Here is a 72,089-nt window from a genome sequence, read left to right as displayed (position 1 = left end):
AGTCCTCATACTTAAACATCAAAGTTAAAGTTTTAAAAAGTGGTTAATGCTGTGAAATTATCACATTTTGTAACATTTAGGGAAAAAATAGTTTGGGTTAAAATACGGATCTTAAGTTACATACCTAAGATAACCCATGTTAACCTAACATCACATGATGTAGATAATGATACGTAAAATTAGTGGTGGAATGTAACTAAGTATATTTACTCAAGTTAGGTACAATTAACTCAAAATTGTACTTTAATATTTTCATTTTATGTAACTTTATCCTTCTCCTCCACTATGTTAAGCTGACAGCTTTAGTTACTTTTCAGGTCGAAATTTAACAGAAAAACATGATCAATTTAAGTGATTAGACATTTTTATTTTTAAATTAAACCTCATAACAGTATGTTAAGTTGTTATAATGAGCCATAGCTTGCTTTTATAAATGCATCAAATGATAAACTAATAATATATTTGGAATATATTTAACAATCTGAGTGGGTCCATTCTGCATAACTAGTACTTTTAATTTTGATTCTTTAAGCACATTTTGATGCTGATTCTTTTGTACTTTTACTTCAGCAAGTTTTGAATGCAGGACTTTTACTTCTAGTGGAGTAATTTCACAGTGCGGTATTAGTACTTATACTGAAGTAAGGGATCTTAATACTTCTTCCACCACTGCATTAAATATTGTAGGACAGCTCAGGTCAACAGTTTCCTCCTTTGTTTTTTGAGGTCACCTCACTTCTTCCTTGGCTCATGCCACTGCAGCAACCTATGGGGACATTTTTGGAGGAGGACAGTCTCCTCTATGTAGTTTTTTATTGGTGGTAGCCACTCCGCCACTCTGTCTCTGGATCAGATTGCCTACACTGTACAACATGATGCAGCATGTAATAAATTGGGATTTTATTTCACTGATAAGAGCATTAACTGATTTCACAGCACCAAAAAGATGTATTAAGTTGCTGTTAATGCTAAATAATAATTTCACCCCTGCGCCTTTTTTGTGGTAAACAACTTGCTCTGTGTACAAAGATCCACTTCTTTATTAAAACAGTGCGAGTTTGTTTGGCTGCCACAGGAAACAGATCTACCAGTTGAGCCTCTGTTGTCTTCCTGCCAACTAAGTCGCTCAATTACTGTTTGCTGTACTTATAACACACACTTGTTGTTACCACGGTAACGAGGGTTGTTGCCAAATCAACGCAGGGAAAGTTTTTGCTGTGGGCTAGTTGACACAAGGAGCCTTCCTTCTCCCCATCAGTTACATGGATCATTTGAAGTTTATTGGTGTGACGTTGCCCCGGATTCGGGATTAGAGTCCCTGCGAGATGCTTTGTGACAAGAGGCCCCAGAGTGAGGATCTGCATGTACTGAGAGCCTCGCTCGACTTGTTCTACAAGGTCAACAGTCCCACCTGAAACTGCAGATGACAGGGACAAGTAGTTCAAGGACTCTCGACGGCGTCCGGGAATAAATGAAAAGCCTCGTCCCATATTCAGAAAGCCATCAGGGACCAGCTGGGTCAATAATATTGAGGTGAAAACAGCCCTGCACTGTCGGAGGGAATGTGGCCTTTTATGTTTCACTGAAAAATGAAGAGAGTCATCGAGTCTCGCCCGAACCTTTTACGTTTCTCTCGCTCGTGTTATGACTTTGTTTGTCATCTCGTGGTCCTTGGATGCCCTTTGCACCTCAATATGTTATACTGCCAGTGAGCTATAAACATAAACAGAGAGGACGGGTGGACATATGGAAAGCTGTGTTCTCTCTCCAGAAATGCTGCACTATAGGAAGAGGGGGAAGTGAGCTCATTATATGCATTCAGGTACAAACTAAGCAATGCAAACACTATTTTGTATTGCATTTATAAGGAGCATAACTTGCCCTCAAGCTTTTAGTAATATAAATACATCCAACTAAACATCTTGGACATAAACTTACACTTTCTGTTTGTGGAAATAGAATTGTATTAGCTTCTGCATTTACAATAATAATGTATTTCTGCTTACATTACAGAAGGGAAAGGATAGCTGCTCTCACAACGTGCAGCCACCCACATCCATTCCCCTTAAATCAGCCTCCTGTGCACCACTGTTTATCCTCTGGACAAAAACAGTTACCTCACACAGACTTTTTCCTCGCCGGTCATATTTAGATTGCCGTGACAGCCTACCTGAGCTATCTGGGCCATGGTAAACTTTCGTGGGCCCCGTTTACTCCTCTGGCTCCAATAATCATCACAAGACGCCGTAGCCTCCTGCTACAGAGAAATTATTTATCCTTCCCTGAGCTGGGGCACAAACAGGACATGCTCGCCTCTGTCTTACATTTCAAGCTTTTACAAACACATTTGGATTCTGCACTCACACACATGCTTGTTTTCATCTTATGACACCGCTCGTTGCATGACTGCTAAATAATACTCACAATAACTAAATTATGATAAGCATTTGGAACCAGTTTTTCAGGTAAACTCATTTCCTGAGGCTAACTTTGTATTAGCTTTGGATACAATCAGTGCAATTTGCCTGCAGCGCGGGACAAAATGTTCTCTCACCCTTGTTTTTATTGCTCAAATGAATGTTTAAAGTCGTGGAAAAGGCAATTACAGTGTGCTATTCACCAATAATAAAACCCAAGTAGCAAGATTACTTATGTTAGATAAACAGTTTGGCAACAAGGCCATTAGCCTTAAACTCTAGAAAGGGCAGCAGTGTTCTGACGTGATTACATTTGTTTCATGTTTGCATTTGGCAAATGATGAGTAGTGGATCGGCCAGCAATGTGATGCCAGTTATTAATAAGGAGTAAGGGGTTACAATTAGGAGGCAGTTGCAAATACCAAAGATACTTGATTACTTTGACACTTAAATGTTTGGCAACTTTCCAGAACATGGGCCTGAAACGTGGAGCTAATAAATAAGTGCCTGACACATGCATTATTTTCAATGACCAGCAGGGGGCGACTCGCTGGGTGCAAAAAGAAGCCCATTCGTGCATAAGTCAATAGAAAAATGATCCCACTTCTGACTAGATTTATTACCTCAGTAAACATTTTCCTAATGAGTTTATGGTCTCGATCACAAGTTTCAAAGTCTTTTGTCATACAGCACAATGTTCGCATTTTAAATTATGTTCCCAATTAGAGTAAAAAAGACCAAACAAGCAGGGTATGCTTTAGAACAAGCCTGCCTTCTGATGATGAGATCTGGTGCCTAACCATTTTACAGAATTAACAAGGTGTTTAAAACTGTCATGGTGTCTGCAACGTGTTAAAAACGGATCTCGTCAGATCAAATTGTGCCAAAAGTTTATTCAGGGAATCCCACTCTCTAATTATGAATACATTGGTCAGTTTGTCAGCAATATTATGGCTCGATTTTCATGACACTTGATGGAAGGGTAAAGCAATGACCAAATACTAAATGTTTAAGTGGATTTAAATCAATGCGCAGATCCAGTAATTACCGTGAGAGATAGGGGATTTGGCCTTGGCCGGGGTCTAGGTCCTTCTAGTTAAATATAAGAAACATGAAAAACTTTGCAGCCTTTTTTGTGGCTCGTCAGAAATGTGTCAGGGAGGATGTGGTTGTACTGGCAAATTAGGACTCAGTGAGATCCTGGTGTTGGCCCTGACTTTGAAGGAGTCTCATTAACATGTGGTGTCCTCCAGCTCAGGAGGGTGTGTGAACACAGTGACGACAGCCTAAGCTAGCTGTTGATGGTCAGTAAATATCCTCAAAAAATAGGCTGACTGCCTGTTAAATACCCTCTAAACATAGCAGGGCTGCTAATAAGAAATGTTCCAAGGAAGTTGAAAGACTTTTTACCGCGAGTACAAGTCATTTGCATGATGATTTATGCAATTTACACAACATATGCACACACCAGGTGACGATCTTGTAAAAACTATTTGAATAGCAAATAGGCAGTGGTGTTGTTCGTGCCCAGGGAGGAGATGATGTTTTGACAAGAGTCAAAAGGACTGACAAGTGAAAGAAGACGAAGACAAGGGAGCAGACAGGAGAGCACAGCGGCCACCAGCTGGGAGAAAGAAATAGATTGTATATGTATGTATGTATGTAGAGATGCAGGGGAGGAAGACTTGGAGAGCAGACAGTGAAATGCATGGGTTCAGGCCAGAGACGGAGGAATAGGGAAATGAATGTATGCACCACGCAGAAGGTGGAGAGAAACAGAAAAACAAGAATTTGTGTGTGTGTGTGTATGTGAGACAAAAAGCAACACAGACCAAAAGGGAGCAAGAGCAGAAAAATAGACTTAAGAGAGAGGACAATGACGAAGAGACAATAAGGGACAAAGAAAAAGAGACAGAGCCGGAGCTCGCTCGCTCGCTGTGTTTATAGGTCCCAGATGTCCGGAGGTAATTGTGCAGAGGGATTGCTCTGCAGACATCTGGCTGCTGAGAGCTCAATATTCTTTCACACAGACACACACTCAAACAAATCCATCTGAAGAGCTCCACATAATCCCATTGGAAGCATTGCTTAAAGCATGTAACCTGGGTTAATTTAAATCACTTTAGGTTTCCTCTCTGATGGATTTTCACCAAACGAGGGGGATTCTTTTGAGAGTTCGCCAGTATTTCCCTTAAAACTGACCTCTAATTTGTGAAGTTTCCTATAAACTTTAATTCTAATTTTGACTTTAACACATAGAAGTTGTATTATGCTGCAGCACAATACTGTGAATTCACTGTAGCTGACAGCTGAATTGCACCATTTGGTGTGGTTACGTTGGCTGAATGTCCATCTTTGTCCACTGTATAAATGAAAAAGTTCTACTATTTTCCTCCTGGCAGCACTTTGTCTACTGACTCAGGTGGACTGGGATATGGTTCAAGACGTGGCCGACTGTTTGATGCTGTTGCCACGTTTCCAGTTTCTGATTCTCTTGAAAATTTGCACTGATGCCTGCGGTCCACCTCGAGGAGCCAGACTGCAGCTCTTTCTATTCCAATCCATCTTCTTTTAAGTCTGCCAGGCCGCGTGTGCCTTTGGGAAGTGATGTTGAAACTCCACTGGCAGAACACCTTTGAAACTATCTGAAATGTTTGTAAAATGTATTATTGAATTTTGGTTATCGTCGCAACACTGCAGCAACTGATTCATTCAGCTGCTTTGAAAGTTGGCTGCAGCTGGGCCAGAATCTAGTGGAGGTTTTTCTCGTGTCCATGTCACTTTTGCTTTAAATCTTTCTGCAGCTAGCCAATAATAAGTATTGAGCACCAATAGCTGGACTGCTAGGTGCAATTCTAATTCGAGATATCAAAGTAAGATTTCATAGATTTAATAGTCTTGTTTGATTATAAAGCAGGTCTTGGTGCTATAGATTTTTTGGTGAAAGTATCAAAACACCCAATCAGGACTGGTGTGCAGGGGTGGACTTTGGGATTTGGGGGCCCAAGGCAAACCCAGGTATGGGGCCCTCCTCCTACCAGTTACTACACATATTAATCCAAACAATCAGACCTACCTGGAACATGTCTTCTCTCTGGGCTCTGCTGCTGCAAAGGTATCCAGGCTATATATTTTGATTGATCTGTAAGAAATAAATAAACAAACATAAAATGAATAAATATGCACTCTGAAGTACCTTCACTAAACTCTTAAAAGCATAAAATCTCAATGAATAAAGAGTAGGATATATCCTTAATTGGATGGATACAAACTTTTACCTTGGTTTCCCCTCAGGCTCCCTGATACAAACTGCTGACTGGACCTGCTGCTTGCATTAAGTGGTGTTTTTTTGGCTTCTATTGTAATGTAAAAAAGAAAAGAAAGATACAGGTTAACAATGGTGATGGTAATAAAATGAAATTACAAACATAACCTTTTAAATATATGGTTTACCTTCCACCTCTCTCTCATCAGCTTCACCTCAGTGGAGGAGGTACGAGGAGAGATGAGGCTGGAACTGCTGACTGGACCTGCTGCTGCACAAAGTTGTGTTTCTTGGCTTGTCTTGTATCCTAAAAGAGAGGAGAAAGATACTAACAAGTTAACAATAACACAAGGACATTTAAAAAAAATCTTTTTCCTTTCCTTTCTCACCTAGCTCCACTGGGATAGGTGCATTTCATTTTGTTTTGTTGTTTATTCTTGTAAGGTTTCCACATTTCCTCCCTCCGTCCAATACCAATTGTTTCTCCATGTTCAACATCAAAAGCAAGCTAATAACAAGTTTCTCTGTGTTCAGTATCAACAACAAGTTGGTGGTGGAATCCTCCCAAATGAAAAAAGTTCATATCTAATATATAGCTTTACTATATATTCTAAGGGGGGGTTTCATGGGGCCCTTGGCTATTGGGGGCCCCAAGCGGTTGCTCATCTTGACTCATAGTAAAGTCTTCCTCTGCTTCAGAGAGTTCACAACTATACATTATATAGGTAGAAAGTGCTGCTGCAGTCATTTCCCAGCTGCAAAGACAGTGTTGCCAGATGGAAACTGTTCGTACCAGAGACTTAAAGAGGGGGGTGGATCCTTTTTTTTTTTTAGGTCTTTATATCATTCCGTAGCTTCAAATTCAATCATTTGAACTGTAGAAGAAGTGAACAGCACAAAAGCTAAGCAATGTACTGCTGGGGATGACATGTTAGTTTGTATCCGAGACTGAAAGTCACAGAAAAACAGAACTTTAAAAGGGAGAAAATTACTGTTTTTTTTCCCAAAGAAGTCTGGTGGCTTTGAAGAGAGCAATATGTACTGTTGTGGACTTTTTTTATGAGCCAACAAATCTACCCACATCCCAAACAAAGCTGATATAGTTGTGGATCAGAAAGCATGATTGGCTGGATAGGGGTCACGTGAGAAGAGAAGAACATTATGAACCTGAAAACGAGCATAATGTCCCCTCTAATCACTGCAGTAAGATTCCCGCTGTGATAAAAGTGAGTGAAGGCCACAGTCTGAGAACACCAACATCATTTTCCTGATCGTATCTTCCATCAAGGAGGTTGTAGGCAGTGCAAGTGTTTGGTAATCAGGGTATTTTGCATTTTATTATCCAACCCGCCTCCATCTGCTTTCATATGAACCTTAGACCTCTCAATATATTTTAAAAAGCCCTATTGGCATCCAACAAACTGCTGTTACGCACACTACTCTATCTTTGCACAATGATCCCAAAATAGCTCTTCTTGAAAACCTGATACATGCAGAGTTTCCTCTTCGAAACAGAACTGAAGGTACTGACACCACAATCACTGAGATATTCTGCCAAAGCATGTTGGCAGCAACTTCTAAAAAAAGTAGAATTGGCCTTGCAGGCTGCATTTTAAAAACGATGCCTTAAAGGCAGTAGGTACAAAGTGATGCTAGAAACAGTCTGTTAGGCACCAGAATGCCATGTTCAGCCTCCCAGGAAGCCGGGCTAGAGAAGCTAGCTGCCAGACAATACCAGATGCTTGACAGGAAGTAGAGCCATACAGGACCAGTCTGTCAGGCAGTTAGGTAGGAATTTAACCTCCCAGGCAGTCAGGAATACCAGATTGCCGTAACAGCGCCATATGCCAGACAGAAAGAGAAACTACTATAGGGACAGGTTATTGAGTTATCTTGTGTTTTCTTGGCTTTCTTTCTGTGCTAAACAGCCAATGCTGTTATGTGTTCGCTGTAATTTAGTCTGGCCTGTGGACTGCTGAGACATGTCCGTCCTTGGAGTTGTTGTTGTTTTGCACAAGGTTGTTTTTTGGGCCAAACTGTAGCATGTGAACGCCTATTAGAGCAGGAAATGTTTCTTCTATGCAGACATGCACGTAACTTTTAATTCAATTTTTTTTGATGAAATCCAACTTGATTGATTCTGACATTTGCATAAGACCACACTACATGGCCTTCCATTAATATTTAGTTATGAATATTATATCCCACTTCCGCCAATAGATCCCCTTAATCCTTATGGTCCTTTCATAAGTGTTTCAGAACTAAAACTTATATTTGAAGTGGATATGAGTAGAGAAGACTCAAAGTGTTGAAAAAGGATCAATTATTGATTATGGATTCAACATCATTCTTTCTATCGTCTGACTTCTAGTTCAGGCAGAGATCATTGTTTGTTAACAAGGCTTGACATGAACTATGATATCCAGCAGTAACTGTGGCTTGTGGTTTTCCAAAATTACATGAACTTCAAAGTTCATTACATCAGCAGTTTCATGAGCCATAGTTGTGTTGTTTGGAAATTATGTTTAATTTGATTAACTTTGGTCATGGTGTGCCACAATTTGCCACAAGATTAACAACCCTTTTAAATGTAAATGACCACTGTAAACACCTAAATTAAGACTCCACACAATGGCAGCCATTCATTTTGAAAGAGCAACAGCTTCCAACTTGACAGACTAATGTTTTAGCACCATCACTCACTCACTCAGTCAGTAACTCACTCACTTAGGAGACAAAGTGGTAAGTAACACAAACTGTGTTACACGCCAGGGAGGAATTATACCAATTTGGGGGGCGGGTGAATTATTGGTCTGCACGGTACAGAAAATTCAGCCTCCTGCATGAAACAAACATGCAACTGCTTATCCTCTAACCTGACTCCCCACATCCCCACACATAGAACACACTGACACTGAATTGGCTCTAAACGTTGGCACCAATTTGTCCAATATGGGTGTAATTCCTTTGGATAGCGGGCTGGCATAAGAATATGTTGGAGACAGTGGTTAGTGGGGACATCAAAGGCAATTATATTCCCCTGCTATTTCTTTCTCTGAGTTCCCCCTGCTTAGGATGCAAGGAAGTAATGTGAGGGAAGACGAATGGGAAATGTGAAAGGGACTTTCTGCCTGTGCCTCTTCTCTACCTGCAGGAAAATTCTCAGAAATTGTTACAGTTCTGACTTGATGGCCACATCAGTTTTAGCTCCGCCACTTCCCTCACATTTGTCTTTTGTCCCTGACTTTTTTTCTGCTGAGTGCCATTTAAAACCATCTCTCTCTTTGAATGGCTGGACATCACAGAGACAGCTCCCAGACTTCCAGGATTCAGAGCTGGAGGAGCCATCAGTGCCTGGTGAGCAAAGTGCCTTTCTTCCACTCCTCCCAAACTAATCTTTCTTTCTCTAAATGTATGTCACGCAGTGTTTAGATTACACTTGTCTAACTTTTAGAAATAGTAGCAGGGGGCTCTTGGAGTAGACATAATTGTAAAATATTTAAACATAGGGAGCGACAGTTAAATCTGCAGCTTGTGGTATTAATTATGCTCTTTAAGGGATAGTTTGGATTTACTGAATCAGGGCTGAATGAATATTATATTACCTACAGTAGATTTGCAGTAGTTTGCACGCACACAGTTTGGAGAAGCAGACCAGCATTCAGCATTGTTCTGCTGTGGATGCAGACAACAGCTAAAATGTATTTTAGTGTACACTATATTTATAATACTTTGTAAAGCTTTATCTTGACGTGAGACAGCACCGTTTTGTTTATGTGGGGAGGAACAGAAGTCTTTCTATCCATCTATGTCCAAGGTTTTGATAAAAGAGTCCCACCACACAAAAAAATGCAGTTGTGAGAAACTAGTATTTTTGTCAATGGAGTCTGGAGGCTTCGACAAGAGAGATCCACTTCTGCACTGCTGCTTTTGTGACGACCACCATCTCACCAAGGTAATGCATTGACTATGGATGAAGTACCTCTTATAACCCCACTTAAATACTACAAAAAGGTCCCTTTCATATAACATATTGCTTTTCCATTCTACATATGTAAAAACACATCTCAGCATAGTGAAAAACAATCCTGCAGGCAGAGCGGTTAGGACGCTGGAGCAGCAGGGCAGCTCGTCCCTGAGGAAAGTAATGGCCTGCCCTGGAAAAGTCACATCAAACAAGAAACACACAGAAGCAAGAAAGAGGATTTAAAAATTAATTACTTTCCATCTTATCTTTGTACATACATATTACGCTGCTGAGATGATATCAGTTTTATTCTAAGGGACAGTATCTTGATAGAGTTCTTGTTGAGGGCAATTCAAGGAGGGAAAAGCAGAGTAAAGCCTAAATGAGCCTAAATATTGGTAATATCCCAGCTAAAATATTGCATTTGAATTCACAGGACGGTTTTTAAAATGCTTCCCCTGCTCATTAGACATCAGCATTCCTCTCTGAATATCCAGGTCAGCAGGGAATAAAACAATTTCCCGAACAACACATACAAGCTACTCTTTCATGTCTGGTATTAATAATTCAGATTCCTGGAACTTGTCGGATACCCGGAGCCGATGCGTGCATCAACACCATTAACGCAGCACCTCCACCTCCACCTGAGATTACCAAGGAAGACACCGTCCTGAAATATTTAATGTATTCTTCCTTTTGTTCCCCGTGTCAGCGTTATAGGAAGGGACAAGAAGCTTTAGCTGGTCTTCCTGGGAAGTCGTGACTAAACTGGAAGAAACAGTGGAGGAAGACAAATGCTCCCTCCCACCTCTGTAACCCGCTGTTCAGCCGAAAGGTACACAGTGTGAATAAGTCTTAAAATGGATTATACACAGTGGACCTGGGAGCGCTTAAAGTTTGAGTGGGAAAACAAAATTATGTACTTTCTTTGATCTGAGGCACATTAAGCAGGCAAAACGGATGTGTCAACCAAAATGTATTTTTACATTACAGTTGGTTGCTGCTCGCTTGCATGATCAAGTGACCACATCAAAGGAAGTACAGAGGAAGACTGAAATCCTTTTTTCTGTTGGTTGCTATTTTATGGTCCAGAGCTGTACCATTGAATATCATCCTAATTTTAACTTATGAAGATGGAAAATTAACCCCCACAATCACCATCACATCAAAACGTGTTTGAAAAGTGAAAAGAAAGTGAAGAGTCTTTTTTAAATCTTTTTTTTTTTACTTTGTGCTCCTCTCCTCTTTATCCCTCTCCTCGCTCTTGATCACTGGAGCAGGAAATAGATCCCACGGAGGAAAAAAAAAAAAAAAAAAAAAAAAGCAGTGATGTAACCAAGTTATCTAATAGCCAATTGAAAATGGTCCAATTTACATCAAGCGAAACTTGATGTAAATGACCTTCTTTATGGCACGATCGCCGCCGTCAAACATCCTGTTAGCGATACACCCGCAATCAGCTTTGCACTTTGCCGTGTCACATCGATATGGCTCGCCATGTGAACACGTCTCAGGAGATGACACACATATATATACATGAACAATTGTGACCACTCAGACCGAGGATTGTGACAAGGTGTCGAGACAGCGCGACTTGGCCAATGGCTCTCGGGCCCTTCGGGGATGGCCGGGGAAAATACTGTCACCAACTTTGTGTGTGTCCTTAACTTGTGTCATTTTTTTTAGCAATAGTGAGAGACAGCGGCTTGAGGACCATTACTGATATAACCGATGGCAGCCATGTAACAACACAAGGTCATTATATCCAAAATGCAGCTTAATGATAGCTGAATGTACAGTAGAAGGAGTAAGGACTGCCGGATACTAATGAGCTCTTTTAGAGTGCTCTTTCACCACTGCTGGAGCTTTTTTTTTTTGCTTTTCTAAAGCCAGAGATCCTGAGTCATTAGTGGTTCGGCTCCAATGATAGTTCAATGCAGTTCAGGCTGATAATTTTGATTTAGATGAAAGCGGCCCACTGACAGAGGGCTCCTTTTCCCCCCAGTCTTCTGTGTATGTGTTCAAAAGGAGAATAAAGCAAAAGGAAATGAACCTCTAAGGTAGCTACCACAAGTGTCCCGTAGAAAAAAGGAAGATTTTTCACATAGTTTTTAAAACTTTTTTTCAGAAATAGAGAAAGGTCAGTCCCAAATGAGGTTGTGTATTTTGACAGTTTACATTGCATCATCAGTGTTTGGACTGTAGAGTTTCTCACCCTCCATATGGAAGCTGTTTGCAGCTGTCGATGGAGGAAATGAAACACTTGAAATGCAAGAATTGTTTATGCAACACTTTAACCCTTTAACACCCAAAATACACATGTTTTTGGTCTATTTTAGTCGGGACAAGGGATCTATAGGGGGAGATAGCAGGTCAGCAGTAGATGCCACGTAGAAGTGTTGTACATCATCTGAAAGCTGGGAACCTGAGGATTAATTTAATGTGTTTCACGTCCAAAATCTGAAATAAACATTGTGTTTTGGTAGGCACCTATTCAAATTTTAAAAATGTATATATGATTAATACGATTGCCATTCTCATGCTCATTTATGTCTTAAAAGTTGTTTTTGTCACTCAAACTATATAAAAATGATCAAAAATACCCCCAAAATGCTACATCAAGACACCAAGACCTCGAGAAACACCAGAGAAAAAACCATGCTGTGATTTGGTATAAATAGCTTTTCTGATATATTATATTATATATAAATATTATATTTTTCAGTGCCTGGACAGCGAGAACTTCGAGGAAACCATCCTCAATATACCCAGGAAAGCAATATACATCCTCTTAATTCCCTATAGATCACAACAGGTCAATTTATGCAGCGAGGTCAAGCTTCATAAATGGTTCCACTACAATGAAATGCTACTATGTGGGCTAACTTTTATCACACATGAATAAAATTGGGCTCATTAAATCCAAATACTCAGCTTCTACTTCTGTGATTCCAAGACTGTTTAGAGAAAATCCTAGTTTATCTCCGCCAAAGTGTAGCCTATATTTAGAGCATTTTTTAGCTTTCTTGGGTTGTTTTATGTGACACTAATATCTTCTAAATAGTTCCAAGCCAACTACTGGCTCTAAGAGACAGTAATGTTGGCTGCAATATTCTGCCTCAATCAACATTTCTACAGCAACTGATTCTTTGATTGTCTGCTGTGGATATTCAGCACTGCATTAAGAATCTCTCGTTTATGTTCTCAAAGCATAAATGAACTACCTCCCATCATAGGAATGCCATTAGAATGGATCTAGCATTCAAACAGTGAGTCTAATAAAAGCTGTTATTTAAACATAAGGCACATGAACTGTGTGTAGCAGCCCTGATCGCCCACATGCTTTCCTATTCCCCCTCAGGATGTATTACTTTCATACACTGTACAGCAGATTGTGTGAATCACATGTTAACGGTCCACGGCCCTAGTCCACACAATTCACACTTTATTTCTCCCACTGATGATGAGCATGTTTGAAAATCTCTGCTGGGAAGTGATACATCATCGGCGTGCTCGCATGGAAGTTCCTGCCAGTGTGTGTGTGGCAAGCTGGTTGATCACACACACTTCTAACGTCACTCAGTATGAACTGCTAGGTCACAGTTATTGGCCTGCTGTGGGGAGACAGACGTGTTCTAAAGCAGCACATCGGCTAAATTAACTACGTTTTTGAACACATCACATGAAACCTTTTTAAAAAAGGGCTATTATCCAGTTTTTCTGCTCTATATTCCTTGTGGTTTGACACAGAATATATTGCCAGCGGCCTATTACAGGCCACTTAAACAAAGCAAGACGTTGTTTAACATGAAAAGAAGGGAAATCGGAAGCAATTATCGAAATCTAATCAAATAAGGCTACGTGGTAAACACAGCTTGACTCCTTGTTTAACACTGGACCTGGAAACCTGTTAAGGCAGCTGGCAAGTTGGAGATGGAAAACCACTGAACACAGTTATCTGTGAGGGCTGATCAATACCTACAACTGAATGTTTACTTCAGCGGCTGCTGACTTTTTAGCCCCTTAAACTAACTCTCCATCTCACTCGGTGTCTTCATGCTTTGCTAAAGTTTCTATTGGATTCCTGGCTCTTTTAGTTATCTCTCTTGTGGATTTTATTCTACGATATATGTAAGAAATGCACCGCAAATTGGACTAGTAAATAGATAGAGCAAGACTGATATATCAGCCTCCAATGGCCATTGGTTTATGTTGAGAAAAGCTTATATCATGGCACATTTCTTTGTAATGATTCAACTATATTCTCAAAATAACAGTTTTGTTTTTCAGAGCAGGTGGAGCAGACAGGAAACAACAAAGGATTAGACATTGCAAGACTGAACTAAGAAGCAGGACTTACTGTGGATGCAGAGCAGCAGCCAGCAGCAGCAGATGAAGGGCAGCTGGAGGATCACAGGTGAGGGGGACGAGGTGACGAGGCAGGCAGGCAGCTGATTGGCTGGGAAGCACTAATGAAACATATGGAGCAGGTGTGTCGAGAGGGAAAGGAGGGAGAGCAGACAAGACAGGAAGTAAACAGACACACTGCATATGGAACAGAACTACAAACTAAAACAGGAAATATAATCCAATACTAAGAAAACAAAAGCCTTGTGATGACTGAGATAAAAACTGACTGAACATAAGAAAACAAAGATGAGTAATGAATAGTCAGAGTCTGAAATATGAAATAAAATGAAATAAAATAGTTAGAAAAAGTTTTTTTTCCCATTAAAATGCAATGTTTTTTTCTTTAAATAGCTTTCGATATAACAGTAATAATAATAATAATAATGCATGATAATAATAATAATAATATGTTGTTATTATTATTATTATAACAAACAAGAGATACATATTTATATATGTATTATTGTTTTGTGTAAAACATTTTTATTGGTATATGAGCATATAATTATTTAGGCATAGGGTCTGAAACATGAAATAAAATAAAATTGCTAGAAATAGTTTTTTTCCCATTAAAATTCAATTTTTCTTTAAATAACTTTCAATATATAATAATAATTATTATTATTATTATTATATATTATTGTGTAATAATTTTTTATTGGTATATGAGCATATAATTATTTAGGCATAGGGTTATAATCGTCTACAAATTAAAAGATCGCAAATAAGTTGGATATATATAATTACTTATTTTACTGAAGATATAAACTATTTTTTATTTTTCAAGTAAAATAACAACTTTATTCCTGAAATAGTGTGACTTTATGTTTTTTTTAAAAACTTGGAAATATTATAACATAATAATATTATAATATATACAACTAAAACTTTCACTTTATTCTAAAAATATCAAGACTTAATTGCATACTTCTTTGTAATATTGACTTTATTATTTCTTTTTTCTGTCTTTGTGAACACTGCGGGCGTCGGACTCCCTGAAAACTCTCAGCATGTACCCTCTGAGCGTACTTCTAGGCCTTGAAATGATATTCAGTTCATTTGTAATATTATGAATAAAAAAACACATGAATAAAATGAAGAGCAAACATCAAAAGGAGGACTTTATGACCTGAAACAGTCACCCGTGATGATAAAGTCGGTCATGCTAAGCGCAGTCAATGAGAGCTGTTTCACTGAGCCTGTGGGCCGCCGCTTGATCAAACAGGAGGAATGAAGAGAACAGGTCCATGTTGAGTCTGATATCAGAAGATCTGATTTAAAAACAACCTTCAGGGTTTGAGCCGGATCGTCTGTCAGCTGACAGGGCGAGGGGGTAAAGGGGGGATTATGTCCTTAAAGAAACCTTGCTGGGTCTTCACCGGCTTCTTCGATAAATCCGGAGAATGAGACTAATCTCCCTCTTGTGGCAGCAGGGTGTCGGACAGCAAGCCTCTTTATCCAGGAGTGGTTATTTAAATGGTAATCGCCTGCTTACTACGGCTTCGCTCCACTCTGTGACGACTTCATCAGACCCTAATGATCAATACATGTGGCCTCATTTTTCTTTAAGTTCTCCTCAACCAAAATCGTTACGCTGTGACAGAGGGACGGAGCCTCTCCGAGGCGCCAAGCACAAATTTAAGAAAAAGAAAAATCAATCATTGAGATTGCCGGCTTAAAGGATTTTTTTCCCCTGATATCAAGGCTTGTTTTCATCCCTTCAGAAGAAGCTATTTGCTGCCACTCAATCCTGTACTTGAAACAACTTGAAAATTGCCACAGCTCCAGCAAGGTAATCCATCATAGTAAACATGAAGCCTTAATTTGGTTTTGTCAGAGTTTGTTTAATCGTTATTTCATTGTGCCACAGTTGAGTGTCTTCATATCAGGGCTGCATTATTTACACTCTGCTTACTGCCAATCACCTGACACCCACCGATAGGTGGACGTGCACGCCGAGTAATCCCTCCAAACACGCCACAAACTTTGTCACGTCCACGTTTTCCTCTTGAAACTTCCATTTATCTTGAAAAGTAAATAGCATGAATATGCTAATTAAACTGGTGTGTATTTCACAGTAAAAGACGAGGGCTCTTAAAGATGAGTGCTCACACTGTGATGGAAATGATTAAATATAATAAGGCATAAAATGCAACTTACCAAGCTGACATTTTGGAATGGTACCAATGAGCTGGCATTTCCAGCAGCAGTTGTTGCTGCAAACAAATCTAAAATATAAATATGTAAATATTTCCCGTCCGTGCACTTGCACTTACTATTGATTTGTATTAGAGAGTTGTTGTTTTTTTAGCCAGCTACCTTGGAGCTGTGTGTGGGATGTGTCTAGAATTTTTTCCCACCTAATAACACCTATTGTAATTAATCATAAAAAATCCATATTGACAACCTGCTGGAAGAGTGCAGTACAGTAAGTAGCTGACAAGAATAATCAAGTTTCATCTGGCCAAGTCATGCAAACCACACAGCAGCTGCAGAGCCACAATGTGTGCTCATCTTCTACAAACAGTTTGTTGTTTCATCTTTCTGCTGCACATGCAGACATGATGACTGGGTTCAAAGCCGCACATGATTTCAATTTACATGTTTATTATGTTTGAATTTTCAAGTAGATCTGTGGCTTTTTCTCTTTACCATATCATCTTTTTACCATTATGCCAAAACAAGCCCATGAACCCACATGACCACACAGACTTTTTCCTAAATAAGCTCTCCTGCTGTCCTCGTACCACCTCTCTTGTCCTCTCCTCTTTGCTCTGTGTAAACAGCCTGCAGTTCTGTGAGCATGGTGAGACCATCCTATCACTCAAGTTCAACATTTCTGTTTGCTCTACATGACAGTCTGGCCTTTCAGTAAGCAGGAGCTGGGCGGGAGCACTTGTGTTGACGGACAGACTCCTTCAGTCAATCAGCGAAACAAAACATGTGACACCATGATGTCGATACCGATCAGTGGAGACATGGGAAAAAATAGGAAGAAGCAGCCATAACTGCAGTTTTTAATGAAATCGTTACAATAAATTGAATTAAATAGGCTAAAATTTGAGACATTTTTGCAGTTCTACCAGCTGGATTCAGCATAGTCTGTACACTGCAAAAAAGGGGGAGCTAAAAAACAAAATAAAAACACTAAATCTGAGGGAAATTATCTTGCTGCATGCACATATAATTGCAGTTGACAAGATTTCTTGAATGAAGATTCTTAAATCGAGAAATAAGCCTGTTTGACACTTAAAATAAGAAATTAACTTTTTTATCTTGGTAAGAACCAAATAATTTGCAGTGTAGAATCCCAAAATAGTTATGTTTATCAATGGTTTTCATCCCGTATAGCAACAGCAATATTTTTTATCCTAGGTGGGTGAAGGCATATGTGACCTGAAATTGAGGTGTGATTTTAGCCTTCACCCACCTAGAAAAAAAATATATAAAAAATGTTGCTGTTGGTACACGGGATGAACACCACTGATAAACATAAGTATTTTCTGTGATTCTAGTCTGAATCCAGCTGTTAGAACTGCAAAAATGTCTCAAATTTGATCATTTTTCTTTGGGCATGTAATGGGATCTTCCTCGCCCCATGCTTGACCCTTCCACCAAGATTATTTGTAATCCTGTTGACAAATTGAAAAACCAATCGAACCAAAGTCATAACTTCTTTGCTGGAGGTTAATCTCCTGTCGCACAGCTCCATGTAATCATCTATTTCTGTATCTGTGGCAGTTTGCTATTCATTGAAACACTTAAATGGATGGATGGATGCGAGGATGAGGTAAATTATACATCATCTGGAATGAGCTCTTTGTGAACTGTTAAAGGCATGGAGGATGGCCCATTTACACACATTAGCAAACACAATGGAAATTAAAAATAGACTGAGACACCTGTGACTGAGCTGTTGCGTAACCCTGTAAGAAGACACATTTGTTGATTAAAATAACTGAGCTTCTGTTCAAACAGGTGACGGCTCAAAAGGGTGGCTGAGTCGTGAAATAAGCGCCGACTCAGAGGCTGAACATCACAGTCCCGGCTCAGGACACCACGGCTCACACACTTTGCAATCACATTAAATCTTTCATTTCATATTTTGGCACTGAACAGTGAAGCTCTTAATTGTATATTACATTGCAGCTGGCATCCCTCTCTCCTCATCTCAGTTCCTAACTGTGTATTGAGCGCACAGTGAGGAAACCTGATAACTCCAGTATTTCATCCATTTATCTGTAATTGACACTTGACATTTTCATGCACCGGTACCAAGTTTTGTAGCCCTTGAAAGACAAACCGGAGCGTCGCCTTCAAGGAGCCTCGTGTGGGGATCACAGCTTTATGTCGAGTCAAATATAATGGAAACTCCTTGGGTGTAATCCTATGCATGACCTTGCAGTGCCTCATTATCTCGACACATAAGGATGCTTGTCACTGTATTTCATATTTTATCCATGATTTAGCACAAAGCTGCCCTGAAGTCACAGTGACTGCTGCATACCTGTACTTCGTGTTGTGTATAATAAACTTTAAATTTATGTAACCCTCTGCCTCCCTTTGTGTCCTTGAGAGTCACATGGAGGTAGAAGCTTGTTTGCATGTTCCGAGCTGCACTTTAAAAACAGCGATTAAGGCTGAATCTCCCTCTCCTCAAAGCCATTACCCACAGACAACTTTTTTTCTCAGGCAATATCTTGGTCATTTGGATGTAATGCTGGCCGTTTTTATGAGATCATCAATCACCTTTGCCCACAATCAAACTGCTTAAAGAAGCATTTTCCTCGCGAGCTGAAGAATCATTTCAAGTTTGCTGGTTTCCTAATGAGACAAGCCATGCCAGTTAAAAACCTCTAATTGTTTTATTGAACTTTAGCTGTAGCATGGACTTTTGGGTTGTGAAAGTTTAATCTACTCCACGTTGGATGAAAAACATTCTCGTTACTAAGTGTTTGCCGGCATATTACCTGTAAACTATAGATTCATCTTTTGTGAGTTTACTTTTTATGGAATAAATCACAAAAGTAAAGCTTAGCGCTATTATGGTGTAGTCATTATGCTAGCCTTAACCCATTCAGTAAACTGAGATTAAAAGCATTAGCATTCTGTCTGCTAGCATAGTATAATCAAGCAAGTTTTACATTTGTGAGTGTTATTTTTGTGTAAAAACTGTTGAGCTGTCATGCAAACATGCTACTTTTGTGACAAAAGTAAAGCTTAATATCATAGATTTAGAGCTGTTATGCTAACCCATTTTGAATGTTGAGATTATTATTATCTTTTGGTTTGCATGCAAAGCAGTTATTTAGCAAAGTTGTGGGTTTTATCTTTGTGAAATAGTACTCAAATATAAAAAAATATTTTTTAAAAATGGGCGAGCTGTCATTAAATCATGCTACTTTTATCGGTTTTAGTTCTGTGAATAAAAAATCACAAAAAGAAAGTTACCATTACAAATGGAATAGCTGTAATGCTTGAAATAATACTGATGACAACAAACTGTTTCTGACTGAATAGCTGTTGTGCTAGCATACACTTAGCAAAGACTATATAAATCCACTCTGTATTTTTAGTAGCATTATTTTCTTAACATATGCTAGCATAACAGTTCTCAGGTTTTATTTTGAAATGAAAGCTTAAGACCACCCTAAGCATCAAATACTTTCTTGACACTTGAACCAGTTATTTTCATACCTTTTCCACCACCAGTGTAGAAGGCCTGCCTTCAGGCCCAATGTCTTTGATTGGCTCCAAAATGGCAGCTGCCATTGTCCGTTGAGCCACACCTGTGAGAAATGAACCCGGCAGACACAGCTGACACCTTTTACGTCAGCTTTTCTTAGAAAGGAACCCTGTTTCCAACCACGGCTGTCAACTGGAATGCCTAAAAACATGTTTAGCCTCTTATTGTCTCGGTACAGGAGGACAAGGGCTTTTTCTTTTTTTGGTGAACTGTTGTTTGTGCACTCTGTTTGTGTTTGTGATTCTAGGTCACTGGACTCATTCATTTAAATCCACCAGTGCAGTCAGCCTATGCAAGTCAAAGCATGCACCTCTTTCTTCAATGAGAGGCTCGTGTTTTTCCGAGGCGAGCGCATCCAAAAATACATAATGCTGTAGAGCTGGAGCAACATTAAATAAAAGTGAGACAGCAACAAAAGGTCATCCTCTCATTTATGTCCTCCGGTGCTGGCACCCCTGCGACGCATGTAAAAAACAGCCAGACGGCTGCAATAAAAACAGCAAAATAAGAGAAAGTGTTTAGGAGAAATCTGAAAAGTGCCCTCTGGGTTTACAAGCACACGCACTAACAGTGATTGACAGGAAAGAGCTGTAAGGACATAGTTTAAATGCCTGAGTGATTTCTGTGTTGTAATGCGCACAGGAAAACAAGCTGGATCCAAATAAGAGGAACTAGAGAGACCCGGGGAACACAAGCACTGCAGTCACATCAGTGTTATCTCCTTGAAGATTTAGGGACCTGTTCTGCAACACAAGCCCGCTGTATCAAAGTGATTCAATCTCTGGAGATTTACTCCTCTTCTTGCTAACTTTCTGAGGGTGCCGCATAATCAGTTTCCGGTTAAGTTGGAGGAGGCTGTGGCTCATTTGTGAAGGTGCTGCAAGGCTGCTAAAAATAGCCCGGAGGGTGATGGAGCAAAAGAGGCTGCATGTGATAATGCGCGAAAACTCTGCGAGCATGGGAGAGATAGTAGCATGTCGCTGCATTTTGTTTTGTGTGTGTGAAGAAATGTGTGTGTGAGAGAGAGAGAGAGATAGGATGCGTGGGAGTGGAAAAAGAGAAGGGGAATGGTGACAGAAGGAGAGGGATTGACAGCGTGAGTGTAAAGAACGGAGAGAGAGAGCGAGGTGAGGAGAATTGGGGAGAATCCGGCAGAAGATACGCAGAGAAGAGGCCAACTCCAGGGGCTCGCTGCCTCCTTTCACCAAACTGACAGCAGGCTTGAGCTCCCGCTGAGCAGAAGTGTGTGTATCCACTTACACAAATCCCCTTATGCTTGTGCACCTTTGGATGAGTGTGTGTGTGTGTGTGTGAGGGACTCCTGCTGGAGCGTATGACCTAGCTCACGGGGGACGTGACTGGAGCTGGACTCCATGAGCACCAGGGTGGATGACAATGCAGTGTCAAAAGCCTGAACAGTGTCCTGTTCACCCCTTGAACACATCATGTATCCTGCTTTAAAAAGGAAACAACAAAAACCCAAAAGTGCTCCGAGGGGGATTGGGCATGATTCACCATGTCGGTTAGACTCACATTTGTCTGTGTGCAATGTTGTGTAGAGTGAGGCTTTGCATGCAATGTGTGCAGAGCTCACATGTGTCCGGTAGGCTGGAGTTTAACGTACAATAGGTAATTTTCTGCCACTAGGGGTCTCTCGACCAAAACAATTATAAAAGACGGAGTTTAGTTATGTTGCCTCACTCCGAAACAAACAACCCCAGCATTTAAAACTGTCAACTGTTAATTGTAAACACACTCATCAAAGCAGTTTTATGTTTAAAAAAAAGAAAAAAGTGTAACATTTCAGGGAGCTGCCAGCCAAGCTGCTGCTAACATTTGTTCCTCTGATAACTTATTATTATTATTCAAATATTTTTATTGCTTTTCACATTATACACTCACAGTAGTACTCAACTCAAACTCAAAAGAAAATAATAGTAATAAAACTTAAATAAATTAGAAATAAAGAGAATAAAACATAGAAATTACTCGGTGTACACAAAGTCGCTGTACATACATATATACCCACATAGGTGCATAACAGAGTTGCATATACACACACAGAAAAAGAAAAAAAGATCCAGATGTTCAGCAGGTTTGTTAAGAAATGGACCTGGTGATTTTAACTGATAAAAACACTGATTAAAGCAGTTTCTTGTAAGAAACCAGTGTTTTATGATACCGTTCGGCTGACACAGGGCATCTGGGATGATCTGCCAGCCGAGCTGCAGTTAACATTTCCTTATCTTGTTTCTCTGATAACTTAAGATCCAGACATTCATGAGGTTTTTACTGGGAGCTGAGTTTTCTGCAGAGGTCCCCCCCCCTCTCCAAAAAGCATGGAGACTGTAATTTCAACTGGTAAAAACACTAATAGAGCAGATTGACATTAAAAATCTATGTTTCTCCTATGCTGTTTGGCGGACAAAGGAGATCTTGAAGGATGTGACAGCTGAACTGCTGCTAGTAATTGCTCAGCTTTTTTCTCTGATAACTTAAGATCCAAAAGTCAGATAACTAAAATCTTAGAATAAAAACAACCAAGACCTACACTATTATAGTATAGTATATGTGTGAAATATAAAAATATGTCTAAAAATGTGGCTTTTTTAAACACTGGCATATGTGCAAAGTGGTTATTATGCCATTGACAGCCAACTAAATGTAACCTTAACTAAAATCACAGATTTATCTCAAATTGTTAGAAACATTTGCGACAATGCAAGCAGACAACTTAAAATAATTCACAAATGTCTCGTCGTTTTTTGACATTTTAATGCAGAGAAATTATATATTTTCCCTTCCCAGCCTCAACTAGGCAAGTTCAATTTAAAATACATATAACACACAGACACAAGCACATACTGATGAGAGCCACTGATTCACAAAGCGTGTGTTTGTGAATGTGGGTGTGTAGGAGTGTGTGATGTTGTCATCAGGAACAAATTAGCCTGGGCTACGAGATTTGCGGTGGGTGGTATCGAAAAGCACATGCTGGCTTAAATAAGCATAACTAGGCAAACTGTACAAGGGGGGCTGAGACACACACACACACACACACAGACTGAAACAAACACACACAAGCATCCATGCTCCAGCTATATGCAGCCAAGTGTACTGGGCCATGTAGCATCAAGTCCTCACAGTCATTCCTAAGCAAGCTGGGGCTCGTGTGTGGCTTCATGTGTGCATTGTGTGGTATGTAAATCTCCAGGATCCATGTGGGTCTCAGTGTCAGTCAGAGCAACAACATAAACCAAACCAATGCCCCCCTGGTGGTCTCGATTGTGTGTGTGTGTGTGTTCTGCCTCCCAGAGCCTCCAGTATTTATTGTCCTCTCCTGCCAGAGCTGACATTTATTACAGGTGTAGGTACAGCAATCACTGCGCTTTGTAAAAACCGTCCGTGATTACATCCCAAACCCTCTCGAGGATTGAAAATGAAGGAAAAAAAAGAAAAGCTTGTGTGTTCTTGTCAAACAAACTATCGAAATGGAACAACTTGTGCAGTCATATTAAATGTAGTTCTGCTTAAAACTACTGCTAATTAGGGATTTTTTTCATTTTTCACAGGCTGTAACGTGGGTTTTAAAACCACAGTAGGGATAAATATTTAATATGTCCCAGATCTTTGAAAAAGAGAGAAAAAAGTGGCTGTTCCGTGTGGAGGAATATGTGTTTAAATTCGCCTACTCTCCAGCCTCTGTACAGCAGGGCCGATGGCTCAACACTGACTTAATTGTTTTGACTTCCAACGTCAAGAGTACAACAACAGGAACACACCAGGCCCAGAGCCAAAGATGCTCAGATATTGTTGTGTGAATTTAAAGTTTGCTGAAGTAAAAACTAAAAATTTTTTGCAATCCACAGTAAAAGCATGCTAGATCTGCACTTTAGTTGAGAGATGAAGATAGTTGGATGGCAGGTGGAAGCAGAAAAAGATGGAATATATTACTGTGAGGATAAAAGCAATAAATTGGTAACATTAACCTCGCAGTTTTGCAGTTTCAATAAGTTTCCTACTCATGAGCAGTCACATTTTAATTTGCTGTTTTACACAAATGAATGTTTTTCTTCTGCAGGCACAATATTTTCCTTTTCTTTGAGAGCAATCCGTTCCTCTTAAATCCACAAGATTAAGGACTGGCTATAATTCCAAATAAGAGGCTTCAAAAATCCACATAAGAGACTTTAGGGACTTAGTGATTCCAGCGAGGGATGGTCTTAAGCCCCAAACACCCTATGGAAGTGTGTCACGAAGACTGAGGGAGTGGGGAACTCCAGACAGTCGGGGGATGTGACCTATGAGTCACGAGTGATTCGTGCTTCAGATGGACTTGTGGGACAGGTCTGTGGATTTGTGCCTAATATGTGTCGTTCTGATTTGATGAAAACATCAGCCAGTGTTTTAACAATCGGAGAGTTGAAAGACGACAGCAGCTTACAGCAGATAATGATGACATGCTGCAGCTTTGTTCCACCGCATCAGTGTTTTTGTTGACGCTTTATTGATCATTTTACAGCTGATTTAACACATTTATGTACTGCTATTCTCTATTTGGTTGTAGATGAAACACTAAAGCCTTCCCTGAGTCTTAAGTCCAAACCAAGCTTGGCCAAAGCCTTTTCAGGGCCCTCATCATATAAATATAAAGACTGTCCAACCCAAAAATGATCCCATAGGTTGTTTGTACAAGTAGGTTATTATGGCCCATATTTCTGTTTATTGTACTGGTGAGTTCTACTATAAAGAGTGTCAAAATCCACCAAGGAAGGAGGTCGGGTCAAACAAAGGACTGGTCTTGTCCTGTGTGAAACCTAAAGTCTTAAAACTAAACTTAACTACATTTACTTAATAATATCTAAGCATGTATTGTTGTACTTCCCATATATAATAGGGCTGCCTCTTTTTCTTCTTGAAGCTCAGATCTCTGGACATGTGTAGTGCGATGCTGCAGATGTTTTATCAGTCTGTGGTGGTAGTGTGTTGTTTTATGCTGCAGTCTGCTGGGGAGGCAGCATCACACACAGAGATGATCAGACTGGTCTAAAGAGCTGGTTCTGTGGTTGGAGCCAGGTTTGACACACACATAACACTGGTTATTATCAAGAATGTTTGAAGAAGAATAAGAATTGATGTAAAAAATGACCAAAAAAGGACACAAAATGACCACAAATAGATGTAAAAATGACCAAAAAAGACACAAAATAACCAAAAATAGATGTAAAAATGACAAAAAAGACACACAATGGCCAAAAATAGATGTATAAATGACCAAAAAAGGACACAAAATTATCAAAATAGACACAAATTGGACAGGTCTAAAGAGTGGGCTCTGTGGTTGGAGCCAGGTTGGACACACTGGAGGAGGTGGTGGAGAGATGACCTGTCAACATGTTCCAGGCCATCTTGAAATACCCAGATCCTCTGCTACGCAAAACCTTTATGGACCAAAAATGGTCAGAAGTCAATAGTGAACTTTCTTTCTTTCATTCTTTTTGTACTGTTTTCAGTTCATTCATTTGTGTTTGTTAGAGAGAAGCAAATTCAACAATTGACAGAAAAAAATTCTGGATCACAACAAAACTTTTAAACGTTTTTGTCTTGTTATTTTTCTTCCTTTGAAGGTTGAGGGTTGAATGTGAAAGATCTTTTTTACTGATTATACAGCACAAAAACACAATTGCAATGAAACTCTCCTACAGCCTAACAGACTAACTGGATTTCCCCTCAGGGATAAATAAAGTAATTTTGATTTGATTTTTCTTTGATTTAAATAAAAGTGATGTGAAGAAGATAAAAGTGAAATTTTCACTTTTTCACTGATTTCACTGATTTTAACCCAAACTCTGATCTTTTCAGGAACCTAAGTAGTTTTGTTACCTCAACCTAATTAAACTAAACTGCAACCATTTTATAATGCTAACCACATATTTGAAACTGCAACAATTTTACGTTTGATTATGACTTTAACTTTAAGGACATGTTGATCTCCTGCCACTGGTAGGGGCACTCAAGAAATTCTCCACTGGGTTGTATAAGAGGGCAGCAACAAACGACCTGTAGTTGTGTCACAAAAGCAACAAAAGCAACAAAAACATCTTGCTCGCCCCCTGATATGCATCAAATACATTTTCCCCAAAGATGGATTGTTCAAGTATTGAAATAGGGCTGTAACATCATGGCTGACAGCTGTGATTGGATTGGTTTGTATGCACTAGTGCGGAGACTCTGGCATCAAATGTGTTTGTATCTGTATTTGGCATATTTTTGACTCATTTTTGTAGACTGGGAGGAAGTGAAGAGATGGTTTTTCATCATTAAATTTTAACCCAAACCGTGATCTTTTCCTCACCCCAACCATGTATCTTAAATGTCTTTAGCTAATCGTAACCGCTACATTTTAGATATGATAATATGTTGATCTCTTGCTAGCAGAAGCGGCCTTATTTACTCCCATGGGTCGTGTTACGGGGCATGAACATATTATAGTCATATGGATTGGTGGAAATATAAAGAAGTCTTCTAAACTAAGCATTATAAAACAACAGCATTTAAAAGAATGTTAGTTTTAAATAGATACTGAATTCCAACAACAGAGGATGAGCAGATGAGCTGACAGACATTTAGAGTTATTCAGTTGGGATCTCTTTAGTGGCCCCACGGCCCAAAGCGCCTGAGGCCCCTCTTCCAACAAAAGAATCAGCCAGATGTACAGTACAGCTCTTAAGTGCTGCCAAATGACACCCTGTTGGAAAGCCTTCGAATCTGTCTGTTTGTCAAACTGTCTGTCCTGTCGCAACACATTCCACTTATTATCTCGGCTTTTCTGTGCTGTTTTTTTTTTTTTTAAACATCAAATTAAACAGCCAGCTCTTTGATGTGTAAGTTTGGAACTGTGCATCTGCCAAAACACTTCTGACTTCACAACTTTTTGACCCAACATTTACTGCAGTTTCATCGTTTTTAAGCCGAGCTAAACTTCAGTGTTGCGGTGACCTTGTGACCTCCATATCCAGCCCAATCTACACAGAAACCTCCAGCCAGCATCACATTTCAACACAACGTTGCATCTATTTCTTTGAAAAACATACTTCCACCAGCTATTTTCATGTGGTTGTTTAATGTCAAAGTAGTTAATGACATAAGAGTATAATAAGTGAGAACAGTCACAGGCCTGAAGGCTTCTGTCTTAGAGAATGTCAGTTTCATACATATAAGACGTGATATTATAGAAAGAGCCTCCAAGTTCCAGGAGTTCATGACTTGTATGTAACTTATGGACATGAATTTATTATGATGGTTGAGTTTGACGCACAAAGAGCTCCAGGCAGTGTGTTGAATCATACATGTCGCACACTGTTCAAGGCGGATACAGTACAAAGCATGGTCTTCTCATGCTTTATGTTCTGCATATACACCTGTCTTCTTTATGCAGCCATATCCAAACAAATTTGTACTTTTCAAGATTTTTTGTTTACCCATCTTTCTAGCACATTCGACTTTTGATCACATACTGTCCTGCTGCATACCTGTGATCTGAGAATGCCTCAAAGGAACAAAGAACCTCAGTCTGTTTTCTGTAGATAACTTGCATTTTTGCAGAAACGAGTCATTCCTGATGTGATGTTTGCCAACACGCTGGCTATACTATGATTAAAGAAAGTGTGGTGATTGAATCGGAATCTGTTTTCCCTCCTCTACATATAAGTGAAAGAGGGAGGCAAAGAGAGAAACAATTACATGCATTGAGCAGTGCACACAGAGATCATTTAGAGAGCAAAGGTTTAAAGTTTACTCCTCTAATTGATATGACTTAGATGTGCTTCTGGAGTGCCGAGACAAAGAGGGAGATAAAGTTAGACAAAGTTAAAAATGAGGCAAACAGAGGAAAACAGAGGAAAAAAGAGGGGGAAATAAGAAATGGGCTTACATCTCATCTCTTTGTGCTTTGCATGACAGCTCTTTGAGGAGGAAGATAGCTGGGATACACTGCAGTGGTAGTACTGATGTTGGCACACTATGAAACATTTAATTGCACCATCATTCAGCGGAGGAAGGAACGGATGGCTTGTGCCGCACATCTTCTCCAGCCATGAAAGCCCATCAGTGATCCTGTTCAATGTTCCAAGTGGGCCGGGCAAGGCACTTTTCGAAAAGGGTCATTAGCTTGTAATATTATTAGAAACACTTTGGGCGACCATCTCATATTTCTGCAGCGTGATCATGAGGAAATTTGTTCTAATGTGGAGAGCACAAGTGTGACTTGTGACTCTGTGTCTTGCGGGGGTGTTGCTGCCTGCCTCCTTATTCTCACTGCAGATAGGCGACCTCACTGCATGATGTTCTTCCAAGACGTAACAAAGAGTTTTCTCTTATGGCCATGTATACATGCTGCATGCATATTACATTTGCATGAATGGAGTTCTTTCTCGTCTGTAAAATGCAATTCACTGAATACATAGAGAGGGCACTTCTGGGATCAGGTTCATTGAGCTTTTTCTCCTACTGTACAGATAATGTTTATATATATATATATATATATATATATATATATATATATATATATATATATATATATATATATATATATATATATATATATATATGTAAGAACAAGGGCATGTGTGAGGCCTGGCCCTCCATTCAGCATCTGCCACTGATGCTCACATGGGAATAAAAAAAATGAATGTCAAAAAGTGACGAGCTGCTGTGTAATCGACTGCACAAGCAGATTCAGAACTAATTCAGGCATACGTTTCTACAGACTGCCCAAGGGTAAAAGGAGGAGCAACATGAAATGATACTTTCTAAGTAAAGGGGTGTGTAACATTAAAAAAGCCTGAACATCTATTTTATCAAATGGCTTCTTTTTTTCATGCACCAATAAGGATTTAACCATCTCTAAACTATTTTCTTTTGAAAGTTGTGGGGTTTGTCAGGACAATGTCAATCACATTGAGGGAAAGTTCCATATAGAAAGGAAATGAGCAAAGTGTTAAACATAAAGCTGCACAATTATTGAGTCTTTTATGGCCATTATCACCCATTCAATATATTACATTCAATGATGACCTCTCTTTAGACTTCCTTTCATTGTTAGTCATCCATTCCTATGCATGACTGTAATTATTCACACTCAGCAGGGATTCACAGGAAATTATACATATGCATTATCCAGTGTTACTCTTACTGATAATGCAGACGGATGTTTCCCACTGGTAAAGGCATTTAACGGAACATACGGTGTCTTTTATCATGAGAGAGATTAGTGTTAACCTCAGAAATGCCGCTTCAAACATACATTTTATGCATTTTTGACAGTGGATCAGATTGAGCCAGTAGAAGTCACCTCCTAACAACAAACATTAAACTTGTTTGTAATAAGCTGCACCTCCTGGTTCTTGATTACGTGGCCTATATACATATAACTAATTTATAGGTTGGAAAAAATGTGATTTTATACAACATTGTCCTTAAAATACTAAGCACATGATATTTAAAATATAACACATGACAGAATTAAGATCTAATCATCTGCAGATATTTCTGTACAGTCCTCATGATTTTAATCAAACTGATAGATCTTGACATCTGGTATGCCTTCAGTGGATTATTATTATCTGGATGTTGGGCTAAATTTAACTCCTATGTGTCATTTTAATGTCTAAAACCAGAAAGGTCCGATCCCTTTGCATTTTTTAATGTTCTCGTTCTCATCTTCTGCTCAGTGTCACACCTCTGCACATTCATGTAAATCTGAATGGGTATATATAGCCTCCCATTGGTCATGCGGTGGTGTGGTTTTATCATGTGAAAAAAAAATTGACGTCAAAGGATTATCCTCCATCTAGTTGTCTCCAACCTTAAGAATTTGTCTCATTCTAAGTACTTTAATAACATTTATAATTGGAATATCGTGAACTCCATGAAAGAGTGATTGTTCCAAAGTTCCAAGTTCATTTTTTAAGTTAATTTCCTTGAAAACGGAACAAATCAATACCATCCATAAAATCTGTTGCTGGACTAGTTCTAACTTTGCCCACTTTTAATCCGTCTGCCGGTTATAATCTCTCACACTCCACATTTCCCTCGATTTCTCCCCATCCATTCTCACTGTGCTATATGCTGTATGTGATGAAATGCAGCATGTACTCCATTAGAGGGAGAAATCCTCCCTGAGATACTTTTACCTGTATATATCATCAATCTGAGATGTTCAACACATTCTAGGAGCTATTTGGTGATGAAGCGCTGTAATTTACTTTCTTTCACTGTACCCTGGTTGATTTGTAGTCCAGACAGTGACTTTACTATATTTCCCCAGAAAAACATCCCTAAACTTTTGGATGTAACTTATGCAGGCAGTGAAGCTAATAGCAGCAGCACTTTGACAAGTTCCTAATGGTGTTCACACCAGATGCAAAGCAAATATTTGCACAGGAAGAGAGGCAGCTTAGTTTTAATTGGTGACTCTAAATTGCCCGTAGGAGTGAATGAGATTGAATTGAGTATCTGTCTCTATGTGTCAGCCCTGTGATTGTCTTCCACCCAAAGTAAGCAGGGATCAGATCCAGCTACCTGCAACCCCAGTTCAGATAAGTGCTTAAGGATGAATGGATGAAAATGCAGCAGCATATCAGCGAGAATTCAAACTTTTTAAATATAAATTATTGTGATGCTGTGTTGCAAAAAGCCTATCAGTGGACAGATTAATCTGCATGACATCGCTCTTATACACTGTTAAAAAACCCTGTTGTTTGTACGGTAAAAAAACGGCAGCTGTTGTTGCCAGAACTGTACCGTAATAAATATGGTGCAACTTTTTGTAATATTATGGTAAAATTATATTAGAACTGTTGATTTTATGTTTAAGATTGCGATTTTATTCCATATTTTACCGTATAAATAAAAAGTTTTTCCATCAAAAGAAATGCCATATAATTGACAAGAAAAATAAATGCTGCATTGATTAAAGATTTTACCATTAACTGTTACAGTATATTTTTGTTAGAGATATTGTGTTTAGTACATTAACAGTGATAAAAAGTATTTTTACAAAAAAGAAATGCAAGAATGATTGCTTGCATATATATTACAGTATATTTTTGCTACACACACAAAAAATAAAAATTTAAAAAATGCTAAAATTTACATTTACGGTGTTTCATTGTTACTGAAACTGAATGAACCCATTTATCATTTTATGGTCTTTTACTGTCATGGTTTAGCAGTTTTTCACCGTAAAATCTACAGACATTTTTAAAGTGTGTCTGCCTCCTCAGTGTCCACCGAGGCAAGGACCCCGCTCTCAATCTGAGCTAATTAAAGAAAAATAAATCGCAAAACTTTTCTTTCATCTTCTGCATTCTGATTTTTTTACAGTCATCAGATCAGAACTCCATGAGGAAAACAAAGATTTTAAAGTTGTTTAGACTTTTTCCTCACACTTTTACCCATGATGAAGTTATTTCGGCAACCTTTTGACCTATTTATTGCAATTAAATTGCAGCAAAACCTCTTTATTTTGTTTAATGTGTCCAGAAGAATCCAAACACTTTAAATGTGCTGTCTTTCAAGGCTGCGTTGGTCTATTGAGGCTTATCATCAGTGCAAAACAAACAAACCACAAAACAGACTCTGACAATTTCAAAACTATACTGTCAGAGGAGGGTTTCATCGTTTGATTTGAGGGGGGATTTCTGCTCCCATACAGCAGTGTTTATCCGCTGTACCTGAGAGGCTGCTCTCACAACAACACATTCAATACAGTACATCCCATGACTAAATACTTCTGATGTTCTGATGCAGAATTGGGTCACCGGCTTGCTGTTTAAACCGTGTGCCAAGCGAACAACAGGATAGGGGTTCAATGTCCACGGCTCCATAGCAAGCTGCTCCGCTTGGCGAGCCAGCATCATAAGATGGCCCCCAGGGTAAAGCTCAATAACAGACAGGAAGTGAGGCTGTGCTGACAGACAAAGTCACCCCTCATAATGGCACTTCATTCATGGTCGCGGCTCCTGAATGCACTACACAGCTTATGGACACTTGATATGGATTACTGTCACTTCAGTGCCTTGAATACACGCCCTTTGATTTTTTTATGTGCTTCTTTTCTCAGTCAACAGTCGTATTTTTGTCAAAGTGAGGACTTTAAGTGTGAGCCATGGTGTCTGCTGAATACCGGCCAACGCATTTGGCAGCCATTACAACATCAATTGACATTTTAATAGATTTAATGCAAATTTTCTGCTCTGACATGCTCAATCTTCCGTATCGTTTTACATAAACATGTGCATTTCATGCACGTTTGCCTTCCATCGCCCCAGTGCATGCTGGGAAAGGCTGCAGCCCCAGTGGTGACCCTGAGGGGTAAAATGTGCGTATAAAAAATGGATGGTTGGACGGTTTGATGGATGTGGATTCCATTCTAAATCATCCCACATCAATTAAAGTGACCACAGGTGGATGGAAGTGATAGAGATGTCAGGAAGAGAATGTTAATGTCTTTTATGTTCAGAGGAGACGAGGATGTTCGATAAGAAACCCTGCCTGACAACAACGCAGAAACTAAACTTAACAATGTGTTAAAAGTCCCAATTTGTTTGCTGAAAGGGTCTAAATCCCCGAGGACGGTTCCAGTGATGCTTTTCACACGTTCTTCTGGTAATTAACGGGACTCTGAGTCCATGTCCTCCTCTCCACTGCTGCACTCTGTAGCACTCTTTTTTATTTACTGTGAAAGTTTTAGTCAAAACTTAATTTTGTGCCATTGTTGTTGAGGAGAATAGAAGCGAATAGGAGGTGAATATTAATTTTTGCAAATGTGTGACCGTGTTCTGAACAACGACAAAATAGCAGAAAAAGCTTTCAATAAATATATAAAAAGTATCTTCATGCATTCACTTAAAAAAAAAAAATCCCCCTTTTTTCTGAAATAATGAGATAATTATCTCAGTATTCTACCAAACATTTCTTAGAAAAATATTACCCTTTATTCTGAAATAATGAGATAATTATCTCATAATTATGAAAAAATGCTGTAATTAATAACAATATTCTACTATATTTTTTTCCCAGAATTCATGAGATAATTATGTTTTGAATTCAGAAAAACAGAGCAGAGATTTGAACAATAAAATAGTTGTCTGAATTTCTCTTATTCAATAAGATAATTATCTCAGAATTAGGAGAAAAAGTCGTATATTTTTCTGAATTCATGATTGTGATGATGAATGTCATGATAATTACATCTTGAATTCGGAGGGACAACATCATTTTTTTTAAGTGGTAAAATAATTGGTCACGTTTTTCTGATTCAATTAGAAAATCATCTTCAGAATTCTAACAAAGTTTAGTTGTTTATTATTTATTTTTTCAAACTAGGATTTCAAATGAAAGAATTATGAGTCTGACTTTATCCTGTGTTCAGTTTTTGTTCTCGAAGTTTATGCAAATAGGTATATTTTTAATTAGAGAATGCTTCATTTGCATATTTAAGCACAAAACTTGGCATAAATAAAATCAGTCTTAACGTTTGTAATGAAGTGGGGAAGTTTCATGGTGAAAGACAGTCATTTTTCTGCATTTATCCACAAAATAATGGCTTTGCAGGCTATTATTCCTCATATATGATCATCTTATAAAGCACAACACATTATTATTTGCTCAAGGACAAGTTGTGAACTCTTCCTTTGCCCCAGAGTAAAAGCTGCCAACTTCAACTTTAGACCGACATCGTTTCACCTCTTGCACGTACTGAACTCCTTTTGTCCTCCAGCAATCATATCCAACAGTGCGATTGTACTGCGTTTCTGCCGCTCGCTGTTCATTAAATGTCAGGAGGAATTAAAAGCAAGAAAGAGGTGCAGCTTGAATAATGAAATGTGTGAGGCATTAATTGACTGCGGCTTAGTACAAAGAAGCTGGTGAAAGTCTTGGACGCGATAGAGAGATCGATGATGTTGCCCAGAAGAGATGTTCTGTTGTGCTCTCAGATATGAATATTAATGACTTGTGGTTAGAGGACGATGTAACCGATTTTTAACAGACCATTTTATAAAATAATAACAGGCTGAGATCATATGGATTTTTCGGACTGTTTCTTTGAAAGCATCCCGCTAACAAAGCTAATATATCATCTGCAGTACAAATGAGACACTCCAATAAGTCCACTTCAGTGCCTGTATTAATGGAGGCAACACAAACACTATTATTGCAAATAATAAGTGTATGAGAAGCATTATTTGTGAGTGCTCATGTGTAGAAAGACCTCACTGTTGAGCCTGTGCAATTACAAGTCACAAGACATGATTGCAGCCTGGCTGTGGTGTAAAACAAACATAGGCTGTGTTCAAAATGAATTGTAAATAGTCACAGTTGGTTACTGGTGCGGTGTTTGAGTTCAGGTCTGTGAGCTTGTTTGCCTGAGCTTTGTATGCATAAACAATGTATTTTATAACCATTGGTTACCTTTCCACATGGGCTTATTATGAGTCCTGAAATTCGCACCATTGCTCATGGTTTCCACGTAATTGCATTACATGTGATAACAGCAAGAATAATCAGTGTTACTTTGCAGCAGCTGCCTGCAAACACGAGCAGCCATCGTCATTAGAGCCAGGTTCCCATAGCTTACGCCAAGCAAGAGCTACTCAGCTCTAATGTGCCACCGTTTTTCTTCATTATTGTGAAATTTATGCAGCAAAAACCCATGATGTTCACAAGAAAGTGGACAAAGAACAGGATGTACATTATGCACTCTTCATGTTTTATAATGTAGTTTTCCTTGAACCCAATGGATTTATCGTATATGAAGATATTATATAAATAAAAGATGTGGACATAGCGACCGTGACCTCACCCTTTGGTTTGTAGAGTATCTTTTGATTTTGAGTTTGGTATTTTTGCTGTCACCATCTTGTTTTTGTCAGAAGTGAACATATTTGGGTGTGAGGATGGTGCTATAGAGGAGCGAGAGTTTTGTTTTATCGTCTATTTTACTCTAAATGGGAACATGATTTTAAAAAATGAGGAACTGAAGAAAACTTGGTGATAAATCACCAAGAAAAAGGCCCATTTTCTCATAGACTATTTACAGACTTCTTCTAGCAGCCAGAGGAGTCTCCCCCTGCTGGCTATTAGAGAGAATGCAGGTTTAAGACACTTTCAAATGGGTGAAAATAAGTAGAATACTTCTGCTCTCTCCCAAGAAACTTTTGCAGTCTCTCACAAGACTATTGCATCTTCCTTTACCTTTTTCTTATTCCGTACACGTTGCTCTATAACAGCAGAATCTGACCATGTCTTAACCCAAGCATGAAGAAGAACTGAAACAACTGAACTGTATTCCTAAATGAATCTGTACTTTACACACTGTTTCCTCATTTTTGTGAGAACACGCAAGTATCTTGTAAGAATGCAAAAATATCTCTCTCCCCGCCCCTCGGAAGTTCTTCGTTTTTCATCCATCTATCTTTTAGGGCCCAATTTGTATACTTCTCTTCTTGGAGTTATTTACTCATCTTATCAGATTTATTCTTCAGTGTACCTCTGTTGTGCGATGGGCTCTCTGGTGAGCTTTAGTTCAGAAGTGATTCCATTTATTTGAAGCCGGCCCCAAAAGTAAAAAATGTCTCTGAACACAGTTATGCACTCTGCTAATGTCTCACCTTTAGAGAAGCTATTGCTTATGAGTCTCATAGGATCAAGCTGCAGAGGATAATTTGTCTTCCCTGCTGTGCATCTGTGTGTGTGTGTGTGTGTGTGTGTGTGTGTGTGTGTGTGTGTGTGTGCTTGCCTGTGTGCATACCTTAAATGATGCGTGTCTGCATACAAATGTATAAACATTTATTTATTCATGTTGGTGTGGTATCTGTGTTTGTAGGCTTGCGTGTCTTTGTTTCAAACTGTGAAGTTTCGTGTGTGTGTGTCCCTGCAAAGAAGCTTCAGATACATCAATTATGATAGAAAATGGAGGAATTAGAGAGGGTCCGCTGTTTTCCCCCAGAGAGGAGGAGGAAATGAAAGTCATGCAGAAAAAAGCAAGGCTGGTGAAAAACCCTGCAGCCATTGTTGTGTGATTAAGGACTAGGTTTGAGCCATCGTGGGGGGTTAAATTATTCACGCAGCAGGAAAACAAGCAAATGGTGTTTACACAAGTACATGCATGCACGTATACATACGCGCTGTGCAGGACTGATAACATAATGAGAGAATGTCATTGTTTTGGGTGCAGCTCAGGGTGGCTGGTGCGTCAATTAGTCAACCGGTGCACTGCAGAGAGGCTCGACATCATTTACAGCATCTACAAGATGGAACATTATAGTGCTGACCATAAATTCATAAATTCAACTTTATGTAATATTGCAACTCTTTATTTCCTGTTTATCAGTTACAACTTCTGTTTATATTCTGTACAGCACTGAAGGCACACAAAAACCAAAGATATAATGGAACATAAGTATATACAAAATATACAGAATAAATAATTAAATCTAGTTAAGTAGAAAAGCTACAGAGTGTGTGCTTACATGAACCGTTTCAAAGTTTCCAACAGTATGGATGGAGTGTGTGGTGCAAATTCTGACAATGTCCACATTGCAAATGTCAGTCCATTGCTTTAATATGAGCGGATAAAAGTTGGCTGAAGTCAGTGGGCAGGTTGTCTGCATAGGAAACTGGAGCGTTTTGTTGAAGCTGCTCGTCAGTAACCAATGGTGTGCTAACAGGTTAATATGCCCCGCCTTGAATCAGTTCGACACAGTTCCAAACCAGCCAACCAGCATGAGGAAGGAGCGGCGTTCCTAAATGCTGTTTGTCAGACGTAAAATAATGACATGAAACACAACCTCACATACACTCGCACACACACTGAGATAAATCATACACATTTGTGGCTCATTTTTTCTGGCAGAAATAAAAACAAAAACGTTTCAGCAGGACTCTGTTGATTGTCATGCACCATCTTATGGCATTTGATTAGTGCAATGCATTTTTACAAGATTACAGTTGTGTATATTATACTTTAAGTGCTGTGTTTACTGATTTTCTTTTTTTGTAAATGTCACCAGTTTGTAGAAAAATAAATAAAGGAGCTATGACTGCAACTGTGCAGTGTATTGGATCAATCAAAAGAAGTGACAGAGAAGAAAATAGCACACTCCTATCACTGTTTACCAATGTACAGTTGGCATTTCGCTGACTCTACGGCACAATGAGCATTCTGGTTACAGCATTCCAGCTGGCTTCTGTTGACAGAGGGAGTAATCAGGTCAGACCCAGAGTCAGGATCCACTGATTAAGACAGCGTTTCTGGGTCAAGTGGTGATTGAAAATCACTCACTTTTTCTCAAACATCTGCTGCATCCCATCAGGATGTCAGATGTGCGGATCAATTCATTTGGTGGCATGGAAATTTAATCAATCATCAAAAGCTGATTGAGTTGATTTCGAGGAGGGTTTCAACCCCGGCCCGCTAAACACACTGCGACAGCTTCTTTAAGTTACATTTGGCCAAAATGACTATCACCAGCTACATAACATGGCTGTCAACAGATAAACTAAACCAGTTACATTCTGTGCTACAGTTAAACTTAAAGTGATGTGCCCATGATATATATTTCACACTGTGGAAAGTACAGGAGGGCAAACAGGACAAGGCACTTGGTTGAAAACTTATTATATATAGTTGTTTTCTTTTCTGCTTAAGCTCAGTTAAATGCAGTTTGATGCTCCAGCACCTCCAAGTAGTCCGGCTCAGTATGCAAGTTAGCCTTTAGTTCAAAGTACTCGTTCTTAGTTTGCTCAAGCATGACCTTGCGTGGTCTTGAGTACATAATTGTCTCCATTAGCTTTAACTCCTCCTGGTGCCCCGGGACCTGCATGTCTACAGCAGACTGGAGCTGGGGCATGTTTTTACGAAGGTACTCCGTTATTCCCAGCTGCTGCAGCTCCTTCTCCCTCTCCAGAATATTCCGGTACAGGGAGTTGGGGTTTCCCAGGGTGACGAACTCGGCGGGGCACTCCCCGGTCATGGGGCGGAACTTTGAGCTGGGGTTTCCTGTGAGCGGGGACGTGTTCTCCTTCTCCATGATGCTCCGGCAGACGTGGTGCTTGGCGCCGGGTTCGTCGAGGCCGTAATCCAAATCCGTGTCGTGTTCCTTGTGCTGGGAGCAGTAGGTGGGGTTGCGGCAGATCTGCACGATGGGGCTGTGTGATCTCTCCTCGTACAGACTGGCCGAGCCGGTCCTCTGTGTCAGAGTGTGGTGTGTGGTTTTCTGCCCGTACATGCTGTAGTGTAAGTGGATGGGACTGCTGCTGGTGTTCTCTCTGGGCTGCTCCTCGGCTGCTTTTTTCTTTGCTCTTCTCCGCCGCCGGTGAACCACAAACACCACCAAGCCGGCTGAGCAGAATATAATCATGAGGACAAACATGAGGAGGCTTAAGATGAGCACAGAGAGGGGGACAGTGTCCGTTAGTGAGCTGAACAAACCCTTCCCAGAGCTGTCAGGCCCCAGCGTGGCTGTCACGCTCTCCTCCCCACCTGGGGACATGGGGTAGTAGGTCCCTAACCCGGGACACAGGACCTCATGACGGAGGCTCCTGAGCTCAGCCTGCATCACTTTCTTTGGGGTGTGACACAAAATGGAGCCCACCACGGTGTCCTTTCTGAGTTTCTCCACCCATTGTTTGAGGCTGAGCAAGTCACAGCTGCAGTCCCAGGGGTTGTCCTCTAAATAAATCTGCTCCAGCGAGTCGAGTTGATCAAGCACGTTGCTCACTGGCAGGTGCATAAGTAGATTTTTCCTCAGGTTTAATTTGGTGAGGGGCACATTGCGGAATATCTGCGCCGGAAGAGAGCTGAGCAGGTTGTTATTTAATGACAACAGCTTCAGGTTTGGCAGGGGATTAAATGTGCCTGGAGCAATCTCTTTGATAAGGTTGTATTCCAGATACAGGTATTCAAGGTTGTGGAGCCCCACAAACATTGTGGAGAACAGTTTTTCAATTCGGTTGCCATTCAAATACAGTTTTTTCAAGCTGCTCAAGCTGAGGAAAGTTTCATTATCGATGTAATCAATTCTGTTGTTGGCCAGGTTGAGCAATTCTAAACTGTCATATGTGACAAAATCGTACTTCAACAGTTTCTGGATCATATTTCCTGTCATGACCAGTTTAGTGGGGCTTTGCTGAAGTATTCCGATATCTGAAACCTTTTGAATCCCTCTGTCCTGACAATGCATCAAAAAGCCAGCCACAGGGTGATTGTGACAAGAACAGTGCTCCACACAAGGGCTGCCGGGAATGTGAGACGGAGTCGGTACCTTGGCGTCATCTTTGGCGTCGATCAACTTGGGGCTCTGAGACACTTTGGATGAAGGAGTAACAACCATATCCAGTGACTTTGAGGGCTCCTCCAGGTTAATATCTGCGTGGGATGGGCACAGAACATCCCGCTTCACTTTAGCCAGAATGGTCCCCTTGAGGTGATGTGGCGTGCTGCAGACCACGTCCCCGATGGCCGACTGGGCCCTCATGTTCTCCATCCAGATCTTTAGGTGTAAAATATCACAGTCGCAGAGCCAGTCGTTGTCCTCCAGGAGGAGCTCCATGATCCGTCCGATGTGCTCCAAAAAGCCGACATAAGGCAGTGTCTGGAGCTTGTTGCCACGTAAGTCCAGGTGGGTGAGGGGCACGAACCGGAAAATGTTGTTGGGTAAAAACTCGATGGAATTATCATTGAGGATAAGGACCTTGAGGCGGATCAGTTTGTTGAAGGCCCCGGGCTCGATGACCCGAATAAAATTTGTGTCAGCTTGGAGGAACTCCAAATTCACCAGGCCTTGAAAAGTGTCCTCTTTCAGAGTGACGAGGAAATTGCTATTTATGTGGAGTTTTTTCAGCGAGCCGAGAGTGCTAAAGACCCCCGGTTCCAGCTCTTGTATGCTATTACCCCCGATGTGCAGTGAAAGGGCATTCTTAAGCCCTTCCATTTCCTCGGCGCGGAGCTCAACCAAGTCATTTTTGTAAAGGTTCAGGTGGAAGGGCACACCTGACGGGACTTTGATTTGGGAGATTTTGCTGATGTTTCTCTGCTCACAGTTAAGATGAAGGATGCCATCTTTTCCCTCGCAGGAACACAAGGAGTCACAGGACTCACTAATAGAGGATGATGCCTCTGAGGGATGGATATCTTGGGATCGGGCCGTGGTGAGAAACAAGCCGATGAAAATGATGCAGGGCAGCATTTCGGTCTGAGATATCTGTAAAGAAAGGAGAGAGGCGTGGAGAGAAGGGGTGGGGAGGGAAAAAAACAACGTTAAGTGGATGTTGTTTCACAGGTGATGCAAAGTTTCACACAAATGAAATGTATTTTGAATCATCATTTTACAGTGAGACCCTACAGGCAAAAACATTGTTTTTTCATGCACTGGTCGGTTTTGCTTCAAAAACTTCAAACTAGTGGAAATTAAACTTCAAAAAATATACATTTAAGTGTTTATTTTAATAGAAGTTGACTTTTTTTTTCTGTAGATTTCTCCTGAACAAATGTACGCATTCGCAAATGCATAATTTGCATATTTAAACATGAACTTTCAGAAAACATCATGTTGATGTCTATTAGTTGATTTTTTTCATGGTATTCATGTGTAGAGTCTTGCAAAATGTTTGGAATTGTACAATACATATACATATTGAACAAATCATCAAAATGACTCTTTTCTAAATTCTGAAGAGTTTTTTTGTTGTTTTTTTTCAGTATTTTCAGATTTATGTGATACAATTTCAATTAATTCAATTCCATATGTAAAAACCTTTGATTCTATTATGTCAAACAAAATAATCTAACAACAATTCTGAACCTGTCTTTATGCAATTTGCAGATGCATTCTTAAAAATAATGTTTCAAAAGACTTCCAGTACAAAACAATTACAAAACAATTGTCTTAATGTGGGTAAAAATGTCAGAAAATGTCATGCCTGTATCTATTTGTTAAGTTGTATGTATGGCCTAATTTGCATATTTTAACATGGAAACGTCATGTTGATATCTATCAGTCGATTTTTTTCACTCTCTTCACATGTAGCAAAATGTTTGGAATTGTACAATATGTATACATATTTAACATATCAAAATGACTATTTTATATATTCTGAAAGTTTTTTTTAGTGACACTATTCTCAGATTTATGTGATAGCAATTCCATCTGTAAAAACCTCTTTATGCAATTTGCTGATGCATTCTTGCATTAATGTGGGTAAAAATGTAGGAAAATGTCATGCATGTATCTATTTGTTAAATTGTATGTATGACACTATTAAATTATATTCAGTTCAGTGACCCACATGTCATACAAGTTTCATGTGTTACAATACATGAACTTTGGTTGTTGTATGTGTAAAAGTGTAACAGCGTAAAATTACATTTGTGGGGGCATCATATGCATGAGGTGAGGTCACACTCATCTCGGATGAGGAGTGTTGTACAACTGTCTTTATATAGTAAAAATGCATGAAAATTTCATAACAGGAAAAGGCAAACAGTGTCACATGGCCACTATTGCTTTGTTTTGTCACTACAATAGTCATGACTTATTGATTGTTTTTGTTTTAGGCTGAAATAAACTACCCTACACACTAACCCTCTCTCTGCATAAAGTTATCCCTATGTGGCCTTTATAGTTTGTAGCAATGCTGTGCCCTGGCTGGACTCAAAGAACAGGAGTTAAACTAAGTGTAGCCACTAATGTGAATCCTAATAATCCATATTATTATGATCATCTGTATCCAGAGTTTCTGTCCGGACACTGTGTTACCGATGAGTGAATGCACTCCACAGGGTGAGCAATGACAGTAACACAGCATCTCTTCCCCGTGACTCACACATGGATAATGGTACATTTAAAGAAATGACTTTCTCATTTGACTGATTTTTCTGCCCTTTCTATGCAGACTCATGTGAACAAAGGCTTTACTCAGTGTGAGTCACACAAAGGCAGAAGTCAGAGCAGCCCATTTGGAATACATGTCAAAGCAACATTTATAAAAGACGTTCTAAATAAAGAACGGAGAACGAATGCTCGTGTCTTTAATGTTCCACCAATTAACTCGCACTCGACTGGACTGAAAGGGAACTAATGACATACCACACCTATATTCATCAATCTGATTTGTTAAACTGATTGTGTTACTCCATTGGTCCAATCTGTTTGACTGCCACACATACAGCACGGTCTACTGAAAACAAGTTCAACCGAGCTCATATGAGGAGGATTCACTGGAAGAAGGGTTTATATCCAACGACAAGAGTAATGCTGCAATGTGATTTTAATGATGAGATGCCTCAGCGCCACATCTCAATCCATTACGTTAATTCGACAAAGATCAGTGGATCAAAGGCGAGATCGCCCTCATGGGACTGGTGGAGAACTATAGACGTCTTCCCATGATCAAGGATAAGTTGATAGCCAACATTCACCAACAGAATTCTTCAAAGAGATAAGAAATGGAAAGATGGCCCAGCTGGTCTTGTTAACAACCCGATTAGCATCTGGAAAGCTTCATTCTAACAAGACTAGGCAAGCCTAGTTGAGCCACTACAGCCTGTGGAGAACAGTGTCTGCTAGAGACCGAAACCTCTGACTCATGACACAACTATAAATGGCATTCCACTCTCTCTTTTGACAGAAGTTTGGAAAAAATACCCCCCTCCCCCTGTTGAAAGTCAATAAGGCACATTTCTGGGGGTTTCTGCAATTGATTGCCTGTGCCCTGAAGCAGTTGTACCTCTATACCTCACTCTACATTAATTTAAATACTCGCTACAGCCTGCCTTCACACCTTAAAAAGATATATCTTTACTGTAGTTGGTTGAGATGAAAGTTTTTCCGACCCCACACACACCGTGTCCGAGGAGACGGCCAAACCCCAGCGGAGCTCTCACTTTCAAAGACAAAAGCTGAATTTGAAGGAGTCTCTTAAATTGTAACTTCATTCTTGCCTCTTCTTTTTCTTTGACCTTTTTTTCCCGCCTATTTCAAAGTGCCACAATACATTTTGCTGTTGGTTGAAGTCAAAATTATTGATGAAACCAAGACAACACTATGTCCAACATCTTTGATATATTCAGACATATACCCCAAGGTCAGTGTAAACTTTCCAGCCCCAGACTCTCCCTCCACGGACTCAGGAAACTCTGAAATAGCACTGAGGATACAAAAGAATAAGAAATGAATAAAACACAACCCAAATACCATCGCCAAAATCTACCTACTGACTTCGATGAAATTTTACCAACTAAACGCATTAATAATCCATTTCACTCATTTCTGCAGGGAATCACCAGCACATCAGACCCAATACAGCAGAATAATTAGTTGGGTGTTCTCGCCTCCAGGGACATCCAGTGCTCTGAGCCGGCCTGCACAGCCGCACAACAACAACAACAACAACAACAGCGAGACACACCATTGAATTAAGCAATATCACACGAGTATATCATCATGGCAGGTATTCTGTCGGAGGAATGAGGCTGCAGCTCCATCATTTCCTGCTCTCTATTCCGCTCCGTCTTCTTAATGGACTGAAGTCTATTTCAGCCCAGTCTGGGAACAGTTCAAAGCCCATGATGTTTGCTTTATAGTGTTGGGTGTGAACTTAATTTTTTTTGCTTCTATAACTTGTCTGACACTGTGTCGGCTAATGAGAATGCAGTAACTGGTGAGCCGCAGTCAAATATGAGCACACCTGCAGGTTTGCAGAAGAATTCAGGCTTCTGTTTCCCTTCATCCTCTTCTGATGACTATTCATAACTTAAGCAATGAGGAAATAAGTTAACCTTTGCTGTTCATCTAGAATAATGTTACTGTTCATCTACTTAATGGACCGAAGCAGCTGTCAGATACTTGATTGAAACTGTTCAGTAAAAATATTTAATAAATGACGAGCAATTTATTAAAAGTCATTAAACAGGACTTGTGCACATAAAACAGCATCAACTAGAACCCATTTTGGATTTGGAGAGAAAACCTTTTCATGTCATCTTTATATATCTTTACAGCACTTAAGGACAGAGTTATTTATTTACAGATACAGACCTGGAAAGAGGTTTGACCTGCTATAATGATATACTGCTGCTAGCATCCTTTAGGAAATATCAGACAGTGAGTATGGGCATTTTAAGGAATTTCCATATTTCAGTACTCGTATTAAGTTATTATGAAGTACTCGCAAAGGGTCTAATGAGCTTTTATGTCTCCCAAATTTGTTAAATCTCTTAAGCAAGCTAAAAATGAACATTATGAACCAATAAAAGGCAGAAAATGGGAAGGTGTGATTGTCTATGGGCTCCGATTACCCATGTTTATCATTGGAATCCCATGTGTTGCAACACAATGAACCACAAAAAACTAATTTGGCAAACCTATTAAATATGTATTGTTTAGACTGATAACATTCAGAATATGGCCCAGAAACCTGGCATCAGAGAATATCTTTGGCCATTTCCTTTTCATTACTTATCTGTTTTTGCTTGTTCAGAAGTCTGGTGGTGGTCATGGTACCCAAGGCACTCACCTCTGTGACCCTGATGGCTCGTAAGACAATGCGAAATGAAACAGACTATTAACAGATGTTATCGCGTACTGCATGATAACTCTGCAGAGGGCAGATATGGAAAAGGCATTAGCCTCGTGCACTCTTTCTTCTGCATTTCAAACAGACTTCTCTAACTGATCCATTTTTCTAGTTAATCAATGTTGCATGGTACGCAGCGTGACGGGCACGAGAGATGAAACGCTCTTCCGGTGTGCCCTTTTTTGAAAAATTCTAACGTGCATCTCCTGCTGTTCAGACAATTCAATTAGAGATCTACTGAAGCCCTCGGAGATCTCCCCTCATGCATGTGTGTGAAGCCAACTCATCGTCCAACATCAAATGATGTGAGCTAGAAAAGTAGTACATAGCTGAGGAGGGAAACAGCAGAGGGGAGTGGAGAAGGAAAATCTGATGATGGAATATTTATTACACATTGAGGCTTTCTCCAGGCGCTGTAACGTACACAATAGGCTTTGCCCACTTGCACACTCAAATATAGCATGTTCACACTTTATTTGGAGCAGCTATATGTTGTTTTGTTCCAGTGCACTGAAGCACTGCCTAATATAATGGAAGTCTTTTGTTGCCTCATGAGTATAATATCATGTCGCAGTGATGAGGCGTGTTTTATAGCACACATGCTGAGATCAGTCATGAATACACATGTTCATATGGCACATAGATACTTCTCCAACAGTGCAGAACACTGCCCTGAAGAACTGCTGTCGTTCCGTGATTAGATTTAATGTTATTCACTGATGATCAATGCACATAATATACTCCTGTTGCTAAGAAGATGGCCGATATTAAAAGCCGACAGCCTCAGCAGCTGAAAATCAGATGCAATGGCTGAACACTAAACAACCTTGCACATCACTCACAATGATGTTCAACTTCAACTTTTAGACTTTATTGCTCCCTAAAGGGAATTCTCTTCTGTCTTTTACCTTCTTCACAGGAAGGTCAGGTTTAGCTACAAGGCAGTAGAGCCTTGCAGCCGCTAACGATTTAGTGTCTTGCTCATGAACTCTTCAGTCAGGAAGTTAGATTTACCACCCCGGCTCTATGATGCAGCCCTGGAATACATGACTAACTTAACTTTCATATCCTTTTCTGCTTTATTTTCCTCCGTGGTGATCCACCAGAGAACCGACCTCACTAGGCTTGAGACATTAGACTGACAATATATAGCACCACTGCTTATTCACAATACACATTCAACATGCCACAGTTTACCTGATGGGCATAACTCACAGCATGCAACATGAACATTCTCACTAACATGTTAGAACAAATTAGGAACCCATCCTCTATCACTCTGATGGTGATTTAGCTTCTTGAGACAACAGCCAATATTTCTTGGATTCCTGTGCAGCCAGCAGATGTCAGGATAACGAATATTGGCGGCAATATTTCCATTTCTATGCGCCATGTGTTTACAGTCCGATTAGCAACTTGAGACATGAGAATAGAGTTGGAATTGAAGGACAACTTCTATGGCTGTGTCTGGATTGTGCAGGTAGATTTTTAAACAGCTAACAAAAAGCTAATTTGTTGTCAGACTTTAGCTGATGGGTTCTGAGATTGCATTTCTGCAAATAATGTATCTGTTTACCTGCATGCAGCCAAAGCATTGCTCAAACATGATTGGTCAGTTCTACTCTGAGTCCAGATTCTGCATTCATGTCCAGATAACTGACAAACATATCTTCTGACCTCTGACTTTGACAACACTTCAAAGAAAATTGTATTCCCAATACATTTGGGAAAAACAGGGGTCCCACAGAGCATGTAATCTTTATTGAAGACCACAAAGCAAGGACCGCCCTTGGTTTCCATTGATTTTACATGCTTCATGCACCAAAACGGTCAGAGTGCTGCAGTACAGCTTATTCATCCTCTATACATTCATCTTAGTTTGCAGAGAATTGACACACAGAACACAGACTCAGTATGTGACAGCACAATGTGAACCTGGATTTGAACTGACTCGCGTGCACATTCTCCAGTTGACAGTTTAGGACATTATTTTTAGATAATATGAACACAGCTGTAGTCATGTTCTGTCCTCGTCACTGTCAAAGTAAGTAAAGAACGCTGGAGCCGCAAATAGCCCATAAGGCACGAGCCTAATTCCTTTTTCTGTAGCGTGAGGCGACTTGATGTACAAGTATGAAAAGCTTGTTATCCCTTGTGGCACCCGACAGATAGAGCCATTCTCCCAACTCCGTCAAGACTGATAAAAGTCACTCCATACTTGTGTTTTTAAACATATTGAGTGGATATCTCGTGGATACTCTGTAATTTCCCAGTTTTTCAACCTATTTTAAAAGGCTTCACAGCCAGCTCAATTCTGAACATTTTATGACCCGAGTCCTCCTCATTGCTAGGCTACCTGCAGTCATGGTGATTTATGGATCTTGACAACGGGGGGTTGAAGGAGTCCATTTTAATTCACTGGAGTCTGAGGCACCCTGTCGGAACCATATAAATAGTGTATAATAAAACGCTGTATCATCTACATGTTTAAAATGTAAATGTAATCCATAACAAGGATCAAACACTATGATGGAGAATTCCAAGCAAGTATAAATTAGCCTAGTTATGCTAATTTGGACTTTCTTTTCTTCTGACTGTTAGCCAACCCTTATCAATACATTATTTAACAGTTAACCCATGAAAGACAAGCAGGCAACTGATCACCAGACCAGGAGTGTTACGCCTCCAACATACTTTACAGTCCTGTAAACAGCTGGGGACAGCTGTGGACTTCAACCACTCAGCCATAATGTTGGCAGCATTGTCATGGACACCTGCAGCCATGTCACCAAGTCCCCTGTTAGTTCTGCTGTGAGGCCGTCAGCTGTGTGTCCGCTTGGCAACTGTGTGGCAGTTATTAGGAAGATTAAAATGCAGGTAGCAAATGTCACTTTTAAGCTTTCTAATCAAAGGCACGTGTTATTGCACGTGTCGCAACCAAAAACGGTATAAAAATAAGAGAGGATATTTGGGCTTTGGTTTTAAATAGGACCATATCTTACAAAATGAGCATCCTGCTTAATTGAAGAAGTCTTGAAACGAGCAATTGGGAGCAAATGAGAGTGAAGAAATCCAGTCAGAAGTCATTTTCCTATTGACTTTACATGCAATCAGACCTTTTAACCAAGTTGCCCCCTAATGGTCATTAGCAAGAATGCAGTTTTTAGCAGGTATGCAGTTTTTTTTTTAACTTAATAAGTTTTATTCTTATTATATTTTTGTTTATTTATTCATCTTTTTTGTTTTCATTATTACTGTTTTTATGTTTTTATTATTTTTTTATTTTCTCCTTTCTTTTTTTATTATAATTATTAGGACTGTCCTTTTTCTTCCCACTCTTGTCCATGGGGAGGGAGGGGGGTTTAATACCTAATGTTAATTGTACTGACTCTGAAATGGGGTACTTTGTTTGAAAATTTCAATAACTAAGTTGTTAAAAAAAAAAGAATGCAGGTTTTAGGCACTAAAACCTGTTTTTTTTCTATGCATCTGCTTTCCTTTAAGATATCCACAGTATCAGTTTATATTGAGCACCATCTGCAGCTCAAGGAAATATATCAGTATAACTAAACTTGTACGTCTTTAAAACATAAAATCAATCCCACATCCTCCACCTGGATAGGAGCCTGCACCAACTGCTCTAGCATGCAGGAACAGAGATGTAGACACTCAGCCTCAGTGACCTGGGAGGAGAGCCTCATGTCCCGTGCTCTGATGGCTGCTACAAGGGTTGCATCTTTAGAAACATTATCAGTGGCCTGTTAAAAAGCTACATCAGCTGTGTGCTTTCACATGTCATGCAGCAGTTCTAACAGCTGGCAGCTGATCATATGGCAAGACATAAGCAGCAGGGCCTCATATACTGAGCTGCTGTACACACAGATATGCATCCATGTGAAAAAGAAACAAAATGGATATAAAAACAATGGCTCACTTCTCGCTACCTTGTGTACTGAATACCCTTTTTTTTTGTGTTGTTCACTGCTGGTGGGCCTTAATTTCTGATAGCGAACATATGCATGATAGAACTAATAATAGAAGCACAAAGACTGCATGGGGAGGGGAGGGGGATGGCTCTGCTCCCCTGGCAAGCGCGATTTAGCAGGCTTGCATTTCAAATGGTCTGTTTAACTAATGCGCAGTAATTAGTTCTCCAGAAATGAGCAGGCAGATTACACCAGTGTATAGTGGCATCAAGGTGCATTTTGTAAGGAAAGACATCTGCACCAAACAGATGTAAATTTTCTGTGTACATTATTGTCCCTTTATAAAGGGACGTATTATTTTCAGGAGTGACTAACCAGTGCCCAGCACCACTGGTAAATTAAAGATAAATTCATTTTGAATATATGCAGCTGTATGTGGAAAACCTGGCACATCACACCTGAAAAAATAGATCTACTTGGGAATATTTTGGCATCATTGTTGCACTGTACTGATTATTACTTGCACTCACTTACGTGCGAAGAGATCATTATTGTTGAGAAACATTGATAGAAGTCTGTATTCAGCTCTAAGTAAGGATGTCCTCCATACTAATCTGCAGTCTTTTTGTCTGTATCTGTTTAGTAGATTGAATTGCCCATTTAAAGTAGGAACCCAACCCTGAGAAGAAAGCCAGAGGGTAACGGTAATGACAGTCTTATGATTCACTCTATAAATAAGTGTACTGTAGATCTCATGTCTACTACGCAAACATCAGTCTGAAAGGCGCCACACATTAAAGGTAGACGGACCTGATTATTGAGGATAAACAACACCTAGAACATTCTGTAATATCTGGCCAACAGGACCGGGAGGTTAATAATCAAGGATTTCTGTTGGTTTCTGTTGTGTGAAAAGATCGTCTTAACATAAAATTCCATATGCTCTATAAAAATATCAATTCCACACTGGAAAACAGTATTTCACAAGCTCAATCTGTTTCATGACGGATTACAGTACCATGCATAAACATGCCTGCATGCGTTGGCAGATACGACTGGCAGATGTATGACTGGTTTGAATTAAAAATTACTGTATGCTTACAGTTCTTCAACAGAACCCTGCTGAGTTTACTAATTGGACAAATTATTTAAAAAAAATGTTTTTTTACGATCACATCTGTTATTGATATAGTCATTAATACCAGATGGATGGTTCCATGAAAATCAGTCAAGAAGCCGACAATACATGTGTAATTATATTTGCATGTTTTTGTTTTATATTTTATTGATGTAATATTCTGAATTATAGTATAATATTAGTATACAATTCATTTTTACTCAGGTAATGTAAACAGCATATTCTGGTTGGGTATTTCAATTTTTTTCTTTTCGGAAAGTAGCATTTTTTTTTTCATTTAATTTTAATTTTCATACCAAAATACTTTGGATTTTAGTTGCATTCTTTTGACATGTATACAGTACATTCTGAATATGCTCTTGTTTACTGTCAGTTCTGTAGGTTGTAAACAAACCAACCAACTAAAAGTTTGCAGGGCTAGGCTAGAGAAGTCCAAAAAACACACACACACACACACACACACACACACACACACACACACAAATAAACTATGAATATTCATTAACCATGAACAGCTTATGAGGAAATCCTCATTTCCACAATGAAACTGCTACTGTCAATAGTAATTTTGCATATTTTGGCAAGTAGACGCACATTTTTTAAAATTTTAACAGAGCTAATCTATTTGAGAATGCTGAGCACAGGCATGTCCGTGAGAAGAAAATAAATAAAATAAATAAACAAAAGAAAGCTGCCCCAGCTTTAAGCCCTGTGGATTAGCTTTCAGCTAACCTAGCAAAAACATATCCAAAGTTCCCTCAGCTCTTGTGGTGCAGAAAAAGTAATAACAGCACAGAAGATTAGCACAAAGTCACAGACTATATCTTACTGTTTGGAAAACATGCACTGGCAAGTTTTACCTCTGATAGAAAATCACTGTTTGGATCATGTATACCTCCGATTCTGATTCTCTGGCAGCTCTATCCTTCGTTTATTCTCCAGACACTTCTATAATTCACTTCTGTGCCATACTGGGATCAGTTTAAGTTGCTTTATGATGCAGAGCCAGTCGAGCAAACTTCCACCCATTTTACACCCTGAACAGGCAGATGCACATGCCTGAAGGGAAGCTAGTATACGGCCAATGGAAATAACAAGGCTCGTTGGAACTGGCAGTATCAGGCAGTGCAGACTTTAGCTATCCACAGACGGAGAAAAAGCTTCTTGGTTTATGGGTAGAAAACATTTTCACAGATGCATGCAACACAGCCCCAGTCAATGGGCCCCTAAACAGGATAAGCTGGTTAGAAGATGGAAGATTGATAGATGTCAAGTCTATACAAGTCTGTACACAAACCATTGCATCATGCTTATGCAGTTCATTTATTTTTAAATAATAGGATGTGTGCTTCTGTTTCAGTGAGATAAAAAAAAACAGCTGAATAATGGTCATGAACTTAAATTTTACCCTTAACAAAATAAAGCCTGCAGTGTAAACCTTGATGTTGAAAAAGACAAGTTTGAGGATAAACCTAAGGAATCTCCATTAGGGGGAATGCTGCTTTGTACTGCAGTCCCAGTTTGGGATTTAGGCTGATAAAAAAGGTATATTTTTACATAAAGGTTTTGTCTGCAGAAGTTTTAAATAATTTATAAGGGTACACTCAAGGCAACAACTTTAACGCAGATTTAGTTCAAGGTAAGTTGTTTTTCTGCCCTGTTTTCTGTTTTAAGATCAGGTACAGTGGCTGAGTTAATTGAGTGCCTGATGACTTAACAACTACAGGGACTTGAGCTGACCTGCATCGTCTTCCTAAACTAGACCTTTCAAGACCAATTAAGCAGGAATGCCACAACGGGCAGTTAGAGGAGCTGGACGGCATTCTGCAGCTCCTGTTTAAACCTGTTAGAAGAACAAAAGCTTCAAAGTCAAATCATAAAACACCCTTAATTCCCTATTTGTGTATGGAATGGATTATTGCCAGGCACCTTAAGATCATCACACAAACTAAAGATTAAAAGCATTTACAGACAACACCGCAGCACAAACTGTACCGCACGTCTGGCAGAAGAAATGTGTGCATATCACACGTGACGTTGATGCAACAGAAGGGAGTGTTGCATTTCAAACAAAGGCTGTTTATTGTCCTAAATAATCTGCTCACTGAGCATTTCAGCAGAACGCTTACCACAGCCCATCATATTCTACTTCCCAAACAGCAGGTTTTTCAATATTTATCACGCATTCTGCAAGATAGATCGACAGACGAGAGATAGACGGATCGACTCAGCACTTGTCATGATGTCTGTTTTCAAGAAGTAAACAAAACCTTGATACATTGTGTGGTGTTATTTCTGTAAAATGCCACGTTAAAACATTGATCATAACTCAACTTTAAAAAGAAATCTGAATGTGTTGTGTTGAAAATGATTTTAAGAGTTGGTTCTACATTTGGACTGAGGCTCCTAACATTTTTAAGTAAGGAGCACCAGTGCTCCTAGTGGAAAAAGCTAAGCTGGAGCCCTGCAAGGAATATCGACCTGCCAGACTCCAATAAGGGATCAAGCGGCCCGAGGCTCCCACCTCCTATATGTGTCTCTTGACAGAGAGCTTTATAGCAAGGAGGCTTTTTTCTGTGTTCTCTCTTCACCATTTCTTCCAGCTGAGATAACGCACTCCTGGACAACAGCAATAGAACGTGCAAACAGGCATAGGGTTCTTTTAATAATACTTAATAACTTGTCAGACAATTACATAGGAGGCATTTACACAGAGTGCTTTTCACAGTATGAGCCCTAACTGCTACTTTATTCCTCTCTGCTGGAGCCTGATTGATATATATGAGACCCGTATGGATTTTGGAAGGGAGAAATTCACAGATTACCGATACGGTGGCCAATATAGTGTTTTTTTTGGCTGAAACTAGACCTTGTCAATGTAGATTGTGCACTGTTTCTTCCCTGACTTATATAAAAAAGTACTCAGGAGGCTGCTAACTATCTACAGATAACTTAATTAACGAATATTTAACATTTGTATATATTGCACATACATTACATTGCCAACCAAATGTGAAACGTTAAACAGAGAAAGAAATAATGAATAAAAATAAAATAGATAGCAGAATAAAATCCATTACTGTATGTCCATCATCAGTCAAATGGCAACCATTTAAAAATAGAACAAATAAAAGTAAACTGATTATCATAAAATAACCTATTATGTTCATTATCAGTCAAATGCCAACCATTTAAATCAATAAAAATAAAATAAACAGCTAAATAGTACTGTATGTTCAATATCAATCAATATCCGACCATTTCAATAAATCATAAATATTTAAATAAATAGCTAAATAGTACTGTATGTTCAATATCAATCAATAACCGACCATTTCAATTAATTATAAATATTTAAATAAATACCTTAATAGTACTGTATGTTCAATATCAATCAATATCCGACCATTTCAATGAATCATAAATATTTAAATAAATAGCTAAATAGTACTGTATGTTCAATATTAGACAATATCCAACCATTGAAATAAATTAAAAATTAAATAAATAGCCAATAAGTAGTGAATGTTGAGTATCAGTCAATTGCTGACCATTTGAATTAAAAAAAAACAAAATAAATAAATAGCCAAGTAGTATTATCAATCACCACAATCATTTTTTTCTGCATTATACATTTAAAAAAAAATTCAGTGCATATTAGACCACAAATAAGAGGTAAATTTCATCAGTCAGGCTCTACTGGCCGTATCTTACTTCCACACAGGAATCAGATTAAACCAACAACCTGGCTTAGCAGCACAGGAGAGACATCTTCCCCCCTTTTCTCCTTATTTACTTGGAGGTCACCAACCAACAGTTGCGTGCATCCACTAATACTAAAAGTCAGGCTGCTTTTGCCCCGAGGCTGAAGCAGAGAATGAGAGGGAGTCTTGGACGGCAAATGCGAGATAGTGAGACTTGTTGCGTCCAGCCAGGGGTTGTTTCATTCCAGCCTGACATGGGATAGCAGATTAGAGCCCCTGCACTCTATTGCTTTCGCGTGCACGTGTGTGAGTGTGTGTCTTGTGCTCGTGCATGTCCCCAGCCTTGCTTATGTACAAGCTTGACCGTCTATCAGCTCCTGGAGTGCCCTGCAGTGTTCCCAGGCACCAATTATGGTGGGACTTGTCCCTTTTCTCTTCTGTATTGGAAGTGATGTGGCTTGCCCTACAGGGTCGACACCACCACTACACCCACATATCTGCAGAGATTCTGCCAGCGCCCGCGGCCCTCCACCGCAATCCTGGAGAAATGATAATTATGACATCCGCCCACTCAAGAGGTAAGAGATAGTTCAACTCCCTTGCCCCTTGTTCCAGCCCTTTTTTTGACTGATTCAATATTCTGTGGGCTCACGCTGCCTTCTTTCTCCGTGTCACAGAGAGGCAGAGGCTCTCCAATATATCTGCAGGCTCTCTCGCTCTCAAACTAGTGTGCTTTAATAAAGTTTCACAATGCCCCCTTCCCTGCCCTTACCCTCAGCTGATACTCCTAAAACGCCAGACTGCTTTCACTGGTGAGACCAATTTTCCTTTGGTTCTTCCACAAAACACCTATTCAAACGCACATTTGTTTCCCCCCTCATTGCAAGCCATTTGTTTCATACGGATCTAACTGACAATTTGAAGCAGGAGAAAAGACACATCTCCATAAACTCAAATAATTACACACAGACCTCGTTAACAATAGATTATTTTGGGAAAACAGCAACATGAAAAAAGCAGCATACAAAAGTCCCTTTGTGAATCACACAGTTCTGCATAATGTGTTAAATTGGCCCGCATGTCACACCACAAACTAATCAATAATTAATCTCATTCCTCACACACATTAGGCTTAAGCACTCCATACATTTATGGTATGGAACACTTGGGCAATTATTATTATTATTATTCTTAACCTATGATTCATCCAAGCAAAAAATTAGGACCCTAAGCTCAATTATGCAATTCACCACTTAATTAAACAATTCTTGTCTTCATTAAATTGCACTGGAACAGGAGTAAAACCTCACCAGAATGTGAAAAAAGCAGTCCTGCAAGACAAAGTGCAACCTGATTAAAACAGGCTTGAAAAGAAAAGATTTATTTAATGGGTGGTGATCAGGCCAGGGATGTATAGAGGGCTATAAATGAGATTTACAGACTTCTGATATAACTGATACCCGGCTCTGATTGGCTGTTACAAGCCGTGATGCAGTCCCCATTAAACACACCTGTGACCACTGACACTAATTATAAATATTCATACGCCACAGCTATTAGCTCTGGCTCAATGCCAGGAAGAAGGGGCCACAGAATAACGAACCACCGGGCATTAGACTGTGTATTCACCCGCAAGTGAAGGAAAAATAGAGCCACTTTAAGTGTCAGGGATTTAGTTAATAAAAAGCAGGGTGCAGGCACAGCAGCAGGCTTGATTAGCATAAGCCTGCACAGCGCCGTGGGATACAGTAACTGCGTGTGGCAAAGAGCCAGGTGTGCTGGAGGTAATGGAGCCCCCTCAGGATAACTCCCTGGTCCCTCACTGTCAAGTCCACATACTTTTTACAAGACTTGTCAATCAAAATAATCATAAATAACAACGGACAGTCCACATACAGTGCTGTACATTCCGCAGTAATGTACTTTTTGTGCGGTAGAAATGGGGAGCTATACATACTGAAGCTAGTTGGAACCTGCCCCTTAATGGACACCTGGATTCCTTGCTACCTTTGCTATTTCATTACACAACACCTTCCATGAAGGGTCCAAAAAAAGTATTTGAGCCCATTACAGTATGATGATACACAAAATATGAGTGTCCTTACCGTCTAAAACTGATGAAAAGAGGGGCAGGCTAGTCCAAATGTCACCGTACTCAGTCCATCAGATTGGGGGAAGAGACGCATTGAGAGGGTCTAACCTCCACAACACTTTCTCTCCGCTCCTTTAAAAACACACAGTGACACACGGGAGAAACTTCACAGAGGTCCGTCAGTCCCCACTTGTCCTCTCGGCTCCACAGTCTCTCTTTGACAGCGCTGTCACACACGGGCTACTAATTATTCCCTTTGCGCGGAGAGAGCAGCTCTCTCTCGGTGAGGTTTCACTCCGGTCCCGGGATGATTGAGTGTCTCCCTCCTCCCGCAGCCTCCACCACAATTAATTATGATTAAGTTGCGGGTTCGAGCCGCTGAAAAAGAAACAGTTTTGCGGTTAAAAAGAGGCTATTTGTTCTTCTTTTACAGTCCACTGTGACAGATGAAGGCGCGCACGGTGTCCAGCTCTTGCGCCGCGCCGCGCGCTCTGTGTAGTTAACCAATCTGCGATATATTGGAGTTGCTCAGTAATTTGCATGCTGTAGAGGTGGACTACAGAGACGGGAAGCTGCGTCAAAGCTCACATAATACATAGCACGAGTTCTTGTTGTGCCTTTCACAATAAAAGCATATAGCTCAACGGACAGACTTGACTTTTTTCCCTTATAGTGTCCTCCTCCACACTATTCCCCCAGTAAGTAAACGACATTATAGAAACTAAACACCATCTTTTATAATTTAAACTCATATTTAATAGCTGTACAATCAGCAATGAGCATTTTATAACCGTTTCACTTTTCCAACTAGAAATTTTAAATTCACCTATTTTATTTAGAAGGGAAAATGGACCAACTTCCGGGATTTCCTGGTTATTTTTGATACAGCTGGGGAAGCTCTATAGCAGTCACAAGGAGCTCCTCCTCTTGGAGGTTCTTACAATACCAAGGAAAAGGAAAACTTGCATTGATGGGCTTTAAATAGCCTGGCTGCAGCACCATGTCTCAGAGATTAAACTAATGTTAGATAATAGGAATGTACTAATGTATCCAAAACACAGATTAATGACACAATGAGCCAATAAACACTCTCCTAAGCCACAAAAAAACATGTAACACAATAAAAGTATTCATTATAATTGACAAATGAGGGCAGCTTGTTTGCAGGAAGTCCGGTAGCAAAGACTTTGTGGGGGATCTGCACTAACACACAGTGCACGGCTCCCATCATGCAGAGAATTGGGCTTCAAGCTGCTCTGTGTCCTTGAACAAGACACTTAAGAGCAAACAGTTCCAGCTGAGTTGTAGCTCAGCCTGACCTCTGACCTCCGTCTGGTGCAGGTACTAATAAAGTATGTCATTATTTTATCACGCGTATCTGAGTGATGTGTTAAAAAGCCAAACAGTTTCATATATCAAAATACTGGATAGCAACTGATTCGCTGCGTTTAAACCCCCGGCTCTAATTCTCTGCAGCTTACGGGCTGATCACTCTCAGATGGCCCGGGAATTTCTGCCTCCAAGAATGGGTTTGTGTCTCTCAGAATAAAGCCAAATGGGTTTGTCACAAGATTAGTGTAAATTTAACTCCCATCTGGAACATCATAGAGTTATGAAAGTCCTCACCAGTGACCCGAGCAAGATAGATCTTCAAAAGAAGGTTTTCGGAAAGACCGAGGAAGCAAAAGTGAAAAATTACAACCTTGAAAATACTTGAGAGCTTGTAATGGAGCCCTTAGGACTTAGTGCAGAATGAAAAAGTATCACTCACTGATTCATTTGCACAACCTGTTATCAACTTAGAGTTTGTTTTGCATGCAGATTTGAGTATTAAGACAAAAATCAATATTTGTCTGTGCACGCAACTTTAATGTCAGTTGTAATGTTTTAAAAGCCCTGGACAAATATCCACCCTGCTGTAGTGGCTGGCTTTCTTTCAGAGTAAATATACTAGACCCCTTCATTGATGTCTGGTTGAAAAATGTACTATTTCCTACAGTGGATTTCCTGCTAATGAAAGACACAAAGCCATTATGCTTCCCCGGTAAGTTCTTTATGTGCTGTTCCTGAACAGTGCAGGTGCTTTATCACATGCACTAATAATAACAAATAAAACATAGAGATAAGATTCATATCTCTAATCTTCTGTGTTTGCCATTGTGGACTGGGACAAGGGCCAAACCGGGTGTTGATGTAGCTGTCATTTCAATTTCTTTGCTATTGATCTGTTGTTTGACCACAGAAAGAGGTGCTTTCTGTCTATAATTAAATTAAATATTACACCTACCGATGTGCAGATGGTGCATCCATAGAGGCAGAAGCTTTATGCAAAACCTTTGTTGGGTGAAATAAATGGCTCTTGTTAATTTCAGGGGAAGTAGGAGAAGATAACATTGATATAGATGCTGGACAAACATTAATAACTTTATTCAAATCTATATTCAAAACTGTGTTTACAAGTCAAATGTCATGTCACACTATGTGTTACACATTTTACATTCAAGCTCAGTCAGAGCTTGAAGAGGGCCTGTTCTCAATATCAGAGTTTTCATTCAAGTCAAAGTGGATTTAAAGCGAAATCTTGCAAAAAAAAAAAAAAAAAAAAGCTTATTCTTTTCTGTTCTTTTCTTCTTTAACATATAGCACTCCTTTAGCGATGACAGTTAGCTCTTAAAGTTATGTACTTACTTGATTCCTATGGTCTATGTCTAGTATCATCAGGTTGAATGCACTTATTGTAAGTCGCTTTGGACAAAAGCGTCAGCTAAATGACATGTAATGTAAAATAAGGGACGTTTCCATCAACTATTATAGAGCTAATAAACACAGCTGCAGTAACATACTTTATCCAGAAGATGGCAGCGTAATGTATTACTGTAGGCTAATCTGTTAGTAAATAGTAGAAGAAGTAGAGAAAAAACAACAACAAAAAGAGGTTGCTAATTGGACAACTTTGGCCTCCCACGAGAGAAAATGCAGAGAAGTCTGTCAAAAGACGTAGACAGCGGAAACAGCTGATCAGTCATTAAATGACGTCAGAAAAACTGTTTCCATCTCCTGTTTAGCACACTAACTAATTTTCTGTTCATAGAAATTTGTTGATAGAAACACAACAACTGCTACACAGTATCAGCACTTCTACATTTTACTCATTGGCATATTGGGTTTTTTTCTTACGTAGCAGCACATGATGGACAATCAATCACTTGAAATATCATGAAAATAAACAACAGTGTGAGTAAACCATTTTCTGACGGATAATTAGCAGATGCCAAATGTCTGTCGAGTTTATTTCTGTCTACTGTTTTAAACTGCGGTCACGGTGTACGATAGGCGCCGATAGACTTTATGGTGCATTTAATTTCACCTCGTAAATCATCAAAACAGGAGCATACATATTTAAAAGCAATACAATATGCCCAAAGCCTTACTGCATTCTATCCCTTTATAATTGAAGCCTTGAATTGTGACCTGCTGCTAAGTAATACCAAATATGTATGCAGAACAGGTAAAATCCTCACTGAACTCTGAAGACATTATTGTCTGATATGTCAAGAACAAATGTAACCCAGGAGAACGTTTCTCTCAAAACATAATTGACAATGCAGTTGACTTGCATGGGAACATAATATTTTGAACAAGAAATAAAGAAATATGGATCATAAAAAACTCCTTTCACAAACATCTTACACTGCAACAATAACACTACCATAGCTCACAATGTGTGAGGCTGTTAGGGATATTAATGCAACCTGCTACTATTTATTGAAGCTGTATTGTGGTTTATAGCTGTTGTGAGCTGCAAATATCCTGTGAATGTCTCTCAGCCAGCGCTGAATTTCTATTGTGACAGCTGTGGCTGTTTTTGGGATGTGTCATGATTTTTGAGAGTTTTCCTTTGCCACATTACATAATCCTGCAGTGTTTGCATTGCAGCAACATATTGAGAGCAATTAGTCGTACAGTAGTTGTATCTGAGGCTGTCAACACTGCTGCCGAATTAGCTCTATTTATGAGAGCTGCTTTTTAAAAATGTTTTTTTTTTATGTTTGTTTTTTACCATGGGAACTCTTAGATTTCCCGGCTGTAGTTTGAAGGCTTTAAGATGGAGCCAAGTGCCCTCGGCTGCAATGCATGCATCTGGGTTTAACATTTGTACTCTGAACACCATCATTAAAACTAAAAGCGAACTGAAAAGTAGGGTGACACTCACAAAGGAACCGTCTGTTGGCAACTGTTCAAACCCATCTGTCCTATTTTTTATGATAATCATCATATACTTAACTGCATCCACAATGTGATCCCACGTCAGAGCCTTTTCCCAGAGCTCCATCAGTAATGAGTGCGACGTTACCTCTCCATTACCTCTATATATTGAGAGGGACACTGCAGCTATTGTATCAACACAATCGACTGCCTCCTACTCGTCTGATAAAGCAGCACATATAAGTTTTTGTGCTGAAAGAGAGCCCGGAGATACACAAGGGCAGGGTGGCATTAGCCAACCACAATAGCAAGATTTCATCTCATGTTGGACGTGGGTTGGAGTTGAACAACAAATAAAAAATGCTTTATTTGGAGGATGTTCAATTTGCAACAACGCTATCTGTTATATAGTGAGTATCTGGTTTGCTTAGTTCCTTAGTTACAACTGCTCTTATGCATAATTTAGGAGCTCTCAAGTCACAGCTTTCTGAGGCAACTCTTGTATTTTCTGAAAGTGTCTTCTGAGAAGCCGTTCTTTGCTAAACATAGGTTTTTTACATAATATTTTGCATAATAGGTCCGTAACAATATGCACAATTATCATCAATGTATTCCACAGCTGTTTGTCTTGTTTTTTCTCTCTGCCAAGGTCATATTCTCCACTGCACTTTAGGAAACAAAAACTGCAGATGTGTTCCTGGCTTTGTTTGGACCTCAAGGCATACAGATTCTCAACCCATTCAGAGCCGTATCCTCTCAGCTCCTACTTTTAGTACTTCTGATGTCACTATAACTCATCTTCACGGAAGTAGCGTGGTACCCGAGAAGCCAAAGGAGTAAAACACTGCTGCGTGATGACATTCGAAAGACAGGGCAACTTTTTGCTTATGCTGCAATGAGTATCTTTTCCAAAATAATGGAGGATTCTTTTGCATCTGTGTGTATGAGTGTGTGTGTGTGTGTGTGTTTTTTTTGTCTTGGCCCAAGGAACTAGCCCACCCACAGACCTACGCTGCACAATTTGTGTGCTGCAGTCTGAGATGTCTCACATGCTCTGCATCAGGGATTCTTATGAGTAAAAAAAAATCTTGCCAGAACCAAGACTGGGTAAATTTAGTCTCGCTCCTCGCTGCTTCTCCTGTCAAAAAAGGAGACCCGCCAGAAACAGGCATTCCAGCTCAAACTTTAGAATCCCATCAAGTGTTTTACGCTGTTCACCTCAATCGTGAAAAAACCGGCCATGCAAGTGAAGCCCGTGGGCTGGAACTGTGTGGGTTTAAGGTCACTGTATGCGGTGAGCGCTGAAAACCAACTCGATTATTTTACACCAGGCTGTATCACGCTTTAATTATATTCCAGCACAGTAATTTAGGAAAACTATCGCATTAAATTCAGTAAAATCTCATATTTTTATGAACTCTGTGATTACTTTTCCGGTATTCTGATGAACGGGTTCCTATGATTTCATAAGAAAACCTATACAATGCAGCTCATATCATATCATTGGAAGTTGCTGTTTGGACCCATTATTATTGTATTAAGCTTGTTGGAACTACTTTGTTAGGTTTCGGCCACTTGTTTAAGGTTAGGAAGGTGAACAGCTCTTGGGTCAAAGCTCTTTGTCCTGACCTTGCACCTCCCTCTTGCAATATAGACATAATTACGTGCAACAAGTTTTCCAAACAATACAGCCACGCGTCAATTGTTCCAACCCTTAAAAATGATGCACAACAGTATTTAAACACTTTAATGATCATAGTTTCCCATAGACATCACTGTGATGTAACCCATTTAGTTTTTGGACTATGGTTTCGAAGCCTCGAGTTCAGCATTTTGGCCTTTGTCCTTTTGTTTTTTTGGCACCAGCACATGGGCAGAATGGCAATAATATCACTGCTACGTGATACAATCAATGCATCATGTTGATAGTTCAACAGTTCATAGACAAAGCACTTCATTTAAAATTAAATGAAAACTACAGAGCTATGTGACCCATGTCAGAAGCATTAGTTTGGTTTCACACGGGACATCACCACATGCCTCCTGGGTGAAAGTCCCATGGTTCTTTGAGCCTTTTATTGCCTTCCCGCTCACCTTAGCTCACCTGTTTTTTATACAAGTCCTTACTTCACCTTTGCTTTTAGAATTTGCTTTACAGTCACTTCCGCCTCATAATTACTTGGGCGCCACTAACTACAAATGTAAACATGAGATGTTTTAAGCTTCTCTACAAACACCACATGGGGTTGTTTTTGTCTCATTTCGTGGTGACAGCTATGAAATTCAGTGAAGAAAAAAGTTAAAGCTGCTCACATCACATGTCTGACAAAATGAAACACTTGGGTTTCCACAGAGGAACACTGGATCACACATTTTCAGCTGTTAGACTGAGTCAGCAGTGTACCAAGTGCTGAAGTGTCCTGTTTTTAAATCTTACTCTACCTGTGTCTGTGTCCTAATGGGACACTTCTGTCTTTCATTTTCCCCTTAAGGGGCAATTAAGTTCCCCAGAGAGCCCCTCCTGGTAGACCAGTTGCTCCACAAGTGCTCCTCTGGTTGGCCCAAGTGTCCTTATTTAGCATGACTGTTCCTTAAGGTGGACTAATTGTGACCTTTGTCTTCCAAAGGGCTCTTGTGGTCAGGTCAAGTGCACAAATGCTGTTCTTGTGTGATGCTAGGGTCAAAAAATCAACCCTTCCCTAACTACTAACGTGTGCTGCAGGTTTGGCAGAATAAAAATTGAGGAATTGTTTCCTTCCCTGTATAAGATTACTGTTCATGTGTAGCAGAAAGTTCCCTCAGGGTAGTTGGCTGAGTCACTTAAATATGGTCAGACTTGATACTATTGATGCTTCTCCTTTTTATCAGGAAGCTATTGTTCGCATGAAGCACCGGACGATAGAGCAGCAAATCACCCAGGGACACATGGATGACTCTCTTATCACCTGTCCTTTAAAATTCACTCTTTAAAGACATCCTTTCACGCTTCTCTGCCCTTGGCTACAGAAACATACTTGGTTGTACTTACTGGATGAGCAAAATAGAGCAGATTACAAAGGCTAAATCACAAGACACCGTCTCCCTTTAGCTGTAAACATCCTGCATGACATTTACTGTATTTACTGTGTCAAGTAAAAGCTGCCCGTCAAAGGGAAGGCCTTGAAATGTAAAACGCAAACAGGAATGCTACTTGCTTGATATTTACATCAGCCAACCTTCGAGTCTTCTGATGACAGAGCCTTTCGTCACATCATGTATCGGTGCAGGGTCAGCTGCTTTTACCTTTTGTTAGCACAGTGACTTAGCATTGACCGACTTGCAAACCCTGCCTTCTTGACAAACATGTTTGAGATGAGAGCAGCATGCTAATTTCCTCTGTTGACTCAGGTCCAGGCTTGTAAGAGATTTGATCGGAACGCTCTGGCAATCGAAGCTGTCCTTGTGGTGTGCAGTGAAGGAGTGTTTTATCTAAAGCTTAATGCAAAACAGAGACACATACCATTGGAAGCAATATAGCACCTTAATAGTTAAATGCTTGGGGTGAAAATCTAAAAAAATGCAAAACAGAGAGATATGTCACATATAAAGCAATGCATTAACATCCTTAAATCATTCATTTAAAGCTACATATGAAGTAATTTCGCACCTTGATAGTTCAATAGTTCATAGCCAAAACATTTTAATGAAAAAATACTAACATAAGTGCCATTTATAGCAATGTAGCCTCCTGATAGTTCAATAGTTCATCGCCAAAATATTCAATTAAAAATAAATGAAAAACCAGATATATGTGCCATTTATGCAACGGAGCATCTCGACAGTGCAAGAGTCCTTAGCCAAAATACTTAATTTAACGCAACATGGAACATCGAGGTTTTAAAAACAATTTGAGGTTATTAAAGGCAATTTCATTGTTAATCAGTTTCTCATGATGCATGCTGAGACATGGAGGGTTCTCTGTTCTGTGTGTTTTGACTAACAACATTACTCACGCTACAACATGCTTTCCTTTAACCTTCAATGACAGATGAGAGTTTGTTTTCTACCTTGATGCTCTCCCTGTGGTTTGCCATGATTTATGGTTTATAATGAGTTGCTTTGGTGCATTCTGTAGTTGTTAAACATTTCTCTTTTTTTAGGTGGTCGGAAAAGTAAAATAACAAAGCAGCGCTGCAGGCTATTGGACGCTCGCTGCTTTAAGCAATAACAGGAATGAAGAACTTGTTTAATTTCACCCTTTTTGTTCTTACTCTGGGAGCATAGCACAGGAATTTCATGGTTGTAATTCCAATCGTTCTTTAAAATGTCACACATTTCAGGCATGCTCAGCAGCTACTTTCGAACAGCTTCATTCATTCAGTCAGAGCTTTTTGCTGAGAAAATGGGTGGTGCTTTGTTTTCAATTCCACTTTTACACTGTTTTTGTGACAAGAGGGCAAAGGTGAGTGCATGGCAGCCAGATGCAGAGGCATGGCAGGACAGGGAACATGGCAGGTGTCAGGTTTGATCCCATTCCCCTAAGGGCGACACACTCCCAGTGTATGACAGACTGTAAGAAAACAGGTGCCATTGGCTACCTGGCTGAGCACAAAGATCTGACAGGAAAGGACAGAAAAACACAAGTGTTTCATTATTTCGTGTAGCTCGTACGAGGTGCAGGATAGAGCACTGAAACAAAAAAAATGTGCTGCAAGCCTCCCCTCCAACATTTTTTTTGTTCTGAAATGCTCTCTGAAGCTACTTCCCTACTAGTTCCACACAACAAGCTGTATACACTTTGAGAAAACCCTCAAAGAAACACCAAAAACTAAGAGAGTGTGCACCCTTTGGCCAAGCATTCAAACACAAGCTGCCAGTCTCTCTCTCTCTCAAACACACACACACATCCTCATACTCATCCTCATCAAGGCAAAAAGTTTGCTGCATGGGAAGCCAGCACCTTATAATGGGAGCTAATTGGGCACACTTGTGCTGTGTCATGCAAGGGCACATGGGAAATGCAGTTCATCTCCAGAGATCCAAAGTGAACTTGGAAGCCCTAAAAATAGAGCAGATCACAAGATGTTTACACAAAAACTAACCAAGAAATCAAGACAATTACACGGATATATAATACTTGACCTATTGTGACATTTGACAGCAGTAAAATAGCCTAAATGTCATTCATTGAGGTAAAAATTTGATGATTTCCCCCTAAAGTAACCAAAAATGTGCAATAATAACATATTGTATACGTTCTAGGTCAAATATTACCCTTATAAATTGAAAAAGATTGCCAAATCAAGAAAAAAATTGTGTTTTTTAAGGAATCGTGAAACCGCCATGTTTGTGCATATTTCATATGTGTAGTGATAGGGTTCAAGTGGGCCCTTTACTGTCATTTAAAGGCCTGCGCTCCCAGCACATTTTCTGATGTAATCACCGGTTGGTCTTTGAAGTGTAAATCCAATAAAGTGAAAGAGTTAAAGCAGCGTAGGCGTGATCATGTACGGTATGGAGCTACAAAGAGACGCACCGGAGCCGCTGGAACCACAAAAACAATTCCAACTTGTCAGACTCTGATATACTTAGAACCCGTTGGACGTGTTGGAGACAGTGTTTCAGATTCCACTACTTGCATGCTTAGCAGCTGATCAAAATACGATACGATACAATACGAAAACTTTATCTCTTTGGTTTCACCGTAGACATGTCTCAAAACAACAGAACAAATAGAGACACAATAAATAAAACATTTCAAGGATAGAAAAATATAAAATAGCCTACAGCAATAAATGTACTACACACATCCCCCATTCAAGTACATAATTTCATAAAAGTACACCACAGTACAAATCAGTTTACAATTCTAGGTCTAAGACCTGCCTTATTCAGAGAACCTGCGGGGGAAACCCTCCGCAAAGGAAAAAATAAATAAAAATAACCCTGCACATTCAACCACTTAACAATGGTTATGGTTAAAGAACCGGGTTGGGCTTAAGAATAACTAATGCTGCACTTATCTCCTGGTTGACTCCAGATAACAACATTGACTCTTGGTTTCACACAGGACATGAACTCCAAAGTCTAAAGATTTGTTTGACCCATTCCTATAGAAAACTGCCAGGTAAATAACCTTCAAACACATACAATGAATTAATTAAATATATGGCATGGTATTTAAACTAAAACTTGACTTTTATATTTACATTTTAATTCTTTATCATGGCTTCTGAATATAAAGTTTGCTTTTTGAAGATCCAAGGTCTCCTAAACACGATGTGCTGCTATGACTGCAAATCAAAACCTCTTTACAGGTCGAATTACTTGATCTGTTGAATTACAGCAACAGGGGACAAATTATTTCTCCACGTACAGACTCTGCAAAGGAAATTGCTCCAAATCCAATGTGTTTCTGTGGACCAAACAGCACTTCTAACCTTCATGCAATAAAAATCCGATTAATGCTAACCTCTGATCAATGCCAACAAACCCTGACATCCGACTATGAGATCTGTTGAGCCGTTTAAAACTGCATGAATTAAAGGAAACCCTCGACATGAAATACACTGCATGGAAGCCCTCTGTCCTTGAGTTGAAGTCAAGCCAACTTATCTTGCACATGCATTACTCACGCTGCCTCAACCCCATTGATCTATTATTGAGCCAAAATCTTATTAGCAATCCAATCCCATTTGTCATACAGTGCCCTTCCCCTCAGCATCATGCCTCTTTCACTAGTGCAGCGTGACTCATAAGTGCTATATGAACGCTCCTGATAACGTCGCCCTTGTGATTTTCCGTCCTGTGAACACCTGTCTGCTCTCCAGAGATGTTCATTTGACACCGCAGCAGTGAGACCCCACATCCCCTTCCCACACCCTCTCCACAAACTGCTACAAAAGATGACTACCTGGGCAATATCCTGCTTATTGTTCACCTGGGACAACTTTTAATTAAAACCTAATGCTGCCTTTTGTGTTTTCCAACAAAGCAACCGGTGCCATTGTAATCAGGCTGGGAGCCACCTCCGCTTTTGTGTCGTCCTTTATTGACTTGTGATCTATGAGCACATTTCCAGGTAACGTAGTAAATGACTAACCCTTCCCGACCTGCGTGTGCGGCTGACGTAAATTCTGGTGAAAGGGGACAGATTGTTTCGCTGATGAAGTGGCTTGAAGAGAGACCGGAAGGGCCTGAGGGTGTGGGGCCCTCTGCCACATGGTCCCTCGGTCTATTGCTCTCTGAATTCTCTTTTATTTCGCTCGGGGTGCCTGTCACTCTGCATGTCTGCCCCGGCTCCCTCCTGTCCTCCATTGGAGCCTGAATGTGCTGGAGCCACATGCAGACTGTTTGGGTCAATGTGTAATTGGTGGCCACTTTGGTTCAGTAGTCTCAGCAGTGAACACAAGTGAGCTGCAGTGTTGGAATAATCCCTGAAACACACATACACCTTCAGATTTTTCATGCAGGTGCATTCCCAATTTATGGGCTTTATGTAAATTTTATACTGAGGACATCCTTGGCTGCTTTCATTTTAAACAGCCAGATCTCAGAGGGTGAACGGGGGGAATGTAATATGTTGGCACAAATTAACATCTTTTTGTCTCGAGGATTCATAAAAGATTACAGAGAAGAAATGTTCACTATTTGTCACAAACCTCATAATAAATTTCATTAAAGCTCTGCAGTCTTGAGGGGTCGTGTGCTGTTAATTGTTAGTTCTGGTCGCCCTCTGCTGGCCGCTTTATGTAACAACATTTGACACTGAATATGACACTGAATACCTGCAGCATATCAACACCATTGGTGTTGATCTTGTCCCTGCAGGACATGGATTTTATCAAATATAATTAACAATGCATTCAATTTATTTTCCACAGTGGTGGGATCAAGCCATTGTTTTACAAGTCACAAGTCAGCCTCAAGTTTTAGCACCCAAGTCCCAAGTTATGACTGACTGTAGGTGTAATTTAGCTGCAAGTTATTTCTGCTGGAATTTATGTAGTGTGCATGCCCCAAGACAAGTCCCAAGTCAAGACTGACAAGTCCCAATTAAAGGGACAAGTCACAAGCCTTAACCTTAACAAGTCATAATGTGTTTTCCAAAATAATGCCAAGTCAAGTCCCAAAAAAAAGTCTGTCAAGATTGACATGTCCCAAGACAAGTCCCAAGTCACAAACTTTGAGTTTTGAGTGAGTAATAAGTCATTATATGTTTTTTTTTAACAAATGTAATGCCAAGTCATGTCCCAAGTCAAGACAGTCAAGTCCGAAGCCAGGTCTGACAAATTAAATTAAGTTAAATTAAATTAAATTAAATTAAATTAAATTAAATTAAATTAAATTAAATTAAATGTTGTTATATGTTCTCATGCAACTTGAATGGATGTTGTCAGATTTGGAAAATTAAGTTTTGACCTTCTTGATATGAATAGCATGAATGCTATTTGATTTGATTAAATAAATTGATTCGTGGCACACTATTAACTATTATTTCATTAAATTATATGCCTTTTAGTCATTGTGATTGGGGGAAATTTTCAATAATTGTCAAATCAAAAAACTCAAATCCAGATAAAGTCCTGATTTTACAGGATGATATCTATCATACAGACTCTTTATCTCTAACACGGATACATCTGTCTGTTCTACGTAAGAGAAAGCACATTATATTCATGTGGTTTGGTGTCACATAATGTGTTTTTAAAGTAATGTGTTTGTGTGGGCATAAATGTCATGTTTCCCTGTGTGTACTGCACATTAAAGTAGAGTACATATGCATATCCTGCAGTGTTCTATAGGAGTGTGAAAGCAGCGACTGTAAGCCAGCAGCCTGCAGCACAAACATTTCTTATACAACTTCTGTTCTCTTCTGTTTTACACTGGCTGATCCTTTGCAGGGAGAAATATGAAAAATGAAATCTCAATAAAATTAAATGTCTTAGTGTCACTTTAGTAATTAATAACTGCAGTTGGTTTTGTGAAAATTAAATGGCTTTATGGATTAAAAGGAGAAGCTAATTGCTTTTTCTTTTCCATCCTGTTTCACTGTTTCCTTTCACAGCAAATTGTGGATGAGAGACAGCGTACACCCGGGCAGGACAGATTGCCAGTCTGAGGGCCTTATTTTAATCATGTGAGTGCAACAATAAGAGTGGTAGGTCTCTGGCACACACAGCGTGGGCACAGGGTGTGGTGATTAATTAATGCACTCTCACACAGTCACATTACTGCTCTCATCGCTCTGAAACAGATTAGGGATGGGACAAAATATCAATATTTTACTACTTCCTCTTGTGATTCCTTATCAATACACTGGCACCAACTAATGATAACGCAAATCTGCTGTGGATCTAGGGCTGGGAGATATGGCCCTAAAAGAATATCATGATATTTCAGGCTATTTTTGCGATAATGATATTCTTGACTTTATTACAAAATACTTAAAAAGATACAGAAAATATGATTTTTTTTTTAGTCTGTATAAATAAATAAAAATCTAAAATGCAGTGTGAAGTGCAAATCTCAACAGTTGCCAAATACAAAAAAAATACTCTTGACTCTTGAGTATGAGCAAATAATAAAAATAACCATTTAGGGGTTTTCATATCTTCATGACATTTTATAAAGGAGAATAAAGGTTCTTGTATGTTTTATTAAAGCCATCTTATCTTGACCTTCTTCTTGTAAGTTCTGTGGTGGATTCTGTTATCACACTGTGCTCTTATTTTGAAAAATGCATGTGTTTAGCGACAGAGAGTAAGTAGCTTTTTGTGATTAAAACAACTTTAATTGGTAGCTAATGTCAACCTTACGCCACTACATCAAGAAGTAGGAATGTTGCCAATATCATGATATGCATTTTTTTTTAACCATAAAAAAAATATACCGATATTATCGTGAATGATATGATATGGCACACCCCTATGTGGATCTGCTCACTTGTTTCGCTTTCATGCTTCAAATATAGTCAAAGTATAGAATATCAGCCTTTAAACAGCCTTAATTCATAACCAGGAAGCCATCCATCTACGTCTAAAAGATTTATGGGACAGCTTGGAAAGATGAGTAAAGTGATTTCAGGTGGGTTTCTCAGGTCATCCGTGAACGAGAGGAAGTCATCCATGAAAACAGCCGCACAGTGAGTCTGCCGCCCACACCCACTCTATCACACTGACCCTATCTGCTGTCTGCGTGTCAGGACTGTCCTGAAATCCAAACCTTTTACTAACAGCACAACTTTGGAGGCAAGAGCCTAACTCTCTTTAATCATGCAGCTGCTGAATGACAGACTCCGGCGTTTGGACTGTTGGAAAATACTTTTGGTGAAGAATGACTAATATATGGAGCTAGTTTTGACCTTTTTCTTTTTAAAGATTGTCTTAAATTTAGAGCTTAGAAAATTAAAAACACATTCTACTTATTAAATCAACACTTTTTTCCCTTTATCTAAATTATGGAGGTAATTTTACCATCCATCGCTTCAAAAAATAATCAAAAAAACAAAATGACCTCATTCATTTAATTACTAAAATTTAAATAGATATTTATGCAAGTTTATTAACATCGTATAAATGACAGTGGTGGCAGGAAATAAAACAAATCAGCCTTCAGATACAGATCAGGCAGACTGCTGCTAGAAATTCACGCTCAGCGGTGGAAAAAGGTTTCAGATTCCTTACTTAAGTAAAAGTACTTATACTCCACTACAAGTAAAATACCTGCATGTAAAAGTACAAAAGTATCAAAATGGCCCCACTCAGATTGTTTTATATATAAAAAAATATATTATTGTATTATTTTATTATTTTTGATGCATTTATGTAAGCAGCATTTCAGTTTTCTTAAGCTAGAGTTCATTTAATACTTAATATACTGCCATGAGGTTTCATAAAAAAAAAAAAAGTCTAATCATTCTAAATTGATCATGTTTTTATGTTAAATCCTGAACTGAGAAGTAACTAAAGCTGTCAGCTAGTGGAGAAAAAAGTACAATGTTTGCCTCATAATGTAGTAGAAGTTACATTAAATGGAAATACTCAGGTTAAGTACTTCAAAAATATACTGAAGTACAGTACTTAAATGTAAACGTACATAGTTACTTTCCACCACTGATCATGATGCACTTAGAGGTGTTGTGTCATCCACAAATGACTATTTGGAACATTTTATTTAATTTTTTTAGACTTTATGAGTCAATCTGGATAAAATCTATAAATGCTGAAAAATGTATCTGGGCCAGCAGTGTAAACGAGGCTATGTTGCACCTTAGAGCAGCAGCCTGTTATATCTCTAGAAGGGAAGCAATCTAGATCAATACTAAGAATAACTCAACATATGCACCCACACTCATTGTTGGCTGTATAGTAAGCAAAAACAAAAGTGTGTCCTAATAGCCCACTTCAAACAGGGCATATTTGGGCATGTGTGTGAGCCGAGCTGCTCTGTGTGTTTGGAGTATTGGCTCACTGGACAAAAGCAGCAGCCTTGAATTTCATGCACATACACACACTGGCACACACACCATCTCTGGGCCTCAGCTGCAGGTTGCCCTCCACTGGCAATTACTTTCATCCACAGACTGTGACCAGGAACTGTTACCCTTGGGGTTGGCGTGCGCACACACACTCACACACACATACACACAAGCGCACACCCCGCTAACCTGCTGAATGCTGATTCTGGGCTTCTGCCTGTGCAGCTTTGGTTCTGACTCTGGTCCTGATCCCTTCCTACACAGTGGCAATCCTTCTAAATGCACCCTGATGGCTGCGTGGTCACCGGTCCCTGCCCGACCATGCCGCTCAAACTCATAAAGACATGTGCACACACACACAAACACACACACACACACACTGGTTTACTGGGACCAAGCTTTTAGTGCCCCAGATATACACGGATGAGGAGATGATGCATGCATACACCCACAGATCAGTCACTTATATATAAAAAACACACACAGGGAGGAAACCTGCATGAGCCTTGAAGTGCCTTAAAGACAATTAGAGTGAAAGCAAATAGTGAATGAGGACTTCAGGGAGTGGGGATTAGGGCAGCAGTGTTTGGCTCCAAGGATTAGTTCAGGGGTGCAGGGTGCTTTAAAAGCAGGAGATAAGCTCTCCGACAACTAAAGGTCACTCACCAAACAGATTGAGTGCTTAGCGAGGATGAGAGGAGATCTTAGCAGCAGCCAGGTAGAGCTCAGGAAAGAGAAAGTGGGTGTGAGGGCGCCCATGTATCTTCTGTATGTACACAGGTTGTATAAAAAGATCCCAGGCTTCAGAATAAAACTGACCTCCTGATCTTGCAGGAAAACCCCCCGCAAATCTTTTAAAAGTCAAAGTCACAACGCCAGGCCGAATGCTTTGCATTTGTCGATGCACTTGTGCAATTAAAATAGTCCTGTGGAAGTTGTGTGTGAGAGGTATGCTGGGAGATATGCTCCACTGACTCTGCTGCTCTCCAACCATCACTAAGTGGGTGTGAAGACCAAAAATAGCATTAAATGTTCACTTCATTCATTCATGCTGAAATCCTGTTCATGTTGGACCTGTTTGGAAAGGTGAGGGCAATTATGCTTCTCCCTAATGGTAGTTA

The 72,089-nt window shown here is 39.6% G+C and overlaps 1 protein-coding gene across 1 annotated transcript; it reads right to left on the bottom strand.

Moving 5' to 3' along the window:
* Positions 1-36,148: 36,148 nt before the first annotated feature.
* Positions 36,149-55,882, bottom strand: slitrk6 (SLIT and NTRK-like family, member 6). The gene is made up of 2 exons (XM_059328190.1): positions 55,318-55,882; positions 36,149-40,072 (listed from the first exon to the last, which is right to left on the bottom strand). Exon 2 carries the CDS (start codon positions 40,055-40,057, stop codon positions 37,520-37,522), a length of 2,538 nt encoding a protein of 845 aa, XP_059184173.1. The 5' UTR covers positions 40,058-40,072; positions 55,318-55,882; the 3' UTR covers positions 36,149-37,519.
* Positions 55,883-72,089: the final 16,207 nt, after the last annotated feature.

Source organism: Centropristis striata, chromosome 24 (genome assembly GCF_030273125.1).
Source record: "Centropristis striata isolate RG_2023a ecotype Rhode Island chromosome 24, C.striata_1.0, whole genome shotgun sequence".
Classification (NCBI taxonomy): domain Eukaryota; kingdom Metazoa; phylum Chordata; class Actinopteri; order Perciformes; family Serranidae; genus Centropristis; species Centropristis striata.
Note: the sequence above shows the minus strand (reverse complement) of the source record. Positions and strands in the feature narration are given on the sequence as shown.

Coding starts and splice junctions, on each gene's coding strand:
- slitrk6 (XM_059328190.1), bottom strand. CDS start 40,057: ATGCTGCCCTGCATCATTTTCATCGGCTTGTTTCTCACCACGGCCCGA.